General features: G+C 38.0%; 1 protein-coding gene across 2 annotated transcripts; it reads right to left on the reverse strand.

Annotated features, from left to right (window-relative positions):
- Positions 1-1,603: 1,603 nt before the first annotated feature.
- On the reverse strand, positions 1,604-27,090 carry RELL1 (RELT like 1). 2 transcript variants are annotated; one of them, XR_007766440.1, is made up of 8 exons: positions 26,990-27,090; positions 14,598-14,840; positions 12,697-12,768; positions 11,355-11,412; positions 8,465-8,704; positions 7,627-7,808; positions 3,852-4,126; positions 1,604-3,297 (listed from the first exon to the last, which is right to left on the reverse strand). XR_007766440.1 is itself a non-coding variant. In XM_050896495.1 (7 exons), exons 1-6 carry the CDS (start codon positions 27,075-27,077, stop codon positions 7,634-7,636), a joined length of 876 nt encoding a protein of 291 aa, XP_050752452.1. In that variant the 5' UTR covers positions 27,078-27,090; the 3' UTR covers positions 1,604-4,126; positions 7,627-7,633. The 2 variants fall into 2 exon arrangements, 1 of the variants encoding a protein (XP_050752452.1); XM_050896495.1 differs by having other exon boundaries at positions 1,604-4,126.
- Between the last annotated feature and the right edge of the window lie 24,564 nt (positions 27,091-51,654).

Here is a 51,654-nt window from a genome sequence, read left to right on the forward strand (position 1 = left end):
TCTTTCCACAAGTGACACACAAAACACTTATGAGTACAGGGATCATATAAGGTATCAATTTTGTCAAGGTTTCTGTACCTGTGAAAAACAGGGAGACAGTTTAGAAAGAAAACAGCAATGAGCCACTATGGCATGCTTTTCAACTGAGGTTGTTTATAAAGAGATTCAGAAATAAAAGAAAAATGCTTTAATCCTTACCATGTTTCAAAAATACATTGCACACGTGCTCTGTGCTTTTTACAAGTAAAATCAGATTTTATTAAAGATAGAAGTAGCTCCCTTATCTGTTTTGCTACAGCAGCATGAGGTAGGATCCTGAATTTTGGCATAATGCTCGACTAAAAAAATAAAGTGTCTGTATTGGGGAAAAATAACAGAAGTATTATCCATGTAAAAAAAAATTCTGTCTGGAAAAAATTCTTCACATTTCTTTTGAGGACTTCTCTGTGTCAGTCCAGTTATAATAGAATTTCTCAAACTTCAATACAGCAATCCTCTTGTATTTCAATATGTGCACATATTATCTAATAAAAACTGTGTATTACACAAAATTACAATCTTCTCTCATCTTTTCTGGCATCAAAGTTTGTTGATATCGTTATATTTGCATTCAGTTTTAATTTCAATATAACCTGAAATTGTTACTGAAAGCATTAGGAAGTCAAGGAAAAGGGGGTGGGTAGAAACATGCTAAGGGACAAGTAGTAGTATAATATATTACTCTCAGGTTATTTTGTTATGTAGCAGAAAAAAGGAACAAAAAAAAAAAATCCCTGAAAATGAGAATCAGAAAAGCATGTTCAATTTCCAGAAGCTTCATGATCAGCAGTGTCTCGATTCTCTTTGAAAATTAAGGCCTGGAGGGATTTTTTTTTTTTTTTTAAATTCTGAATATAAACTACAGCTGTATATAAACCTCTGAAATTCAAGTACAGACCTCAAAACAGACCTTGTGTGATGCAGCTAGGAACAATGAAATAAAGTACAAAAAACCCTGATAACAGGATGGTACACTGATAATTACATCTCAGCTAGCCACAACAACTTGCTTTGAGCCTCCTTCACACTATTCATACAGCAAAACTCATTTTTAATGCCATTTACAGATCACAGTCATCTGTGAGAACGTACTGTAACAAATTAAGCATTGTAGTATCACAGAGGGACACAGGCTGAGAGGAAGCAACTGCAAAGAGCTTCCTGTCATTTGTAATTTTTCTTTCCATACCTTATGAAAACAATTGAGAATAATGACGTGTATTTTTTTAAAGCTCAATGTCAAATATAATAAAAAGTTAAAAGTCTTGAAAGTCTTGATACTTTAAAGGTAAAAGGTCTTTAATTTAATCAGATACCAGCTTGGATTAAAGCACAGATTTTCTTCTTTCCCATATAAAATATGGCACTAAAGTAATATTTGCAATTGTCCTTTCTCAAGAAAATAAAACTGCTCTGAAGTACATCACACAACAACTTAACCTTCTCACTACCTCCATAAACAAAAACTTAAGATGCAAAGAGATTGCATTATACATTAAGACTGTGCAAAGGTTAAATTTCACACAATACATGCAGGCTTAAGGAAGTCACAAGGAAGTTTAAGAATCAATATTTTTTATTTACTGCTTGGTAGTACAAAAGTTGTATATAAACTATTTTGTTAAAAATACATCTGATATGCAAATTTAAGAAAGGCAGACTAATATGGCAATGTCCATACCCCTACAAAATAGCAGAGTGTAGTGTTAAATGCAATGAAACACAGTTTCTAAATCCTCTTATTGAAGTAGCAATGCACAAATTAAATTCTTGCACATATCAGGTCTTATAATGCCTTATGTAAGTATTTTACACAGGTAAACAATGTTTTATGTATCTAACACATTTTCATTTCTTTTATTCTACATATTTCCAATGGAATCAAAATAGAAACTACTTTTAAGTTAAGTAAAAAAATACATATTTCTCTTTAAACTTTCTTCCGTCCTTTTGGCAAATTTACTCACAGTACTAACTCATCATGTATCAAAACACAATATTATCAAAATACCCCCCCTTTTTTTTTTTTTAAAAAAGCTTTTGGGACAGTCTATAACTGTATCTCCTTTCTGAAAATTATTTGAAACTGCTTGGTTTTGCCCAATACTCCCTTTTTCCAGTAACATTTTATACTCATAGCTCTCAATCTCTTGGAAACTGAAAGCTAACTAATTAAATTCTTCTAGAAACATTAGCTCTTCATACAAATAATCAAGTGAAGCTTGAAGAAGAAAAAAATTCAAGAATATTAAATGTATGCCTGTAAGGTGAGCTTGGTGTTTATGTTATATTTAAGTATTGAAGAGATTTCATAAGCCAGGTTTAAATTAATGGGAGCAGGGACGCCAAACACTCAAATTCCAGTGCTGGCCAAACAGTTATTTTGGGTTCTCAAGGATGGACAATTATATCTAAAAATATCCATTTTAAAAGGAATAATAAACCATTTATTCTTTTCAGAGCTTTGGTGGGTTGTGGGGGGGTTTCTTTGGCAAATATAGCATCAGTGAAAAGTATATACTGATAGGTCCAGTCAGTATCTCGTGGATGCAAGTAGAAGGAAGACCATCAGCAGCGCATACTTTCAGCAAGAGTGAAATAAACTAGATGTTTCCTGACATGATGTGGGAGTATCTAGTACATAAGCAAGAAGACTAATTTTTGTACACATTGATTGTTAACACTCCATAAACTCAAGAAACCTGATTCTCAGATCTGAAGGAGAATGAAGGAGAAACAGTTTAGAGCACTTGGACTAAAAGGATTGAAAGTATTAATTTAAAACAAATCAATTCCAAAACAAACACTGATTTTCATTGAGTTCATAAAGCAGATTAAGTTACTTTATAGTTCTCAGAATATAGTGCAATCTCTACTAAAATGCATTACATTAGAGCTTATATTCTTAGGCACTCAGAACAAATGTTACTTTTCAGTTTCTGTTACACAGCAAAGTTTGCTGAAGTATTGCAAAGATCCCCTCCCAAAAACAAGTAACAGGACAAGCAGAGATCATGATAAGTAGACACAAAGAATTAACACCACAAAACCATCACTGGTATTTTTAGCAGTAAGTCACACTTAAAATATGAAAGGAGTGACACTGACTTAAGATTTTGGTGCCAATGAAAATAGCTACCCTCAGTCCAATAAAGCCACTCTGAAGTACTTTAGTATATACTCCATAAATTTTTAATGCCAAATATTCCATATCCTTATCTAATGGTTGAAACATGTTGCCTTAGCTTAAAAAGGAACCTGTGGGTAAAAACAAAAGAGAAAGGCAAAACTATTAGGCATTCTTCAAACACGAGTGAGTAGTTACAAGAAAATGGGAGAACAAGTGGTGTTGAGGAAAGTAACCTTCCCAAGAGCTCACCCAACTGCATAGAAAAAGATGCTCTTCAGCCTATGTTAAGTAGTAAGGGGGAGGTAAGGTGGGGAAGACAACAATTTAATTTAACATCTGCATATAGCTGAACCACTCTGTCCTGTGAAGTGCCCTTCACAGAATCCGAGGACTTAGGTACTAAAGGCACACATGCAGATTTTGGCTGACATAATTATTTCCTTGTATGTTTTGCTCAGCTACTAGCAGTTAGATTAAAAAAATATTTTCATCTTCCAAAGGCTTGCTTTTATCTTCAGCAAACACTTGTCAATTCTGGAGGGGAAGAACAGAGGAGAAAAATCCAGATGCACCAGAGGGCTGAACACAGTTTATCCACAGGGTAATCATATTACTCATAATATTTAGCTCATTAAAAATGCTTAAGTACAACAACATTAAGATTATTTGATAAGGCTTTTACCTTTCCTGTCCAAAAACTTATATGTATTTTTTCTTTCCAAGATGAAGCCCAACATTTGGTATGACGTCCACACAGCTCAAGAGTATTTAAGTGTCTAAATCTTACAGATTTTACTGGTGAAAAACCATTAAGTGTTTAACCTTGCATGGATGCCATCACAGAACTTGTAAAATGCTACAGTGCCATAAATACATTTCCTTAAATAGTATGCATCTCTTGGGAGTTTTCAGTTTTCTCCAAAGTGCTAGCAGACAAGCTTCTTCTAAAAGTTCCACCTGCAAGAGAAGAAAACAATTCTAAAAATAAGCCTAAATAGCAAAATTAGTTTTAGGATGAACACATCAATTAAAAAGTTAGCAGATGTTCTGAAATGGAAAAAAATGCCACAATCGCATGAAGTGGTTGCTGTGCATTGCAAGTTTAGCATGTGAAATCCTGAAGGAGAGGAACTAAAAATTCAGCTGGTACTCATGAAAAGGATGGACAAACACATAGACAAACTGATAAATCACATCACAGTGCAAAGCACACACAGCTTTGAAAAGGATACTAGGAATGGAAAATGTTACGTAGCTTCAGTGCACCAGTACCTTAAGTTTTTGTTTATCCAGTAGCTCACAATGGATGTGCAAGAGCTCAACTCAAAATTTTGACTTCAACTATCAGCTGTATATCTACTACTTTTTTATGTGCCACTAAGCGTATTTTAAATAAATGTAACTGATGAAATGGAGTCTGCTGAGAACATGGACCTTTGAGACGTGGAGAACACATGCTACGACTTCAAATGATGCAGCCAGCAAGACACTAGGATAAGCTGAAACACTGTAGAGGTCGCTTCAAGAAAATACTAAGAACATGTCAGTTTAGGGGAAAAAAAACCCTGAACTCGAGAGTAGCAATGAACACAAGCAACCAGCAATATTATGTCATTCAGGTACTGCCCAACCCAGGAATTCCATCTCATACAGGAACTCTCAGGAACAGCGGTTAAAGTCAGGCCACAAAGCACAAATCTACTGCCTCCAAATGCCAGAACAAACCTTTTCTGGCAGCAGTTACACACACATTTGTGTCTGCCTTCTTCCTCTGCATCTGAAGACCTGAGCCAAATTCTCCAAAACTATATGCTTTTTATCATAAATTTATTGTCTGGAGGCACAGAAGTCTTAAATGCTCCTTATCTGTTCAGTTTCAGTAAATTAAGCTATAATAATTTATTAGAAGTGTGAAATAAGTAACTGAAGTAAAGGTCTAACTACTACCTGTTTATATATGAACAGCTTTTCATGGCAGTGGACAAAAACTGATCTAGAACCATGCTAGGGAACAGTATCATAGTCTTTCAAGCAAGATCTGTGTATTTTTTGTAGTGCACATCAAACAGGCCTGGCTAGTTTCCCAGATGATTTACAAAATAGTCCTGTTGGACTGGAGCGACCTTTACAAGAGATTCCCCAGAGCCATTTCTCTGCTATTAGAACATTTGTTTTCAGAAAGGGCAATACTTTAATCCTAAGGGAGGTTCTACAATAAAAAGCTGCCATAGATGGACATTTAATTTTTTTATAGCTATACTATCATATCTCTCTAGAGAACAGCTTATTTTTAGATTAAAGTACTAATGGTTTAAATTTAGAGAACAACTTCTAGGTAATTACAGGGAACAGCTTTCTTATTTAGGAGAGGAAAGAAAAAATTAGAAAGAAAACTGAACTACAAAATATTTTTAGAGTGATTTCAAAAGATTTTTTTTTTTTTAAATCAAAGTGCACTGGAATTAACTTTATTTTCATATATGCCCTTTTCTTTCTATTTCTAATGTTTAAAGAGAAGACAACTAGTCTGCCTTTAAGTCAAAAATCATATTACAAACTGTCTGATCATATCATTACAGATATAGAAAAGAAAAAAAAAAATAGTCACAGGAGTAAGAAAACAATTAGCTGGGCATGAAAATGCCAACGCAGCCAGTGAAGGAAGAGGTTATCTCCTATCGCATGTAGCTTATATTGATTTTTAAAAAGGGAAGAAAGGAAAAAGAAACCACACCAACAAAAAAAAACCTGAGCACCAGGACGTAATTCTGAATCAGAAAATAAGAGTAAAGTTTGTCTTTCACTGACATCTGTAGATCCTTCACAGATTACAGAGCAGCAATGAGACAGCAGCCACTAGAAAAGCTATGATTTGCCAAAATTTGCCACAGAACAAAAAGCAAAACAAAAAACCCCAACCATCCTTACAGTCTATCACCTACCTCCAAGGCAGGGCCAGCCGTATTTACCCTGGCTTTGACAAGCAGTTTATTCCAACTTCTTAATTTTTGAAACCTGAACTCCACCTCCTTGCAAATTAGCCTATTTACCTTCTTACCCACTGAGCAAAAAGAACAATTTACCTCATTACCCTCCACAGCTTTTTAAACATTTGGAAGCATACCACATCTCCAAGTCTTTCTTCTTCTATGGCAATGGTTCCAAAAAATTGAGTATAATTTAATGATGAGGCACAGTCTCCAGACAAATACACTCTGCTTAGTTCAACAGTCATACCTCTGCTGCCAGTAAAAGTTGGGAGGAAGTATCCCATTGCGTACCAGCTCTCTACTTTGTCTTCCTTTCTAAATGGATACAATTACAGAATGCTTTCTTAACGAATAAACAATAGATATAAAGAAAAGGCCACATCTTGCACCTTGGCCTTTCAGAATTTAACCTCAAGACACTCGAGGGGTTTTGGGTCTTGTTACATTTTTAAACATATCCAATTTCCACTTGTGCATTTCCCTCTTACATTTGAAGTTACTGAGAGTTTGAAACTGGACTGAGCTGACACAACACGACTTTATCCTCTCTCAGCATACAGAGAGTTTGGCACTATGCACTTTGTTCACTTTCTTCAAATCCAGTGCCTTTACTTTGTCACCCTAGAACCACTTTCTTCCCCAAGGGTCAAGCTCTGTATTTTGAATCACATTTGTGTAAAATCACCTTTCCCCTTCAGATTATCAATCAGTGTGTCATCAGTTAGAAGCAAACCATATTAACTTACAGGGTTTTTTTCTCTGACATGCTAAACTTAAAAAAAAAAAAGTCATCAGGGGTGCGTTCCAAAACCATGCCGGACACATTTTTGACATGCTTAATGGGGTACCTCAAGCAATCCACTGAAGTTTAATGACTCACAAGAAAACCCCAACCTCCTGGCTTAGTAACCTACCATAGATCCCTGCGACACGAGCATTTTCATGTGTCTCCATTCTTATTAGCCAAAGCTCCACTGATCTATCAGAGAAGTATCTAGTCAGCAGTCACCTTAGACAAGCACACAGTACAGGGCAGCAAGCATAAGGAAGAAGCACTGTAGTTATTCCAGTGATGCAGCTGTCAGCAGCATTTGTTTCTTTTGGGTAATAAGCACATTGCCACTAAATCTGAACCATCGTTTATTGCCAAAAATTAATATGCAGATGTTTTATTTCTTGGACCAGAGATGCCACCTCCACAAAGTAGTTTTTATTTCAACATCTACTCTAATTACAAAGTCTAAATAAACAATTAGATAAGAATTTGGTGGATAATTTAGCCTTTACCAATTTATCATTAACTGAGTGATCAAATATAATTTTTGCAGACTTCTGTAGAAACTTTTGAAATGGAAAGATGAGTTTTCACGCAGAACTGATACATTTTCAACTTCATTTCTCTTTACTGACTATCGTCACTTACTTCACAACGTACCACTTTCAATATGAGTTCCCAGTGATTGATACCTGCAGTTTACTCTGAGCTTCTCCTCTCCTCCTGTTTCACAGGCGTGGCAGGTGCTTCACTCGCTTCCTGTTTCGCAGGCATGGCAGGCATATCGCCATTGACACTCTCCACACCAGTAACAGACATCAAGCTTTTCCGTTCTTTGGAATTTGATTTGTGCTCCACTTTTGTGACTCTAAATCTGAGGTAAGCAAAAGAAACATTCAGCTGTACTTTCCCAGAGATTAGTTCTCAGTACCCAGTGTATGGACAGGAACACATTTTCAGGTCCCAAGACCTAGACATCAGAGCAGACACCCACACGGACCCAGCTTCCCTTCAGAGCAATCTTCCTTCCTATTACCTACATGTACTTTTAATACTCACTACTGCTGAATCACACTTTCTCAGGGAATTGTGTTTTAAAGCAGAATCCACAGACTTCATACTACTTCTTAGAACAGTAATTTTCTAAGACAACTACAACATAAGCTAGGAATGTAAAATAACAAAAGAATAAAGTGGTTTCTATAGCTCACACTTACTTGAGAATTATCAAATTCAGAAACAGAGGAATTTATTAGTGTGCAATCCTTGTTTCTTTTTAGCCAGTATCAATAGAGTGATAGCTTTGGATTTATACCCACAGTAAATCCCCATCTATTTACATAGCTCTTAAAAAAAAAAAAAACCACACATTTACTTCTTCCAGAAATAACTTCAGTCTAAGAGTAACAGGGTTACAGAAAAACAATCACTGATGCTATAAACAGAGTAGAATCAATGGATATCTGATCCAACATGGGCCACTGTAGTGTCCCTAAGAAAAGTATACAAATAAAATGACCTAAGTCTTACCTTCCCACAGAAAGGACTGTAACTTCTCCAAGACGACTTCTTCTGTGCTCTTTAGATTTGTGAGCTGGCTTTATAAGGTGCCATCGTTTGTGGCTACAACGAGTACAAACATCCTTTTCTACTACCCCTCCAACAGTATGGAAGTGATGGCCTTTGCAGCTGTGTTTAAACGGAACAACACCAGGTGACAAAGGAGACCCTGGACTTGTTGGACTCCCAGGAGAGGTAGGAGATACAGGGCTGTGAGAAAGAGTATAAAGGAAATTTAATGTTTACTATAAAATCCTATTTCTTAAAAAGGAAAAAAAGGATAAAATATAACCTTCAGTTATGTCTAGCGAATAGCTATTTTTTTCAGGGACCGTTTATTTGTGAGGATGTTTGGTTTAAGGTTCCCTCCGATTATTTTTGCAGTTAAAGTCATTTCCATAAATTAATTCAGCTGCAGTCATGTGGTTAAGGTAACTAACACAAAGGGCAAGGAAATGAAAAAAAAAAAAATCAGACTAAAATAGAAGAGAACAGGTTACATGAACTTATACTGATGAAGACATCTAATTAGCTGATGCAATTCACACTTGGAGAACTATGGAAAGTATTTCAGAATTGTTACAGTATCTCTAAGAGCTCACAGAATAAGAGCATAGTCCCAGAATATTGCTAAGAGGCAAAACTAAAATGTCTGCCATGAAGAGAAAAGGAATCAACAGATCATTCAGCTTAAGCTTCAGAAAAACGTTTTTTTTTTAAAGTACCTAGAAAGAAAGAAAAAGCAGTACAACCACCAAAAGGCATTTATTGAGAATATCTAATCAAATCAATCTAATTTTCTTCTAAAACAGAAAAGCAGATAGCATAGATAGAAACCACAAGATGTACTTTTTTGGACTTCAGCAACAATTTTGAGACTGTCTTGCAACACATTCTCTTAAAGCAAGCTAGGGCTCAGTGCATTAAATGAGAAGTTACTGTAGCGTAAGCTAGCACACCTTGTTTTAAAAAAAAAAAAAAAGACAAAGACATACCAGAAAGTTATATATCAGTAGCTTCCTATGAAACTGGAAAGACATACTAAATGTGGTTATTCTGGTCCTGATGATACTCAGTGTTTTAAATAGTTCCTTGGGTAATGGAATAGAAGAATAGCTAAAGTACCCATAAACTTTGGGTCACCCATAGTAACTGTAGAGGACAAGATGAGAAATTAGGACGATCAGAGGAGAGCATGTGTGTGAAAGACACCTTCACACATACATAAATCTTATTAAAAATACTGATGTATTGCAGGAAGGACAACACAAATTTCAGTGCTTTAGCAGAAAAACTTTACAAACCCAGATTAAAAAGCAACTAGCCAGATGACCATTCTTCAGAAAAAGAAGGTGAAGATCACAAGCTGAACATGAATCATTATGATGATGTTGCTTAAAAAGGACAAATTTCACAGTGGAAATAATGGGAGTATAACCTGTGAACCTAAAGTTACATTACTTAGCATTAATCATGCCTCAGCTGATCGTTCCATCCAGTTTTAGAAATGTTACTTCAAGAAAAATACTAACAAACTGAAGAGACTCCAAAGGAGAACAGAAGGAACAAACTAAAGAAATAAAACATGCTGTAAAAGACTGGAGTTACTTGGATACTTATTTTCAAAACAAAAATATTGACAGGAGACATTTAATGATCTTCAAATAAGTAAGAGAATGCTATTAAGGGAAATAAAATCTGTTCAACATCTGAAGCAAAGACAGGAACTAATGGCTTTAAGTGGCAGAAGTGCAGATTTTACTTAGCCATTACTATTCCTATCATTAGGAAGCGTTTCATAGTGCACCAAACTTACAAAGAAATACAGTGGATTTGCACTTGAGTTACTAAAGCTTTATAGGAGTATCTGTCAGAAATGATGTAAGAGCAAACAATCATTTTTCCCTTCCCCTTACTTTTTGTATTTTAATTCACCACTGAACAACAGCCTAAAACTCCCAAAGTAACATCACACATGCCTACGCAAAAAGATTGAGTTAAAATTCAAACAAATATTTCTGCTGCACGATAAAAGTTTAAAACTAATTCCTATACTTGAGAACTCCTCTCGTAAGTTCAATTTTTTTCCTTCAATAACCAAGCCTCTCACCATTGAAACAGGTGACAAACGGTTGCATACTCAACTCTTTGTTTTGCTAAAACTATACACTCCCATTTCTTCTTTTATTAGTGACACAGTACTACCTGAACCTTCATCTTCTCTGCCTTAAATATGAACACAGGGTTACATATGAAGAGTATTCAGAGTAGTACAGATACAGTTTAAAGGTACTTATGTACAGATATAAGTACTTTTACACAAATGATGCATCTATAACTCAAGGGCTGAACTACTTTCTCTACATAATTCTCCAAATAGGTGTGTAGTGAAAAAAAATAAGAGGCAGGTCAGCCAATGTATATTACTACAATTCTAAAGAAAAAAGTAAACCAGAAGGAGACATAGAAAGAGATGTCTATTTTAAGTTAGCATCCACACAAACGAAATGAGCACTGCTTCTGTTCTTTCAAGTCAGAGTAGCTTTGGACTAAGCCAACTTGTAAGTAACTTCACTCTAAAGTAAACAAGTATTTGCAGCCTCTGTAAATCCTGAGCCCAAAAAGCAATAAATCCATATCACACACCTAGAACACATAACCAGAAGAGCCAGTTACTAACCCAGGGCATACATTAAAATTTAGTGACTCAGAGACACCACAAGGAAATCAAAGTATTATCCTCTTAGCTAATAACTCAACAAAGTGATGTAGTCTTAAAAGCGCTCAGGAAATAAAATCCTTTGAAAGGGTATGTTTTTAGTTGCCTCAGGAAACATGCATTAAAAAGATGAGTAATTACCTTTCAGGTTCAAAGACACTGCTATCTGCTACCATGGCCTTTAACACATCAGCATTTGCTGCAATGAGAATAAATAGAACTCTTCAAAAGTGTACAGCTCTAACTTCAGAAAAAACAAACAGCAAAATTAAAGGTCCTCAAAGAAATTTCATCTAAAAGAAAGATAACTGCATTATGTATATCTCCAAAAAGGCATGAGAGAGAATTATGCAAAAAAATGTTAATATAATTCTATGGGATTTTCTTAACATGAGCTACTAAAATTACAGTTCATATTGCACTCAAAGCTCTGCTCCAATACAAGCCATGTAACGTAGCCATCTGCACAACACTCCCAAACAAGATCTCTGACAATTTTAAAACATCCATTTGACCACAGAGTATCATCACCTCACATGTATAGAGCAACCTCAGATTAAAAACAACCGTTTAAGTGAGCCCTACAAAATACAAATTAATTATCAGCCAAGAACTACCGATTGCTCACATATTCTAAAAAACACATGGGGCACCTAATCCCAACGTCAAGGGAAAATACACACACTCAAAGCCCTAACAGTTATTAAGGAAAAAAAAAAACCACACTCCCACAAACAAACCCAAAAATACAACTTTTCCAGAGGACTGCTCTTCATTCAGAAGTAACTCAAAGCCAGTTCAATGCTTAGGAGAACTTTGATTTATACAAATATAAAATTAAAAGGCTAAAGGTTCTTGTACTATAAAAACATGCAGTCTCCTAAATGTTTCTTCTACTGGGCAAATACATTCTGAACTAACCATGCATTCCATGGGCTGCTTAACTGTGATTTTATTTTTTCAGTCATATCTTCTTCTTTATCCTTTACTTTGCACACACAGGGCATGAAGATGATATGTCCAAAATTCAACATTAGGGCTAGTCTACCCTATTGTCTCAGTTATGCACAAACCTTTCATCAGACAACAGCTGCAGGAATCATTTCAAGACAAAAAGTTTAATCTAGTCAAAACATAAAAATTTCACATGCTTTAAACATTGCCATTAAGAAAGCAACCTTGAGCTTTTATTTCACAAACAAAACAAAAGGATGAACCAAAAAAATCAAACACACAAATAGTTAAAATATCAAGAAATGCATGAACCAAACCTACCATACAAAATAATTTTCAGGGAAGCAAAAAAATTCCCTATTTTGTTTGAAGTTATTGCCTTCTGAAGGCAATCTCAAAGAGTTAAGCATGTACAAAATGGTTATTAAATGAAAACGCATGAACATATCATACTTCAGAATATCTGAAAAAACATTTGTTATAGAACACCATCACAAAGGCTCATAACTTCAATAGCACAATACTATACCTTCATTTTTCATAATGTAGTTAACAATTTGTCCCACAGTGTCGCTATTCTCATTTATAGTTTCATTCATTTCTGTGCAAGGAAATAAATATGTCGTCAATATCTTGGCCTTCCAAATCAAGAATTGAATTATTTTAAAACAAAGTAGAAACAAAAAAAACAAGCCAAAACAAAAACAAACACACACTAGAAAAAGTTACATAAAAAAAGACAAGACCTATTGTCGCTTTGGAGGGAAAGCTTAGATAAGATTTTTTAGTCCTTATTCAGGAAAAACCTAAACACAAGTTCATGGAATCTACACATCAGCTCTACCATATTCATCTAAGACTTGAATAAACTCAATATTTTCACAAGTGTACGCCAAAATTCCTTCTCTAGCTAGCAAGGAGAAGACAAACAACAGAGCAGCATTTCTAATCCTAACAATAGGGAGGAAAAACAAACAAAAAAAAAAATCAGTAATGTCTCAAGTCACTATTTTAAAATAGGTATTATCGGCTTCTAGTATGAGAGGGATTCAATTTAAGCTTTTCACCACATCTACAAGGACATAACATTTGATTTTTTTAATTAAAAAAAATTCTCATATAACTACAGGAGCAAGGGATTTAAGAAAGAAACCTCATGACCATACTTAATACTTCTGGAATCAATTACACCCATTAACAATATTAGACGCTTCCCCAGAATAACCTCAGAAGGCAGAGAAAGATTGGGGAGAGAGATAGAACAATGAAGAGGCACAGCTCTGGCCTTTCCTAACAATTGTTATGACTAGCTTTATAAAAAAAAATAAAAAAAAAAACCAACCACAGGATTGAGGCAAGTTTGATAGGTGAGACCCTAAATTTGTCTCTAAGTAGTAAATTAGGGGCTTCCCCATCTCTGTACTCATGCTTCATCTTCATCCTAATACCTGCAACTTTGCAATGCAACTTAGACACAGCTCCTTCCCCAAACTAAGAACTAAAAGTTGTTCCCCTTTCATTACCGCTCACCTTGCTGTTACCACTCAGGTGAACTAACAGATCAGATAGTCCCACTCACGGCGTACATGCCCCAGGCAGTAACTGCTTAAGAACATACTGACACCCACATGGCTCTACCCTTACCACAGAGCCACTGTAATTTGCACTTATTATGAACCTACTGACAGTAATTAATTGGGAGAAAGGAAAAGGCCCAAAGTATTTACAAGTGACTTGGCCCTTGTATTTACTTAGCCAAATGCTATACTGGGTTACTATAGCCCTTCCCAAGTGATAACACTCTTTTCTTGGTGTTTTTTTTTCAAGTAAGAGTAGATGGGAATAAGGAACCATAAAAACAAGAGCACAAACGAACAAACATTACAACAAAAATAAAGGTATCTTTAAGAAAAAATTATAAGCAGCACACATTACATAAAACAGAACATAGACACTCAGTCCAAAGGTTCAGTTTTATAATGAGAGGGGAGATAAGAATGACAGCACAACAGGAACAAATTAAGATAGCTAAAGATAAAACTAAGATTTTAGGCTTTAAATGGCAGCTTTTTGTCACTCCTCAGAATTATATATAATAATACTTTGTTGCTAACAGCATGTGGAATGCAGAAAAGCAATCTGGTGACTCCAATTGCAGTCTATAGTTGCAAACAAATATACTGGATACTTTGATCCCTCTGTAAGCTCTTAATTGATGTTAGAGGACTTGCATGGGAAATTGGAACACTCCTAGTTTTGACTGGCAAAGATCAAAACCCAACAGACATATAACGGTAATAAAAATAGTTTTCTTAACATTGTTTTGGTGTCAAATATAGACAGAGAAATGACAGAAGTCTCACGATAAATTATTCCACAGTAGTTGCAATGTGCAGAAATAGGAAGTTGTTTATTAGACTTGTTGATTACCTATTTTTTCATCAAGTTTTTCTTCTTCTACTTGTTCAGCCTCTGTTGTACAACGATATCCTTTTTTCTTAAGGACATGACAGATGAGGATCCCCAATAGACCCATGATGAAGAAAACGGGAACCAATGCAAAGGCAATATACTCTAGGTGTTCAGCCTTGCCATCATTGCCATCAGTTTTAGTTGTCAAAGTAGTTGTCTGTAAGCCATAGCTTGACCAAACCTGGAGAAACTCCCCATTACCTACATAAACAAATAAACACAGTTATTACTATACACTGTAAATCACTTCAAAGCATTTAGAAAATTATAAGCATGACCAAATCCCCATAGCATCAATGTGATGTACCTTCTGTGATGACTTTAATGGGCAACACACACTCTACTGGCTGAGAACTCACATCCATAACAGTAGATATTCCCTCTTCATAAAACAATTATAAAACATCTAACATACAAAAAACCCACATGATATTTCTTCAATATAACAGTGAAGAGCAAACAATATTCTAGCCTGATAGGCTTGTAATCTCAACAAGATGGCTCGCATATTTCACAGAAGAATAACACCACCATTGCTCCTTGTTCCCATCAGTGAGGAAAATGTTATACCATTCCTCCAGTCCTAAGTTCATGCAAAATTGCTAAAAAAACGTGGATCCTTCCCTAATATGAAAGTAAGTACAGGATTTAGTATTGACCCTTGCAAAGAAAAAGTATCAGGTGTGAGAGAAATAGCCTTGATTTTTTTCTTAACAGTGAGATTTCACAGCACGAAAGAACGAACATTTACCCTCTACTCATCAGCACAAGGTGGGCTCATTCTTCACTTGTTTAAGATTTGGAAACCATTTTGTATTTAAACTTGAAACAGGATGGGAAAGAGGCTTTTCTTTTCATTTAAAAAGAATTGAAGTTGCAGCATAGGCACACACTAACTCTATACCCACAATTAAGCATTTTTGTTTCATTTCAGCTCTGAATTTAACAGATGTATATTCCATGTTATAGATTGGGCTTTTGAACTACCAAAAGTATAGAATATTTACATTAGAAGAGACCTCTGAAGTTCCTTAGTCCAAACGCTGCTAAAAGCAGCTCTGATTCGATCAGGTTGCTCAGGTAAGCTCCATCTGAAGGATGGACATTCCACAAGATTTCTGGGCAACCTGTTCCGGTATTTGCCCACTTTTATGGCCAATATACACAGATAAATTAAAATCTCAGTACCTTCTCATACATCAAATATAAAAATATACAAGTTCAACTGTTCAGCTAAATCCAACAATACACATTTGCATACTCAAAATTCCTTCCGAGCCTCTAGAGTTTCTACACACTCCCCAGCCCATATAATAAAGATTTAAATATTACTCTTCCTACATGCAAGAATATTCCTGCATTTCTACCCTCTATTCTTCTCCACTTCAGCTGAAAACAATTTTTTGGAGTAGGAAAGAATGACAACCAAGAAGACCAATAAAAAAAAAAATCTAACACTATTTCAAGATATTTTCCATCTACTTGCATTAAAATGGACAAGGCAATTCACAATCGTTCCACTAATCAAACTGGTTGAAGGAGTGAAGACTCATCAGAAAACCATTTCCATGACAGTGACACTTTCACAACAGAAATGTCTAGAACAATCAAATCCCTCCCTTTAAAAAAACAAACAAACAAAAAAACCCAGAAGCCTCCAGAAAATTGCTGAAAGATCATTATTCCACAAACACCTCTACTGCACTGACTGTATAACTAAGTTGTATTTGAAAAATACCAGTGACAGACAGCTAAGAAAAGATTTTTAAAACTGCAGTTCGGTATTTACCTTAGTTTTCTTTATATGAAAACACTAAACCTTTTATTTTTAAATAAAATAATAATAATAATATTTTAAAATACTTTTATTTTTAAAGTATTTCTGAATTTTTCAGGACAGTCTTGAATTGTCAGTTCAGCAGTAATACACAAGACTTGCTCAAAGTGAAAAAACACTGGAACTTCTTTGAAATAACAACTGATAAACCCTCAATTAGCAAAAAGAAAAAAAGATATGTTAAGCATTTCTCTGAACTAATTTTCTAGACAATAGTAGAAATGCAGAAAAATGGAAAGAAATGCAAACAAACAACTGAACAGATCACAAGGCCAAATGTTAAAACAAAATCTCAGGATGTTTGCTTGGGACAAAGCCGGATGGTCTAGCTTGCTTCCAAAACCAAAAGAGGAAGCTATTCACTTTTAAGAGAAGCTAGCAATCCTACAAATAATTGTATGCAGAATTTACTAGATACGTAACCCTTAGAAGCTTTAACTTATGCCAGAGTAGGACAATTGAACAATATATACAATTTAACACTTTAAGGCTGCAATTGTTTTACACTACAAGGAAACAAAAGACAGGAAAGGGTAATGGACACAATCATATAACTGAGAAAGTTGATCTTACATACAGTTTATTTGCTTTCTAAGAATTTATAATTTATGTTTTTAAATACCAAAATAAAATAGTTATAATTTTTTTTTTTATTTTTGCTAACTCATCAGGTAGCAACAGCTATGAAGTCCCCCACTTAATCACACAAAGTAGCTTAATTTACTTCCCAGGAAGGAGAAAAGCCATCACACCAGAGAAGTATTTTTTTGATGAGTACATCTCAGAATCTAAGAAATCCAACTTAAACAGTATACATCACAAGCTCAGAAGCATATTAATAAATAAGCACCCTTCATGTTCAAATATAAGACAAAAATAGGCAGATGCTTTGGATTTTGCTGCACATTATCCATTAAGAATGAATGGCAAAGACCTACTACACTATTTCTAAGACATCAACAGCCACTTACTAGTCAAGCTAAAAGGTGGAAGGGCCACGAAATGAATCTGACTCGACTTTTTAGGTTTTCTACCTCTCTTTGTGGCAAGAGTGGCATGCATTGCCCAAACAAATAACATCTCTCAGTATTTTCTCCATAACCGTGGTAGGTAATTCCCACTTCAAACCTAGCAAGCAAGTGGGCCTTATTGCATGGCTAAAGGCCCATGCTTCAGACTCTCCAAGTTGTGGTTCATTACAATTTCTCCAAATGCAAAGTGGCTTTAAGAGGTCCCTTCCCCTTCAGTCCTTTGCTGCCCCACTGGTTGTGCTCCTGACTGTAGCCCTGAAAACAGTTTTAAACTGAATTACCGAGATGACCAGGGTTTAAGAAAAAATGCCTCAAAAAGTCTTCAATTTTTAAGCAGTCATTTTACTGAATGAGTATAACCTGTGGTTTGGCAAACTGCTCAATCAAGACAATGAAGAGACTGAGTAAGCTGAAGTAGGAGATTAAGCTACCATGAGCAAGGATAGATGAATACATCTAGAACAAGCTTTCCTAAAGTAATTGTAGTAACATGGAGCCATAGTCTCAGAGTATGCTCCAAAAATAAGGGCAGGAAGATTAATTATGTGTAAAAAAAAAAAACCACAGTATAATGTCCTACATAATTATTTTTAAATCGTCAACTTGAATTCCCATCAGCTTGACACAGCCACTGAAAACATACATGCAATTTAAAATACAAAGCTGATTCACAAAGCTGCACACAATCAACAGAAGAAAACAATTACACAAAGGAAATGGGAAAATTAATCCCAAATACTAGTAAATGTTCACAGCAAACAAGAAAAAAAAAACTATATAAACGTGAGCCAATCAAATTCACAAGAAACTTCAGCAACAAAGCTACATCACATTTTCAGAAGGACAGATCATTGCTGAGCAATCACTAAATACCATCCCCACCCTCCAAAAAAAGCAAACCATCAGAAACTACTCAGGTTGATATTCCCAGCCTAGCTAATATATATCACCTGTAAATGCTTGCACAGTAAGAACCATGGTTTGAGTTTCTTTGTTTTCTGTTTCTTTTTCTACCTACATAATCTGTTTTATGACTTAGTTTAGCACTTCTGCTCATAGACTGCCACCTGAAATACCAACGAGAAAACCTCATCAGCCACAATCTAAACTGCAGTCAAAAGGTGATGACAATCTAGACAAATTCTCAAAGGGTAGATGCAACCTATACCAGGAAAAAAACCCTGCCAGAACTGTGCCTATACAGGCACTTTTTTCCTGACAGAAGGATGTTGAAAAACTCGTCATTTATCAGCTGAATACTCTGTAGCTTAGATTAGTCCACTAATTGGATTGAGATTTAAAGAGCTTTTGAACTTTTTTTTTGAGCTTTTTTCCATTTAAAAATGCATTAACAAACATAGATACTCCAACATATCAGCCTATATAGATAAGCCTACGTGATGTTTCTTCAGTTGTCCTTAGATACCTAAAAATCTCATTCTCCCATTAAAATTCAACAAGATACACACAACTTTGCAAGGTATTCTGCTTATTACTAGTAAAACATTAAATCAGTAATATTTCTATATAAATACATAATTTACACAAAGTCCATAAACTGCTTGATGCCATTCATTTTATGTTCAGAGATGTAAAAATTCACCCAAAGCAAACCAAAAAAATCCCAGAAGAAATTAATTAGCTGGATCAAATACCTGGTGCTATGTAACCTTATAAGCAGAGTAAAGCACTCAGCTTTCATTATCAAACACCCTACACATATCAAGGAGTCTGCCCTCAAAAGCCTCAGCAGTTATGACATAATGCAAAAACAAGCCTTGCCTAGCTAATGAGCAATATATTTTATGTCCCAAGTCATAGCTACATCATTCATTGTATGTTCCCTATTCCTCTTCCCCAGAGGCATATTATGCTTATTAACAGACTGCTGATAGTCTACCTCATTCTTATGATGTATGATGTTGCTTCACAATGGTTTTTAACGACAAGTTCAGGCCATAGCAATCTTCCTTGACTCAGTCAATTCATATAGAAATTCATTTGCTTCGGTGTTTTGCTGTCCTGGCATTTTTATATACCTGTCATTGTGTACCAGTCTACATATCAAAATTACTTGAAGACGTGATCTAAATAAAAAGATTTAGGAGCAATATCCAGCATGTTTAAAGTGATGCTTAAGCTGTAGGTCACAGATTGCATTCATGCTACTAATTCAGATCCCATGTACTCCTGTTTGCATAAAAATGAATATATGTTAAGTATTTGCAAGGGACTGAAAGAGTTAACATATGTCAATGTCTCAAACGTTGTAGCAAACTAAGGTACCATCTGCATAGCAACGAGGGACCGCAGCAGCAAGAAGTAGGTGGGCATGGACACAGGGGGCATGTCGGGGGGCGCACAGCCCCGTGCTTCGACAGAGCCAGCCTGGTAACACACCGTATGTGGCCAGGGGGTCACACGAAGTTTATTTGAGGAGGGGGCTTGTAGCTCCTTGGGAAGTCCCTAAGACCACCACCCCAATAAGCCACACATGCTCAGCAGGTGACCACCACGTGTGTCAAGAACTGTCTAGAAGGAATCCATACAAGTGTTCAGGAGGCGTGACTGTGGACGACGATTAGACTATAAAAGACACAATTGCAAAGAGCCACGTTGTGCGCCCGCCACCGGAGGGCCCTAACCCAAAGCAGAGACCATCGCTGGATCCAAGGGTGGTGATACCTTTGCTTTTCTCTCCCCTTCTTCTTGTATCTCTCTTTTTCTCTGTTTTCTGATCTCATTCTGGGCACATAAGGCTAATATCGTTGCGGACCTGTCGTAGTAATATTGTTGCGAGTTTGTCATGGTTATACTGTTACAAGTTTTGCCAAGCCACTATCTGCTGTTTTCTGCCAAGTTTTAAGCAAGTTTGGAGTAAAGTTGTGATCTGATTGAACCTCTTGAGTAATTGTCATTGCTCGAGATTACCGCATAGAGAATCAAAAGGTTAACCTCACCCTCACCCACCAAGTGGGACGGGACAGTATTGAACCTGAATGTTGTCTGCCCTTACTTAATCCTTAACTAAAAAGTAAAATATAAGGACAGTGAACTTCAGACAAGTCTTTTACACTGGTTCTAATCATTATTACTCTGACAAAGATAGCGTTCTTCCATCTCAGCAATGGCTTAAGAAAATTTCACAGCACTTTTAGGAAATAGAATATAGGAGGAAAAAAGTCAGCAAGTTAATGAAAAGATATTTCATCCTTCATCAAATTGCAATTTTCACGTAGCCTAGACATATCTATTAACATTCTAGTTAAACACTGTATTCCCTCCATATTAGTAAAATAATGTTTGACCACAAAAATATTCCAAGACTACAGTGTCTTGAAGGCTGTGATAAGAATGAAGCTGAAGCAGACCATGTAAGCAAAGGTATTGCTCTGTAACAAACTTTCTTTCCCCTTAAGGTTTTAGAAACTCACAGAAAAGAGAGATGGGAGCACCTTAGAGAGGTCATCCCACTTCATCCCACTGTCAAAAAGCAGGATTAACTGTACCTAGACAACTATCTGCCAAGCGTGGCTAAAGATCCTGCAAAGGTAATAGCTTGCCCTCCACACCTATTTTCTTTCTCACTGCAAATGGAGGATCAGAACAATTCCTCCTTTAGTATCCACTACCACAATATCAGATTATGCTTGCACTGAGTTACAGAATTACTCTTTCCTTGGTTTTAGCTGCATGTACCTGAAGAGATTTCATACTTGGCATGATCACTAGGACCTCCCCAATAAGAGCCCCAGTTATCTCAAAGCTTTGCCTTTAGTGTTGATCTAAATAGACAATTCTCAAACTTTTCATAAAGCACACGAGAAATCTCTAGAAATATTTAATATTACTTAAACAACTCAGATTCTTGAAAAATAAATCCTTTTTGTAACAAAGATCAAAACTGTTTAGTTGTTACATAAACAACATAAAACTCATCATTAAAATAATGCATTATATTTATTTTTCTAAATCTCCTACACTAAACTTAATTATAATCTACATCTAGCTGATTACTTCAAGCACATTCCAGTTGTTTTTGTATTACTGAATTTACAGAAAGTAGCCCATAAATAATGATGTAATCTTCTCTCTGCTCTACTGATAAAGAATCATATTTGGTTACTCTGGATTTTGCCCATTACGCCCACGCCATTTATTTCTTATGGCATGCCTTTTAAAGAACTTTGTTTACATTTTATGAATTTGATTGTTCTAGCCATCTACCTGCTAAAAATAAGTACATACATACTCACTGTCGTCTTCTCCATAAAGTTCAAGGAGTTACGTGATCGTATTTCCTGCTTTCAGGTACAAAAATTAAATGTAGCTATCAATCTCACAGTATACAGAAATAAACTATTGTTGGCCTTAATATTAATTAATAAAGAAATTAAATACAATCAATGTACAACCTATTTAAGTACAAGACAAATGAAATATTCAGATATGGCATATGATCTGCTCAAACATCTCAGCTAAGCATAGCTGGAATGCATGTCTCAGTAGCAACATCAGCTTATGCATTTCTCCCCCTCCTCACCATTAATGTGCCAGTTCACCCATCTGTGGAAAAAGAGCAATCACTTAAGGTTCAAAATAATTTAGACAGAATATGGTTTGCTTGGGTGGTTTTTTGGTTTGGGTTTTTTTTTTCTTTTTCTTTCTTTCATACCTGGATCACTTCTAGTTCAATTCACCATGTGGACCTACACACTGTTTAAAGGGCATAATCAAAGGACTGCTTAAGCTGGCAATGCCACAAGGAGGAATGCTCAGGCAGCTGTGACCTCAGTTCACCCTGCAAGGAAAAGGCACCTGATGATCATACCTAGTGCTTCATCCTCTCCTGGCTCTAGGGGAAGTATACTTTGAACTGCATTAAACTATAACAACGCTTCCTACCTCCAGGCCGGACATCTAAGGTGGATGGATGTACGCTTTGATTTAAAGCATTCATTTTAAGTATCATTTAAAGTAAAACTTTAAGTTACACACTTCTAAATTCAGGCATAAAAATAAAGAAACTTGTTTATTAGCTCAGTTTCCTAAATACACACTAAATACCTCACTCTCAAGAATTTAAGAAAACTAACTTTATTTTTAAAAACTTACTAAGGTAATGGAGTTTTAGTGAAATTAATTAAATGCTAAAAATGGCCAGCTTATGTCCCTTGGCGTTTCAGAAGTGACGGATATTTTCTTAAAAGAAAGAAGCTCTAAATCAGCTATTTACTTTCATTTACTACATTCAACTTATTTAGATATAAAGCGTTCTACTAGAGCTGCACAGACGTTTCTGTTATCAAAGTCTAATTTCATTTTTTAGATTCTTAATTCAAGTGCTTAGCAGTGAATGTTTAGAACTCTGATGGTAATTATGTACTGATTTAATGCAGGTTTTTCATTATTTTAATGATAGTAAATTTAGCCAGAACAGTTTGCTGCGACTTCAAATTAAATATACTTTTCAAGAGTTGTCTGATTTAAATAGTATTTATCTATCCTGGACACTACAGTCAAATTGCCTTTGCATAACTAAGTAGATGAAATAACAAGTCATTTAAATCACAAGTCAAAATATATCACTGCCCAAAACAGACACACACAAAGATATTTAGGAAATGTTTGGGTTTCTCTGCCTTACCAGTAAGGTGGTAGCTACAGAAGAGACCAGGCAAACTAGAAAAGACAGCAAAGAACAGGTTAAAAAAAAAATTTTATTTTTTAGAGGAAAAAACTCTTAAGTGAAGAAAACCTATTGCCTACCATTTGCTCCGTCTATTGTTCAAGGAAATTGTACTTTAGGGAATATGCATAAACTGAATAACAAAGGAAAAACACCTATCATCGAAGAGGAACATTCAACAAGTTTGTGAATTCCGCTTAACTTCTAGCTTCCTTGTAGTAATCAGAACCTACAACCAGAAGTGAAATAAGCAGGAAGTCTGATGAGAAAAAGGAAGGCACATGATGAAAGAACATACTGACAACTAGTAACAGTACTGCCAGTTGCCTTAGAGGTTAACCAAGGTTGTTTAAGGTTTGCTGTTAAGAACAGACCTCAAAACGTTCATTAGATTTGTCAAAAGCAATATCTCAAAAAAGTGAGCAGAAGGATCAACCACGTTTCTTTAAAGCTCGTTCTAACCATACCTACTTTGAGAACACTGATAGCAAGACGCATGCAGCAAGTCTCAGGGATGACCTACTTGAATGTAATACCTAACAGCACCCTTACTACCCAAAATTGTATTCAAAACCATAAAACTGCAAGTCTTTCATAGTACCTCAAGCTGGAGCCTGCTAAGAGTCCTTAAATTAGAGGCTGAGTATTTGGCTCACTGAAGTCACCACAAAAATTGTGATTGTGGGCAAATTTTGCAGTAGGTCTGGAAAGAGAGCTTTCTACTCTGAACTCTGAGAGGTAAGTCTGCCCTGATGAGTTCTTTCCTAATCCCTACTTATTTCTGAATTACTGAAAGTGTTGATAGGGCATGTAAGTTGTCTGCAAAAAGTTTCATGCGGGCTTCCCTGAAAGCCTGGGGGTGGGGATTCAGAGAGGAGATACCTCCTGTGTAAGGACAGGTCCTATTAACAGCCAACTATAGCTAAAAGCGTTACTGTGTAATGCACGTAACCCTCAACAATTTTAAACCACCACTATTTCTACACTCCCAGATAGAGCTTGTTAGGAACAAAAAAGGAAGATCAAACCTAATAAATCATCTTGTCAGTCACCCAGTCACCCAAACAATCACACCATGAAGGCATCTGACATTAAGAATTCAATGAGAAAAACAATGAAGAGAAGAATATCTAGAGCAGTTTTGTCCTGTTGAGAAAGGGAAAAACTGCAGTATGAAGGGCAGTAACAGAGACTCAGTCCATTCCTTGTGTGTGACACAATATGTGGTTGATAATGCTGCGGAGACATATACAGAGACAAAAAGTTCATGTTTCACTGTTTACCAGTGTTAAGATTGCAGTGCTTGCGGTGTAATTGCTTTGGTCACTACTTGCGCAGCACATAGCTCCTACTGCAAAAATACAGAAGACTGATGCTTTGCATTTGCATTTCTCTTGGAAAATTTTTCCTCAGATTTCAGTTTTCAAATAAAATACGCACTGCATGCAGCTACCACACACATTTAATAAAGCACACTTCACCAGTTTGGCTGTTTAAAAAAAAAAAAAATATCCTTCCTGGACACACCAGATATTCAAAAGTATTCCATATCACAGGTAAATTTACAAGTGCAAGCAGCATCTAGCGAGCAGCATTAAATCAATGCTACCAAACACATCACATCAATGCATTTATGCAAACTAACATCCACACTAGTTTAGATGAGTCAAAAATCAATTTTAACCAAAACCAATATGTCTCCTGTGTGAAGATATAGCAGATAAACTGACAGAAAGCATTTGGCAAACTCAGAGGAAGGAAAAAATTCTTTCATAGCTTTCGCATTTCCTGCTAGACTTGCCAACTTTTAGCTTTCATAAGTACAATTCTGATCATCCAGATATACAGACTAAATTACTGCTATCGTTATTAAATCCTACCAATGCACATGGCATATTAACAGTCCTCCAGCATAACTGCCTTCAAGCTCAATAAAGCAATCCTGAGTATAAACATTTGTAAAAAGTCAGTATAAGCCTATGTATACACATCCTTTGGTTTACTGAAACATCTGTTTATACTCTCTTCAAGATGCCAGTAGTAGGTAAACTGTATAATAATCTTGACATGTAGAAACGTGCAGTAATATACCAAAGTAACAACCATCAAAAAGCAAATTAATTTACCTGTTAAAAAATATTTTACACTAAAGCAACTGAGGAGAAAAAAAAAAAAAAAAAAAAGAGATGGTCATCCTCAAGAAGAGAAGAAAACTCCACAATTCCTCTCCTTCTCTTACCTCTGCATACAAAACCTGGAAAAAATAAGAATTAGGGCCTCAGAGAGCACTAGCTACCAGTCAACACAAATTTGAAATTCAAGATGTTTAAACTCTTTCAATGAAATCGATTAGCTGGGAAAAAAAAAAGTTCTGATAATCTTTAGCACCATTTTACTGGCCCCAGTTGTGCCTAGCGGTACTTATTTCTTTCCGCTCTCCTGAAGAGAAGGATGAACTGGATGACAAGCCTTCCATTCCTCTTGCTTTTGGAAAACAAATAGCAGGTGGTAGATATCTCATTCCTTTCTGACCAAGCTGGCCTGCACCAAGTAATAGTGTACAAAATAGATGTACAATAGATGTACAAAAGTAAGTATAGAAAGACTAGAAACATTTATTGCTTAATTTTATGCTAGTAAGTATGTCCACGTTAACCGTTTCCACTAAGTTTAAAGTTTACTCTCAAACAAGCTGGTACACTCTTATCAATGTCATACCACCCAAAGGTAATAAAGCTGATCAAGTTGAAGGTCATGGCAGGTAAAAATGACCATCAGCTTAAACACAAATGTTTGAGAAGCACAGACAACACACAAAAAGGCACTTCAGACTACACAGGCAAGAAAATCAGTTTCACTTTGAGATTATTAGTACCATAACATTTGGGTTTAGATATAAACAAAGAAAATGTCATTTAAAACTAACTTCCTCTGGCACTTGTACGTGCGCGAGCGTTCTTCAGAGATCTCAAGGGTTACAGTCAACTGAATTTTCAAAATGTAAATGCTAAACCAAGTTTAATCTCACAACAGATGGTGAAGTAGAAGCAATTCTTTGATGCATTTCTATCTTGTGAGCCATCCGATTCCAGCTTAAAGTGAAATCAACTATGCAGAAGTTACCAGACTCGAGTTGGTATAGTTCATTAGAGTTTTTTTTCTTTCTTTTTTTCCGCAACTCATGGCCATACCTGACTAAATTAACAGTCCGGGGCGGGGGCTGTCGCGACATTAAGAACCGTTTTATCGCCGAAGGCACTCGCAGGGGGAACGCAGACCGCACCGGTTCTCCCAGCCCGCCTGAGCGGGACCCAGCAGCCCCCACTCCCGCCCCGAGCGCCCCCACCACCCACGGCCGCGCTCCGCTGACAGGCGGGAGAGACTTCAGCCGCTGCCGCGGCGGAGCCTCGACCTCCTCCCTGCTCGCTCCACCCGGGCTGCCCAGGGGCCAGGGCGGAGGGGGGACATGCCCCTGTCCTGCCGCTCTCCAACGGGCCGCGGCGCAGGGACTCAAACGCCAGGTACCCCCCAGTCACCGGCTTCGGCCCCGCGGCAGCGGGCGGGGGGGGGAGGCTCCCGGGGGAGAAGCAGCGGGGTCAGCCGAGGCCCCCGAGTGGCGGGAGAGGCCGGCGGGGCCCGGCAGCTCGCACTCCCCGCCGAGGTCACAGCCGGCGGCGGGAGCCCGCGGAGAGACTCCGGGGCCGCCGGGGGGGAGCGAGGGGGTCCCGGCTTGAAGCTTCTCCTCCGACACAGCTCCCACCCGCGGCGAAGGACCGAGGCCGCAGCGACCCACCGTGAGCGGAGCGGTTGCCCAGCCAGGCAGCCGTCGGGCCCAGCGAGGAAGCAGTCAGCGGGATCCTGTCCGTCACTGGCGGAGCCATGCCCGTCGCCTCGCCCGCGCTGCCTCCGCGTCGGCAGCCGCCCTGCTGCTGCCGCCGCCCGGCCCGGCCCGGCCCGGCCCAGCCCACCGGCGGCGGGGCGCGCCCTGCCCGCACGGCGCCTGCGCGCAGCCGCCGGCCCGGGGCGGTGCTGCGCCGCGCCGTAGCGTCGCGGCCTGCGTGAGGCGGGCGACGCGGGCAGTTCTCGGGTCTGGTGTGGGGGAAAAGCGAGGCTGTGCGGCGGGAAGCGGCTGCAGGCAGCGTGCCCCGGCCTGGCTTTGACGAAGGGGAAAGGCGTTGCTTACGTGCTCCTGTGAGGATTTTTCCGAGGTTCTCCCCCACCCCCAGAAGCAGTTTAATATCGCAGCTCCTAGACACGGTTTTCTGAGTCTGGCCGGCCCCCTCAGCCTGGGAAGCACAACACTGGGGCGCAGCAGGGAGGCAAGATGGTAACGGGGCATCGTGTCCTAAAGGACCCGGGGCAGGCTGAGCTGACTCCTCGCCCCGCTTGCTTAGCTTTTGTTGTGTGCCGCAATGGCTCCCGAGCAGCTGGGGTGCTGTGCCACCCTCTTGGGGTTGCCCGAGGCCTCTCATCCAGGCAGGTTTAGGTGTGTATCCCTTGAGACCAATGGGTTTCTGCTGCGGCCAGAGAAGGCTCATCTGCCGCTGCAGCCCCGGTGGCCATGCTCACTGTGCCGGGAGCATCTTCGCTGCCAGGGCGTAGCGTGGCGCAAGGGCCGAGGAGATACGGCAGGGACAGTCGGTCTGCACCGGGGGCTCCCCGACACCTGCGGGGAGCCTGTTTGTTATCAGAGCTGCATTGAAGCTACTTGGTGTAAGGGCAGGGCAGCATGCTTCCCCTGAGGGGCTGCAGGGCCTTGTGGAAGTTGCCGCCAGCACTGCAGCATTCGCACCAGGACTCGCAAGTGTTAAGAAACTAAACGTGACCCTGCATGAGCTGTCCCTTAGTGCGTGGGGAATTGCTCATGCTCACCCTATTACCTCTTCCCATCCACAAGGCCTCAAATTCATACTTTATTCCTTAATTCTTCACAGCTAAACTACGGTGTAGATTTACACTCTGGTAAACTAACTCCTATGCTTAGACCTTGGCCCACTTTGTATTTCAGCATCTGTAACTGGACTTTTCTACTGACGTGGCATGAAACTAAGTCATATTCTTGTATCAAGGCAGAGGCAATTATAGCTTCCCTGTAGTTCCAAATATATTACTCTAAATTATTCTAATCTAAATAATTTATTTACTTGCTTTTACTCATTTTAAATACCTAAGCAAAACCCACCGTTCATTTAAGAAACAACATTGCAATAATTATAAAGGCAGATACATTCTTGAATGATTTTTTCATCTAGTACCAACAATGTGTGTAGAAATATCCTTATCAGCCACTGACTAGAACTATCCGCAGCTAGATTCAGTATACCAGACTGCCACCTTCTTGTTTGGGACAATCAGCCCATCTGACAGCTCCTCCCCCTGCCCCCCCCTCCCCCCTCCCCTCTTCTTTTCTGGTAAAGAAAATATGCAGAAAATTATGTCCTCAAAAATAGTACATCAGTACCATTTCTGCACCTGAAAAAGATAAAGCGCTCTGGACACAACCAAAGTTAACCCTTTTCCTCTGTGCTTGACTGTCAGCTCTATTCATGGTACAAACTGTAGCCACTATTTTTTATAAAATCATTTTTTTCAGAGATACACATACGAAAAGATCAGGATGATTTAGTATCTGAAATAAACGTGGACAAGTAAAAAGTAAAAAAGCTGTCTTTTATCCTTTTGGGCACAAGGCAAAAAGGCCTTTCCAGAGAATAAGCATTTTCTGAGTCTAGTGACAGAGCACTATTGATTGTTTAGATACTTGTTTACATTTCCATTTTTAGCATCTATTAGTACCATGATTTTACAATTCCTTTCACAATTCAAAGTTGAGTCCTGATAGAAGCAAATTCTGAAACACTTTAGCTGAGTTTGACTGCTATTTGCTCAGCAGCAGCATCCAAATAGAAAAGGCAGTACAGCAGTCCTGAGAATAGATGACGTAAGCCATCAGAAACAGTTATGACAGATAATAAAAATAAAATGTTAAAGCCCAATAAAAAAAGGTCAGAATAGAGTACCTAAGCTACAGAAATAGAGTACGTAAGCAGAGTAAGTAGTGATTGCTGATTTTTTTTTTTTGGCAAGTTTAACTTCTGTATCAAGTCAAATGCTCAGCCTGAAGGAGTTCAGGAATTTAATGAATATAATGTTTATAATTCGAAATGCCTCTTCTCAGTCAAGTAGATAACCAAGAACATGAAATCTCAGATGCCTTTTTATTTGAAGAAATGGTGGGAGACTTTTGTATTTATTAACAAAGAAAACTAACAAGGAATGAGCAGAACTGTCCTTTTAAACAGAAGAGGAAGTCAAGCAGCAGGAGACAGGGTTCTGTGCACTTATAAAACCAAGTCTTTCTTCCTCTTGGGTTTCCTACAGAAAGTATTGCTGCTCACCTGAGTTGCCTCTGCTCTGTCTCTTAAATTTTGATTTATTCTTTTTTTTGAAGGTATGGTTCTGTGTCAACTGCACTCAGTGTCATAAAGGAGACAGACTCAGGAGAGGGGGAATCCTCCTTTTCTCTTTGGTTAAGTGTAGCACTGCGGTTCCCAGCTCCCAGCTAACTGCAAAATTCAGCGGGATTTGTGAACCAAATCTAACTCCATGAAACAAGCTCTCCAGAGGTAAGCTTTATCTCAGAGTCTCCCTCTGACTTCAGAAAGATTGTACTTTTTAAAAAAACAAACAAACCCTATTAGAGAACTAATCTGGATTTACAACACAGCCCACAAGCAGTGAATCGGCACAATTTCTGAGGCAGTAACTTCCTGCCCTTTTTCACGCACGGGAACAAACACCCCTGGGCACAGGGGTGAAATCAGCTTTGCCTCTAGAAGATCTGTGAAACCACCTGCCAGCTTTTACGGAGAATACTAAACCTCACTCAAAACACTATAAAGTTTCCTTAACAGACTCAAAACTAAGTTGCAATAAGGTTTAATTGACCCAATCTATGTCAGTTGTTTCCTCAAGATTTCTAAAATGTGTCTTCAGTTTGTTGCTATTACTAGAGAATGCAATGAGTTAGGAAACATGTAAGCAGTTTTTCTAATGCAAACCAGTCAAGGAATTTTCTTCTTTAAGTAGTCTTTGGCTTTACCCACTATTAACTCTTGACACTTCATCTCAAAACCAAATTTAATTATCTTATTTTGTACTTAGTTTGTGCATGCACTTTGAAGAGTTTAGGTTTTTCCTCTTTTCATATGTATTATTGTGTATTTCTGCATTTCGCTTGGAAGTCCTCGCTACAGTTACTGGAAATCTGGAAAATATATATGCCTTTTCTTGACCTTTATAACTAAGGGGCAAGTAGGTTTTGCTTGGTATTTCTCTGTTATTTTATTTTGAATCACACATTAACTTACATATTATTCAGAGGATGTCCTATTAATTAATTTACCTAATTTTTCCTTTGTTGTTTCATTGTTGACTTTCTTTATTGGAAGACTTTTTCTGGATTTCATTTTTATTTGTAAGAATGCCTGAACAGGCCAGACAACTAGCCATCCTCATTTGTAAAACTTCTTACAGAAAGAAAAAACATTGGCAGCAGTAAGTAGAAGACAGAGAACCCATTGCTTTCACATCTTAAGCAACATGGTCTTAAACTTCAAAACAAAGAAAGTGACACTGCAAATGTCACATCATCAAGCCCTTTTATATGACTTAACGAGGTACTTTATACTGAACTTGAAAATCATTGAGCAGGATGCTAATTCCACAATTAATTATATATATATAATTATGTATAAAAAAAACTCTATTACGTGTATGCACAAATACCTCAGTGTAAAGCTGACAAACACTAGTGCTAGTAAAGCTTGAACATATGAAATTCCCTTTAAAATTCAAATCACACATACTCGCACATCATTTAATTGCTCAGTTTTATTACTGGAATCACAGTTAAGACACAGGCTTCTTTGTCTCTGTTTTCTAAGGGTTCTTTCTAAAAGCGTTCTTTGTATGTATTATCTATACATTCAAGGCAAGAATACTTCCAAAATATTTTAAAGCTGCATCCAAATACCAGCAGTATTTAAATCGCTCATATACATCAAAGAAGCATTCTTTGGTAGCGGTAACTCACCTGACAGTGGTTTACTTTACAGCTCAGAATGAGCAAAATAATAACGTAGAAATGTTAAAAAAAAAATTAACTTCAGGAGCTGGGATGATGAGGAAGAAGCAAAATAATTTTATGAGTAAGGTATTTAATTACTGGTTTTCTGACAGACTTTTTTTTTTATGTATTCATAAGCTCAATACCTCATTCATAAAACAGCTATTACAAATCTCTATAGGACTGAGACCACTTCTTAGTATGTGTGTCTACAATCTGAAGACTAGGAAATCTTGTGTATTTGTTTATGGCAAATTATATATTAAAAAATAAAATAAAATAAAATACGTGGACCCAGACAGTATAACCTACCTTGGTGTACTGGTTTGGGCTGTGTAGTGCTTAGCTGCCACTGGAGTTAAACCATGACACTTGGAAATGATACCTCTAACTCAAAGCAGCTATATTCATCAAACCTTTAGTCAAGAAAAAGTTGTAAGGAACGCTCACAGCAAACTATTTAAAAGCTAATCTCCTAATTATTACTTTCCACTTTGCCCAGTATGCAGCTGTTTCTGGTGATGAAAGTAAATATTTCTGAAAGGTATTGCCTTACATCGAAAAATAAATCTCTGAAGCGTAACAGACCTGTAAGGAAGACACAGTTCTGCTCTAAAATTCAAAACTTTATATCTGAAAAATTGCCCATTTTCACAATATTTCAGCCTGTCAGGTTGAGAAAATATCAGTAAAGAAACTAAGCTATAAGGGTAGTGTTTTTCTAGAAGCAATCTCTCTCCCCTGCTCCGTCTCTTTCTCTCCCTGTCTCTTTCATGCTACTGTTCCGCTAATGCAATAATCAGTTAGGTTATGGGACTTCCTTTGTAAGCAGGAATTCAGTTTCAGTTTTATTTGTACCTTTGTAAGGTCAGGGTTGTGGCTGCCACCTTTCAAGGAAATAGTTGAACCACTAGATTTTTGGTTTGGTCAGGACTGTCTCCCCTTTGTTTGTGATGGGTTGCACTGATGAGGATAAAATCTGTTTCTTTGGACCCGAGAGAATAAAAAAAGCTGGACTTGATTCTGGAGCCAAGTAGTTACACTACTTGCCTGAGAAGAAGAGAGTAAGGTTATAGATGCTGTCCCAAGGACAGAGCCAATACTTTACAATCATCTGCATGTGGATTGGAAAAAAACTATTGAAAACAAGATCTGGAGCCTAGCACATCCCTCCAGGATGCCAGCCCTTTAACTTTGTAGCAGTCGTGTTAGGGAATAAAGAGGGAAGTGGTGCAATTAGCTTCAATTCTTAGAACTGTTGTGGTTGCCATTACGTTTCCTGAGACACCAGATCCTGTTGATGCTCTGTAGGTGTTCCCAGAGAATGCCTGGTAGATAGAGCTCTCCTCGGGGGACTGGAGGAGAGGAATGTTGATGTTCTGGATTCTGATCATGTTTAGGCGTGATTTGGTATTAGCTAGGTCCTAAGCATCAAAACAGACGTGCCTTCAATGCCTGGGAAACTTTAAAGGCAATGCTACAGCTCTTAGGAAGCTCAGGTGCCTCCCAAGTTAATCAACAGCTTTGGGCTTCGGTGGAATATAAGGAGTTGCACGTTATTAGATCAGCTTCTTGGAACACAGGGAAAAGAGAGGATCTTGAGCAAGTACCGAAGCAGCTTCTGAGCTTGACAAGAGGACTACAGGAAAACAAGAAAGTCCATCCTACGCTGAAAGGAGTTGTGAAAGAAGACTAGCGGTTTTGAATGTTGTGGAGAACCATATTATGAACATACAATGTATAGAGTAGCTTGCTCGGTGTGTGGTAGAGGCAGAAACTGAAGTAGCACAAAGTAGACCAAGTCCCTACAGATGGCAGCTTTTTCCTGGGTTTTATGCTGTCATAGTTGTTAAGGAATTTATCACACAATAGTTAGTAAGTAAAAATCAGCATGTAAATACTATATTAAGGTTTTATATTGTAATGCTTATTTTAAGTAAATTAAAAGTGAAGCAAAGGTCTACAGTAATGAAACGAAAATCCACTGGTTCCCATTTCCCATTCATACATTATTATGAATTAATCGGATGGAGTTTGGATTTGTCACAGCTGGGCAAGTACTTATTGGGGAATTCAACGATAGTACTGGTGGGCAGAAAACTGAGAAAGCCCGGTAGTATTGTGTGAAGTCACTAAGCATGAAAGAATTGGCTTCATTAATGGCCTTATTACAAATAGCTCATTCACAACTCTGCATGCCTAAAGCTATATATGTACATACAAAAGGAAATGTAGAATTATAAATATTCTATTAATATTTTGATTCATCTCTAATAATTTTAGCAGCATCCAGAAATGAAAGCAGCAAAGTAACTGAGGAAGGTCACTTTTGCATTTCAGCAACCAGGGAAGCAGGAAGGATGCACGGAGACACGTGCGTGGTAACCTGGAACCGCTGCTTGGTTCTGTAGTGACTTTGGCTGGCTGTGTAAAGCAGGGCAGAAAGTACTTCTGAGTGGAGTCCCTCCCCATCTTCTGCCTAGGGCAGACTTGCAGTGTGTGTTGCATTGCAGATGTTTCCCAATTCCCAGAGCTAGTAAGAAGATCAGTACAAATTAAAAAGCCTGGATATTCTAATTAACTAAATTCTATTGATTTGTTTTATCCAGCCAGTTTGAAGATACTTGTTATCCTCATCTTCTCTATCCCTGTTCCTATTAGGAAAAAAGATTAACTGAAAGCTGGATTTCTTTCAAGTTAAATGTTTTTTAATGTTCAAGACTTCAGATAATATTTGAAGTAAGTCTCCCTAGCTTCTGAGACTTGATCATCAATAACAAACTGCCTGTCCTGTAATATGATAGTACTAAATTTATTTGAAAAAGAGAGTAACAAAGTATTTTGTAAAGTATAAATATTAATCAAGTTTCCATATAATAGATAATTCAGGAGTGACTTTGCCCAAATGCAACAAAGAGATTTGCTCTTCATTAGAAATGGACTGCTTGGCTGTCTCTATTTTCTGGCTTTTTTATAGACCAATCCTTCTAAAGCGGCCCTCTGTCTCCAGAGCCATGTAAGAGATAGCAGTTAAATCCCTATAAGAAGTGATTAGTAATGGCAAATATGCTACCATGGACTCTTCAAAAAGTAGCTTTGTAATGCATTTGCTCCCTTATGATTTCATGAAGTTTTTTTTTCTTTTTGTAAAATGTATAAAGAGCTAATGTGAAACCAATTGCATTTTGATTTTTTTTTCCCATACTGGTCTGACATAAGAGTAAAAAAGGTAGCCAAGTAGCAGTAATTTATATAGGATATGCCCCATGCAGCTTTATTGTGGAACACACACACAAAAAAATAACCTGGTGAAGATTGTATTCATAACAAAAACCAGGCTATCAGAATACAATGACAGTAAACTAGTAAGGAGATACAGCATAAACGTATCTGTTTGGCATTCACATCTTGAGATTTATGGTCCTGACCTGTCAGCAACGTTTACGCTTAGCTGTATGCTGCCTAGCCACTTTTGAGGATTTCTCAATCTTCAACTCAGAAGCTGCTTTCTGAGTTCTTAGTCACTCATAAGTAATATTTTCCAGAAAATTTAGAATCTAATTCTAGGAATTATGAACTTAATGTCCTGGAATAAAAAAAGGACGTAGACCTCCAAGAGACCTCTAGTAAAGGACTTAAGTGCTTCAGTTATTAGCTTAGAAGCTCACTTCCTCATGAAAAGCCCTACTTTAATTTGAGCATGCTGGCTGTGCAAGTCGAATAGAACATTCCTTCAAAATAATACTGAGGCTGGAACTATTAAAGAAAAATGTAAGTCACACTACTGTGATAACAGTTCCTCATACATTTTCATAGGATGAAAATCTGGAAAGTGATCTGTTAGCCTGATATGGTTAGACTTCTTATGTTGGTTGACCGAAAAATTAGCTACCACATTTAATCTCCTTAAGCATGAATATATCATGTGGGTAAAAGCCCAGATCCAAGTAAGTAATCACTAAATTACAATTTAAAGTCTTAGTATGTAGAGGACAGCCTTTGTTTCCCCCAAGATTTCAGAAGCACACTCTGCTTTATGCAAATATGACTCGCCAAGTTTGCATGCAAGGAGTTCAGTTTAGAGCTCAGTCCAGAACAGATCTGTTGAGATAAACTTCAAATCTTGTTAGACCTGTTTATTTCCACTGCTTTTTATGTGAAACTTTTCAGATAAGAAGCCACATGCAGACTGAAAAGCTGTAGGGAGAGGTAAGAGATTTGATTTGAATTCCAGTCCATTGTATTCACAACAGTATTTCTATTTATATGTATAATCCCTGGTAGGTCACCAATCATTTAGAGCCAGAGAACACTTAAAAGCAATTGTACACAAATAAAGTTAGAAAAATATAAAAGCTGGAATACAGTAAGATATACAGTGGACGTGGTTGTATGGATGCTTATTAAATGTAACATGCTAGATATTATTTTGGTTCTTTTCTGGCAGAAAATGTTTGGGATTTCCTGAAATAATAAGAGTATTGGGAATTTCTGGAGCTCCTTATCTTGCCTTCTCTAAGCCCAGCTGTGCAGTAATCTTCAGACCAAGGTACCATCTTGCAGTAGCTCTTTTTCTCTGGAAGACGCAGAACAGTTTATTGACAAGGACTGAAATGAGAAGGGCTAGTGAAATCCTAGCTGATTTCTGATGCACGAAGTTTTCATTGTACTGACAAGACCTTGTTGGATCAGCTACCTGGGAATGTGGATCTGAAGCACAGTTGATTCAGGAGTTGATTCAGTTTTGAAGACTGAGAGGGAATCAAGGGATGGAGGGGACTAGGAGAGACTAGGTGGCTGCGAGTCTAGGGAAAAATTCTCAATGGAAGGAGCAACTTCCTAGAGGTGGTCAGGAAATCATGTTTCCTGACTGTGAGAGCTTATGAGGTTTTGACAGATTTTTCTCTTTTGTATCAGGACAAAGCTGAGATCTGAAGTGTGATTAAGTTGGAACTTTTTTTTGTTTAAAAGCTCATGAACAATAAGTGTTTGTGACTGCTTTAAAAAGGTAAAATATGTAGTTCTGAGAAGTCCAATTTTTTTTCCCCCCCAAAATGTATTATCTATAGACTAATCTTCTATTTTGTTTGCTTTAAATTAATCAGAATTTTCACTGGGGACAGAAAAAGGTGTAATCAGAAAACAACTAGTTCCAAAGGCCAGCAAGAGTGCTGAGGGTCACTCTGGGGAAAAAGGAGAAGGCTCAGCAAGCAAAATGGACTCTGGTGCTATGTTTTTTGAAGAGGATCTTGTGGCATTAAGAAAGATCCTGGTGTCACAAACCTGGGCCTGCCCTGGTTAAATTAAGACCATTGTAGAGCTCACCTATCTTTAGCGTCATACTTTCAAAAACTGTCGTGGTTAACTTCGATACAAATTCCGCTTAAACAATAATTTTGTAACCAGAAGGCAGCATGCTATTTCTTTAAAAGAACCAAGTAGGTTGTGTTCTCAAACAGCAGCAGATAAAGGAGCGGCTCATCTTCTGTGTTTTGTGGAGCACATGGTCTTGTTAATTGTCCTGGTTACTCTGCTGTATCACCTACCCTTGCCACAGGATTTGAGATGAATGTTTTACAGGATATTAATAGGTGTATGATAATTAAATTAACATGAAAAACATCTTGTAGTTTAATTGTTTTTTTGGTTAGGACATGCCCATAAATATCAAGTCTCGCAAGTTAGTTTCTTTTGGTTAGGGTGATGGGGGGGAGGGCAGGGGTGAATAGTAAATTAATTAAAATATATGATTTCAGATATTCCCAAACTGTTTATTAAATGCAGTCAAACTTGTTGAAGTATGATAACAGAGAAAACATACTACAAAAGGTGGGATCAGGTTCACACGTTTGCAGAGGGAGGAGACACTTTTTAATCAAAAAGCCCAGTGTGTTAGCCTTCCTTCTGGATGTGGACAAGTTGTTTGATTTCCTTCTGGATCTGAAATGACTTAAATCTGTAGCTCCTGCTTTGTTAATCAGAGCCTTAATCAAAGGCTGGTGGAAGCTGAGGTTGGCTGCTCTTTTTCTCAGTTGTGGATGCTGTTCTGCTTCATACAACTAGCTAAATCTTTAGAGCAGCAGAAACTAGACAACTTGTATCTTGTGTCCTAATCACAAGGATATAGAGTAATTGTCTTTCTTTCCTGTTACCTCAATGATTATGTGAAGATTTTTTTTATACTTAAAACTGTGTCTAAGTCTCAAAACATTGCATAGTTTGATGATTTAACACATATCTAACAAACATTTAATGCCAGAATATGTAGTTTCAGTATTCTGAGAGAATATAGAAAATGCTGGACTACTGGGAAAGAAGAAAAGAAACTCTTCCATAGCCTATCATTCATTTTTCCTCACTAACAGTTTCAAAGAAATATTTAACTTTATGTTAAGTCAAATGTTTCTGATAAAGTGTTTTTGCTTTTTATTTTCAGGAAAACCCCAGCTTTGGTATAAAGCAAATCAGTTTCTTCCTGCCAGAGTATTTTCTAATGGAAATGAGGGCGGGACCGAAAACGTACAAGCAAAATTGCTTTATAACCAGCCTAGACTTGCAAAGCATTATTTCAGAGTAGTGCAAATAATATTAATACATTAAGATGAGGACAGACTTACAAAGGATATTTTTTGTATGAATCACTATGTACACCAAACACTAATCTGCAATAATCATATCCTTAATTGTCATTATTGCAGAAACAATACTTAACCCAGCCTTCCTCAGGAAAGTCATTGCCTAGAGTTATATCAGTGCCTAGATAGATATAATACATTATATCTCTCTATAATATCTGTATGATATATGATATATCTCTCTATCATATGTATAATGTATAATATATTATAGAGAAATAGTATCACCTAGAATTATGTTAGGTAAAAATCCTAGATTCTGAAATCACTTCACAGGGAACATATAAGTAGTATATGGTACTAGAGATTTTTTTCTAAGGATTCATTTGACCTTTATTCAGCCTCTTAAAGTAAACACCCAAATTATTCCATAGAATCCCTCAAGAGTGTTAAGTCAACAAAAGGCCTTGTATCTCCAAATATTTGCTTCTGGTGATAGCACACTACAAATAGAAACCATAATCAGGATTTCCACCTGATATTTATAAAATGTAATCTTGTCTCAGCTACTGAGGTCCTATGGTAAAGGTAAGAAGGTCCTGCTGAATATTTTCACATTCCTTCAGTTCAAAATATTTTGACTGAAAAAAAGCAAAGGCATTTTTTTCCAATGGTGTTTGTCCATACACCACAGTAACAAGAGAGTGCAAGCCAAATCAAAACAGTGCTGCTGCATAAGGTCAGATCCTTCACTTAATTCTCGACTGCAAGGAACTCTGACAAGAGGATTTTTTTTTTTCCCTTTAAAATACGAAAAACCCTTTTTCGAAAGAAAACTCAAACTCCAATAGTGGGGTAAGTTCTGTCAAGAGAAAATACCGTCAGGCAGTAACACTCTGTAAACTTCGTGTTAGTTGTTAGTACTTTATGCTGCTTCCCTCTCAGCCCCTCCTCCTGCCTTTTTGCCAGACTGTTTGTCATGGGTTGCAGGAGGGCTTGGCTGCAGGAGGAGGACCGGCCCCTTGGGCAGCTCCGAGTAACTGAGTATCACTTACGAGTCTGAGAGATGCTAGTGAAGTTGGCGTTTGCCATAGATTCACATTTGTGGTTAAAAGCAACACAGCTTTTTACTCCCCCTTTCATGCAATTTATAGTTGAAAAGCAGCTGAAATCTAGCAGAAGAGTAAGCAGTACTTTGAATTACATTTTGGTGTTAGGAGACAAATTATACAAATAAATTTTGCTGTTTCTTGTGGGGCCACTGATAGAGCTGGAAAAAAATAGAGATGTGATCAGAGTAACAGGAAGGGGAGCAAGAGCTGATTGATCAGCACACTGTCAGTGGTCATCATTGCTAAGGGGACATGGAAACACAACGTTATGGTGTTTGAGGGAACCCATGAGAACAGATGAGAACAAAACTTGGGAGCGTTTGAGTGAAATCAGGGGTTTTCTGAAGCAGGACATTGTGCTTCAGCAAAGGAGGGGAGACACTGACTGCATGTTTGTCTCTTCATAAAATCAATAACTGGTTTAGATTGTGATTTTTGAAAGCTCTGACTCTTGCAGAGGACATCTGACTGATGCACTTTCTAGTCACAAAGTCCACAGCTGCTTCCTAAGGTAGGCAGCACAGAAATAAGGGTAGGTATCAAGATCAGTTCAGCTGAGCATTGCAGAGCAAGGAGCTCTGCACCTTCAAATAGGAACACAGATCTATTTTAGCAGCCGAAAAGATTACCAGCTCCAATATAGCCATGCCAAGAGCTTGTGATTTAATCAGCTGAGGAGAAGTTGGCATGTGATCCTTGCCTGTCACACAGATAGCTGCTTACAAGCCTTTTCAAGTAGGGGATAGTAGTGTTTTCAGGTTAACTTAGGGTGGTGAATATGGTGGGGAGAGGAATTACTTTTGCTCCTTTGTGCATTCTTGGGTTTTCCCCTGCCAGTTGTACAGATAAGTAAAGCTTATATTGCTGATTCTTTCTGTGTTCAAAGGGCTGTAATACTTCCAGTGGATGATTAACAGAAAACCCATCTATAGTAAATAATTCTGTGGAGAACTGCCCTATTGACACCTGGGATTTTGTCTCATTCAGTCCTCTCTTTGTTCCAACCTTTTTTTCTATTTTCTGACTTTTGTAGGTTTATATTGTCTGTCTGGTCAAATGGCTGTACCTGTAAATATTCCAAATAATGATGGAGAGGGTTTTTTTGTGTGCTTGTTTGTGCTATGGTCAATGCATCTTCCTTTCTTTGACAATTAACACTTCTCCATGTGTTTAACAGTGATGTTGACATTTTATTTGGTGCCTCAGTGCTGGCTGACCTACTGGGGACCTCTAAGCCATCACAGCAACCCAGAAGGATCCTAAATAGCTCGTAAATCTTACAGTAAATGTGAAATGGAAATCATGGCTCATTGTTTCTCTGGGGAGCTTCTGTCAGCTAAAAATAAGTCACTTCATTAGAATTTAGCTGGTAAACTTTAGTTTCCTGGAAGTGTAGGCAACATAAGGCAAAATTTAATCTCAAGTCACTTCTGAGTCAGGGAGGGAAGAAGCTATTTTACATTTGAAAGCCTCTCTTTTTTCCACTGCCAGCCTGTAAACTTACTTAACTTTCATTGTAATTCTCACAGCACTTCAAATACACATGCTTTGCTATCTTCAATATCGGCATCAGGTTCACATCAGAATAAGCTTCTAAGCCAAAAGAATCAGAGGTGCTTCATTAAATTAGCTTGTCTAGAGCTCCGATTAAAATTTTACTGTAATGAGTAGGCACCAAAATGAAGATATTTCAAGTACCTTCAGAAGTGTGATGGCAGTCAGCTAACCTAAGATTGAATTTTGTCTTCAATGTAAATTGTTGCCTTACTTAGAAGAGGGACCAATCAAGAAAAATCTCCACCTTTATGTCAGAAAAAAGTGATCCAAAAATGTTACACTGGTCCTTTTTTTCAGAACACAAAAGCATTAATGGGAGATGTGGGACAACTTGTATTCTTCACATTATTCCATTATTTTTTATATAAGATGTTTTTTGCTTTTGAGAATGGAGCCAAGTTTTTTCAGTGGCACAGAAACTAAATCTGAGTAACTTCATTGATTTTAAATTGTTTTAATTGTCAGTGGTTAGTAGCCTATTCTCTACAGCTATAAGATTAAAAAAATGCTATTTTTGCATGAAATGGGTAGTAATTTAAGGAACTCTCTTAAGTCACTCCATGACAGAGTAGCACTTCCATAACCAAGTGCTCAGAATTGGGTGAACATGCTTTCTGAAATGGGGGGGAGGGGCTTTTGTTGTGGAAGGTGGCAAAGCTGAGTTACATGAGCATGCGGACCACACCCAAACGAGATGTAAACAGCACGTGGCAATAATGGGATAAGATTGCACAGGAATGCAATAAGTTATATTATTGCATCCTGTCCTATAATAGCACAGGAATGTATGTAAGTTATAGAGGCTGTTAATATGTTTTGGAGGGCTTTAAGGACTTTGTTTAGCTGCTTAAAAGTAGTCGTTCATGATAAAGCAGTACTCATAGCTTGGTTAATGCTTTTGTTTAACATTGACCTATTCCCTGATTGGAGGAATAAGAAGATTCGGAAAGCCCCAGAGCCAGGCTGAGCCAGGAAAAGGAGACATAGTAACAACTAGCCTAAAAAACAAACAGGAAAGAGAAAGAACCCACCTAGAGATGAGGAAAAGGACCCAGTGAGAGAGAAGACGACCCCAGACCCAAATATTACTATTGAACCAAACTATGGTGTGAGGGGCGGGAATTTAGATTGTGAGGGTATAATTGCCCAGGGATTTTAGTGTTTGGGGTCCCTCTCTGCAGGCATGCAGCTTGAGCTGTCTGAATTTGTGCACCATAGATAGAATAAGTTATACTTTTTATTTTGAAGGCCTTGATTAGAGATTCTGCTTCAGGGAACCTAGGGTCGAGCCTGAGGGAAGAAGCAGCGCGGGGGGGGGGAGAGGGAGAGGGAGAGGGAGAGGGAGGGAGGGAGAGGGAGAGGGAGAGGGAGAGGGAGAGGGAGGGAGGGAGGAGTGGAAGGGGGCACCCGTCAGCTCACTGGAGTCGCCCGCTGCAAAGGGACTCTGGTCCTAGCAGTTCAAGTCTTGGGTGGTGTATGTGTGGCTCCTTGATTGGTGTGTGAATGCTCGGGCAGCGGCTTCTCCCTTAACAGCTTTACCTTTTAAAAAAAGTTTCGGTAACTTGTGCCATTTTTTCCTAAAGATTGGTTCCCACAGAAAAATGCTGCTTGTCGTATTTGTATTTCTTCAGTGATGTTAGTGATATTAAGACTGGTTATGGAAAGCTTTTATAATAGCTATGATGATACAAATTTTGTGAAATGAGAAGTATGATAACCTGCAACATTATACTAAAATTTAAAATTGCTCAGGAGTCCTGGAAGCCAAACCTCTAATTACAGCCTGGAGTACTGTAGATGAAACTTGTACGTAGTGATGGCTCTTTATAATCTATCTACTAGGTTATTACAAAATGTTAGCTGTGCTGCAAACTTACTATGCTGCTTTATGCTCCTTGTCTGTCCTGTCCTACAGCACTTTATGAAAAAGCACTACACCTTTGTACTCAACAGTGGGTTACGTGACTATTTTTTACCTATTCAGTACTGTGTTGTCCTGTCTATAACCTGATGTTGTGTTATCTTTATTGTTGGTAACAAGGTAGCATCTTCATATTGCCACTGTACCAAAATGTCTTTCTTGGGAAAGGGAAGAGGCAGAGTGCCGTCTGCTTTTTAAAATAAAATAACATAAAAAATGGAAAGAAGTGAGGAAGTAATAATACTAGTAATTACAAGATGTTTTTGCAAAACTGTGCCCTGACAAATGCACAGGTGTAAACCTCTGTTTCTGGCTGAGTAGAACAGAGAAAGGTCTCAGTGAGAAGCATCCTGAGATACAATAAACAGAAATACGTACATCAGATCTGCTAGTATTTAGACTCCTGGATGAAAATGAGCAATATGAGGGAGAGCTTTACCTCAGAATCAGGACCTGCTCTGAAGCACTATACTTCATGCAGCAACTATTTTTTAAATATATTGACTTTAAGAGATAACAGGCAGCAAAATAAGTCAGAGGATGCAGATCTCTAAGGAAGGAAGAAGTGGTTGGCAAGAAGAGCAATGGGTTAATCATAGTGTAGTTAGAACAGCTGCTGCTATCCAGCATGTAATTATATTACTTTTTTGAGGGGGGAGACTTTGCTTCAATATGAATAAACAAGGTTTTCCCTTAAATACATTTCCATCTATGAGATGATTGACAGCTGAGGCCCATAGGTGTTTAGGCAGACCAAACAGACTATGGGACAAGGCTACTCCAGCTATCTGCACAGCCTCAAACAATCTGCACCCTTGCACACAGGATTAGAAGTGGTGCCTACATATTCAATAGCCCTTGCTGAATTGCTGTTCCTTAAGCTTCTAGTTGCCCTGTGAACCATGCTGATTTCTAGCATCCTTAGCAGGGAATTCCACAAATTTACATCTCACATGAAGAACCTTCATTGTCTATTTTTATTTAACACGTCCTAGCTCTTGCACTGGAAAAGAGCATGGTGAAGGAGGACTGGGACTCTGTGCACAAGATCTCAGGGTGGGAGGTGGCAGCACCAGGAGCAGGGACAGGAAGAAGCTTCTCCCTCATTTACAAGGTCTCCTCCTCTCCTGCTTGCCAAGCAGTGAATTCCATCTAAAAGTTGAGGGGCTTTTAATAAAAAGCCTCCTTCCTCATGACTTCCTCTGGGGCTTTCTCAGCCCATCAGAGCACTAGATCAGCTCATGGGATGGGTGGAAACTTTCAGCTCTGCACCTGGTGGCCGTGTGTCCTGCTGGCTTCCTGGGCAGCTTGCAGAGGGGGGCTGACACCAGGAGGAGGTGGGAGATGGCGGTGGGGGGACCCATGAGCACCCCGGGGCTTGGGAGCACCCCCTTACCCAGACAGAGAACACTCATCTTCTAGAAGTACAGAAAGAGGAGTATTTTATTTCCTTGCAGTTTTTATTTCCCACTTTTGCCACAAATATTTATCAAATTTCCTGTTAAGATACCAAAGCTGACGCCTTTTTTTTGAATACTTAAATCAGAAAAAACCCGACTCATAAAACTGCAATATTTAACAAGAAAGCTGAGAAAATACTTTGAAGACAGACACATCTCTTGTTTAAAAGATTGCAAACCTAGTTTTAAAAGATACTGAAATACCCAAACTTTTTACTGTTAGATTGCTGTGTATAAAACTTTTAGCGCTGTTTAAATTTGCTGCAATGTGTGCTAACAGTAGTAGAAGTTCTAAGAATTTAGAATAGTGTATTCAGTAAGTTGTCTTGCTGACAGTTTATCTGGTATGTGACTGAGCTCACATACTGCTGCTTCATGAAAAGAAAGATGTGAACGATTGTCTGTGCCTGCACGGCGTGCCTGCCCACACTGATGATGAGTCGATATGTGTTGGCTATATATGGGATTATTCTTCCAGTTTACTTCATACTTACTAATCTTTTCATTTATAAGACAGATTATTGCTTTAAAGCAAGTCTTTAAATAGAAAAGCATTATCTCATCTTACTGACACTTAATTGCTTGAGAATTCTTTAATGGTGTTTTTGTCAGGAAGACTTTGTTCCAGCAAATATTTACATCTATAGAGGAAATTGTACAGTTTCCTCTAAAATAATATTGTATTACAATAGACCAGCAGTATGTACAATAAAGTAACAGTAGAGTGCTGTAATAAAGAACAGGTTTCAGAATGTAGTGTTAAAACTTTATCATTCAATATAGTCCTTTCATCAGCTGGCAACTACAGAAACTTTGTTCCCTCTCTTTGTCATCGGTGCACAATACCTATAGTTCATTCACCGAAGAGGGTTTGAATGGCAGTTGCAGCCTGTCTACGTGTCACCAGATTTGGGCTCTTCCATGTCAACAGAGTGAACATGCTGTAGAGCCACCAAGCCATCCTGGCCTCTTTGCTGACTACAGAAGTGGCAATAAATGCCTCCGCGGGCAGAGCTGTCTTGGGTTATCTGGGGCTTGTTTGTGGACAAATGGAAGCTTAACATTTGTGCCCATAAGTGTAAGCTATATATTACTTAACTTGTTTTTATGGTACTTAATACTGTGATTCTGTCTCTTCCCTAACAACAGCCTTCTCACTTTAATAAAACTTTTCCCTTTTTTCAGAGTGATGTATCTGCTAAATGGAGTTAATGCTGCTTCAGAGGCAGACAGATACTCTAAGGATAAATCTGATTTTCAAACAAACTTCAAGCTTCCCAAGAATTTGACTCAGGCTTCTTCTTTTCCTGTTACCCATCTCTATCTGCAAGTACGTTTTTTGTGTACAGAGTGCTTTCCTTCCTCGTGAGTAAAGCTTTTGTAAACTCCTTTTTTTTTTTTTTTGCTAGTGTTTTTTTTAAGGTTTGGTTACCATGTGGTCTGAAGCACTACACTGTGAACTATCAAGTCCTAATATAGATGTAATTATATGGTGGTCATACATCCCTGAACAAGGCAGAAATGTCTCTTACTGGTATCAGATAATTGTGCTGGAGGGGGCAAATATTATGAATCCACTTACAGCATATTTGCAAAGAGTTAATTACTGTTTGTGATGTTATGAAGCTGTTGTTGTTATGTAAGAAAGAAACTATAGTTTAAATCAAACATGTTCAAACCTTTTCAGTGCATTCCTATTCTAGGACATGGGGTAGAATTGCAAGACATTACAATACTACTTTTGATCATATATTATTGCAATCTTGCCGTGAAAAACAAACATCCTATGACTAGCCTATCGCCTACAAAATATGAACAAGCAGGAAGTAGCTTTGTATCTGAGTATTTGGCAAGTAAACCAAGAATAAAAATGAGCGTAATTATGCTAATCAGAAAGCCAATCTCCAAACAATTTCTAAAGCAGTGAAGGCATCGAGCGAAATACCTAGTGAGATATTTGCATTTACCGAGCAAGCACGTGACACCAGAAAAATCTATTAATACAGGAATGGTTACAGAAGCAAATTGTTCTGAGAGGTGGTGACATTAATTCCTTTCAACAGTTTGGTCATGGAAGGTAGAAAGCAAAACAAACCCCCTAGGCCCATAGTGAAGTTTCAGAGTCTTTACTAAAGCATATTGCTATGATAATTTACTTAAGTTTTCTATATATTAACAATAGGACTTCAGAAAGTAAAATTTAGTTGAATACAACTTCAACTTAAAGTTTTATGCAAAATGAGATATGGGAAAGATGGGAGTTTTCCAAATGCATGGAGCTCCTGTTACGTTCTCAGCATTTCTTTTCATTCCTTGATAATGGAACGTCATGGGAACAGGAATATTGTAGCAGCATGAGGAACAGTGCAGATATTTTTTATTCACTGGCATTTGTTTTCTATTGCACAATTCTAAAGACAAGCCGAGGAAACTCCTGCCCCAAAATTACAGGGAGACTAGCACTGAATTATCAAACAATTGCTATCTGGCAGAAACGTGGGGATTTTTTACAAGGCAGGACACTGGGAATGCAGTTCTATCTATCTCAACTATTAAGGCAATAGATTATCTGTGTAATTATTTCTGCTATGACCGAGAGAGGGCATCCTTTTCCTATTAAATCATGACATGAATACTGAAATAATTAAAGCTTTTGCAGAACCTAGTTGATTTTAACTCTTCTGTTACATTTTAACTAAAACTTTTTGAAGTTTAAAAATGCAGCTGTTTAAAAAGCAGACTGTAGTTCAATCTCCAAGTTGTTAGAGGCCATTTTAAGACCTGCTATACAAATTTCTCAGTGTAGCCTTTCATTTAGTGCTTATATGGTTTCAGTAGGATATGCTTTATCTCTTCCACCAAGAGTAAATCATCTGCATTAGTAAGAGTCCACCTCTTTTAAATCAGTTCCTTAATTGCAGATTTTTTTATTTATTTAGGAAAAGCAAGGTAGGGCATTTAGTGTTACTTTCTTCTTAGAGCAGCTTTCTAGCACAAATGTGAAGCTACTAACTTTCCATATTTTAGATACTATTTCCTCCATCAATGGAACATCAGATAAATCTTTTGCACGTGAGCTCAGTTTTGCTGGCTGTAAAACAAATATTTCAACTTTGGCGGTGTAAAATGTGGAGTGTAGCTGTATATTATAAAAGCATACTGTGACAGTTTTTTTAAAGCAACCGCCTTTCCCCTTTGATATTGCCATCGTGCCTCTCAGTCATGCATTTACAAGCCTGAGCATTCAATGGGAACTGCTGCACGTTCAGCACTTTTGAGAAACAGCTTACTTAGAAGTCTAAAGTTGGATTTGGAAGCTTAACATTTTTGGGAAATTTGTCTATAATCCTCATAACTTATTGCTGTTAAGGCAAATATCTATCCAGTATATTTGTGCTACAACCACTTTAGATTATTTTACTTCTATTGTGCATAACTAATACTGGTTAAGGAAACCTTTCCATAACTTAGGGGAAGAGAACTGTCAGAATCACTCTCAACCCCATTTCTCTAACAGACAGCACTGTGTTGTCCAAATCAAGTTGTAAGCTTCGTAAGTCTACCTAGGTATCCAGAAATTTACCTAACGAAGGAAGTAAGTTTAATTACAGTTACAACAGAACTGAAGAACATACATAAAAATAGTGTATCCCACTCACTTCTTTCATAAAGGAATTGGGCCAAAATAATCTATGCATATTACTTTTTAATTCTGTGAAACCAAAACATTAAATACTTCATTTTTGTCACAGCATAATTTGAATCATTTGCATAAGGGGTGAGTTCAAGATCATGTATTTATCAGTCAGACTAATTTTATTTTTCACTTAAACTTGCATTTTTGGGCTTTAAAAGTGAAGCAACATCTAAGAGAAGGGCAGCAATCCAAAATATACTTGAAAAGAACTGGCATTAGCTCTAAGTTTGCCCTATCTGTTGAACAAACGTAAGTTAATTTGTCCTTGAACCTGGAAACTGGGTGCTGTCTAGAACAAGACAGAAAAAGCACGTTTTAGTAGTTCAGCTGCCACAGGATCTGAGATCTGCCTGCCTGCCAGAGGTCAGGAGTTTATGCCAAACAGTGGAAATTAGAAAAGACTTTCAGTTGTGAACAAGAGGCTTACAATAAACAATGGAGAAAAAATTTCCAAGAGGAAATGTAAAATAACCTGAGACATCCTTGGGTTAGCTGGTAGGCGACAGAAGTGGAGAACAAATACTAAAATTCAAACCAGGAATACAATATCCACTACATCCTTCCTTCTCTTCCCCTGCTTCCCCCTCCCCTCTCATTGAGTTACAAGAACAGTGCTTTATTTCAGACAACATCCTCTTCTGAGGGCTATATGTGCTTTTTGAAATGTGCAATGGGCGCCACAGTTTGCCAGTCAATCTGTGCTATAGAATCAAAGCTTTCTTCTCTCCTGCCTCCCACTGGTATTTCAAGCCAGTGATGAAAGTGGAAACTAATAAAATACCTTGAAATTTTCAGACTGCACAAAGTAGTAGAGCTAAGACATGTATGCACTTTAAGCTCTGAGAACCTACAGCTAATTTTAACTTGTTAGCAGTAATATCCTATAATCCTTAGTCCTTTATTTCTGTAGGTACCACAAATATCAATTGCTGTGTCCCAGTTGGCAGTAAATGGAGAATGGTTATGCACTAAAAGCACACAGAAAATGGGGGAACTGGGTAGAAGAGTTTAAATGTAGTATCTGCATATATAACAGGAAAAAATCACTGATTGTGATATTAGCTTTTTGTTAGCATTTCACAAATTTCCTATGCAGCTGTATCACAGTAATGCAGAAGTCAGCAATGAAAAATTTAGGTTACTTGTCAGAACATACAACATCTCACCTATCACAGAATCACAGAATGGTTGAGGTTGGAGGAGACCTCTGGAGGTCATTTGGTCCAACCCCCCTGCTCAAGCAGGGCCACCAAGAGCCGCTTGCCCAGAACCATGTCCAGACGACTTTTGCATATGTCCAAGGATGGAGACTCCACAACCTCCCTGAGCAACCTGTGCCAGTGCTCAGTCACCCTCACAGTGAAAAGGTATTTCCTAATGTTCACCTGGAACTTCCTGTGTTTCAATTTGTGCCTGTTTCCTCTTGTCCTGTCACTGGGCACCACTGAAAAGAGCCTGGCTCCATCTTCTTTGCATCCTCCCCTCAGGTATTTACACACATTGATAAAATCCCCCTGTACAACCTATAGTTGTAGATAACTGGATTTTTAAAAAATCCTTATTGATAACAGTTAACTTGTAATCTCTCATGTTGTTTCAGCATGTGCAAAATAGTATGCTATATCGAAAGTTTCCCTAGGAAATGTCTTTTTACGATGCCTGTGAAATTTCTAAGATAACATAGTTAAGGCCAAGTAGTCTATGATTTAAATAGCTTCAGATTTTTGTTAGCTCTTTGGCAGATCTCATCAGCTTACACCAGCTTCCTTAACAAATGTGCCTTTTATTCTGTCACACAGCAAACTCGTCTATTACCTAAGAATCACAAGTAATATTTAATTACTTTTGCTAACAATTAGTGCTAAACTTATGTGACGCATTGAAAATGCAAGACATTGCTGGCACTTCTAACTTGCTGTCGCTATCTGCATTTCAGGTGTTAACTGAAACACTGAATCTGACAAATTGGTATGTGGGCACTGACAAAAAGGGAGAAAATATGTCTACATCAAACCATTAACTGCTTGTCTCATCTCTTATGTTTGCAGTGCCCTTATTCCTATGGCGGGCTGGCTGCGTGTGACAGCAAGTGCAAAGCCTTGCCCACACCTTGTTAAGCACCCACCAGAAGAAGACAAAACAACTATCTGCCAGTATCCCATACTTGTTTCTCTTTTCTTCCGTATATTTTCTTCCCTATATTTTCTTCCTTGGATTTCCTTCCAGTGATGACACTCTTCAGTGTGAAAGCTGGGACAGAGAAATACCTTACAAAGTGCAACAAATAGCCTTCCTTGCAGCTTACCGCCAAATGACAACCAAAAAATATATAACAGGTATATTAGATAAACCTTTCATCAGCCAGAAAAGTAGCATCAAATATATAATTTATCAAAATGCCAAGTTTATTGACAATTACAGAAATCACATGCTGTTTTGACTTGGGAATGATCTTGTTTGTGACCTTAGACTGAGTTGAAATTTAAACAACTTTTGTTGTAGTTACATTGCTCTTAGAAAGCAATCTGTAGTAGTAACATCTGCTGCACCAGCAGAAGACCTGCGGGCTTAAAAGGTCTCCAAAAGGTTGCAAACTGATTCCTAGTCTTCTGACTGACAAATAAGACTGTCTCTACAGTCTACTTTGCTAAAAGAGAAAACGCTGTACCCAACACAGCAGCCACTCTGTGAAATACAATTTGAACAGTATGACGTGGTCCAAAGATGTCCTGTGTTGTGGCTGACTTGCAGCCATGAGTGATTTTGGAGCCTTACAGTCATTTCGTTGCTGGGTTTTTTTTTTATTTCAGAGAGCAGGCGTGTTCACGGACTGCCATGCTTTGAGAAGAAATGATACGTTATTTAACCACCACATACACATATTGGTTCTCTCAAGATGGACCAAGCCCTTAAAAAAACCCCCATAACATAAAATTCAGAACTTGCCAGAAAATATTGATGAGCAAGCACCATTGTGATCATTTTACTCATTTTTCTTCCCATCTACAAGTTAAATAAAGCAGTTCACTGCTGTGGTGTTACGGCTAAAGAAATAACACAGTTAACAAGCAAATGCCATTTCGTTCATACATGGTGTGAAAAGCCTGTGCAGCTGCAACCATACTGAGCCCAAGTTACACCATTCATTATTCATCAGAAGCTTTTCACTTCATTAAGTGTAGGTGAAGAGGGATGCTTTAAGTACCCCACAAAGTACCCCACTCTGAAATTCTAGCATTAATTTGAATTTAGTAATGGTTCCACATGTTTTAAAGAAGATTCAAGTAGAATTAGCTACAGTATTTGAAGTTCCCAGAAAGAGTATAAAGTCAGCGAATTTACTTGTTTTATTGGTTGGGTGTTTTGATTTTTATTTTTTATTTTGTTAGCTGCAGTTGGTTTTGGTAACAGCTGGAGAAAAGAAAGGAAAAAGACTCCATCCTTTATGACTCAGTTTTATCTGGTTTTCGATCTGTGGTCAAACAAATATAACTTTTCTCCAACCCGGTATCTAGGGCTTCTCATGAAATACTGTTGGTTTTCTAATTCTTTCTTGGAAATTCACTTTCTGGAAGAGTCACTAGGAAGGATCTAATTGTTAGATTATCTGATATTTTGAAATCATTTACATTGTATTGTTTGCATGAAAATGATGTTAATCACAGGAGCAACTGCAGGAGCAACCTGTCCCTGTCTGCCACCACTCCTTCAGTTGAGTCAATGGTGATACTTTGTCAGGATGCTTTGCAAAGTCAACATCTTAGAGGCTATATCATTCTTCACTTATGCAAATGCTGGTTTTTTTCTGTGGTTACTTCTCTCCTGCCTTTGAGAAGCATGGCAGAAGTTCAGTGACATTTCCACAAGGGCAGCCCCTTCCTCGTTTGCCTCATCCTTTAAACATGGGACAAAGGGGATGCTCAGATTGTTCCCACTGAAACGCTGTCGGAAAGTGTCTGCATAGCTGTATCCCTCGTGGGAGTCAGATTCAGGACTTGGCAACAGTGG

Source organism: Gymnogyps californianus, chromosome 4 (assembly GCF_018139145.2).
Source record: "Gymnogyps californianus isolate 813 chromosome 4, ASM1813914v2, whole genome shotgun sequence".
Taxonomy (NCBI): domain Eukaryota; kingdom Metazoa; phylum Chordata; class Aves; order Accipitriformes; family Cathartidae; genus Gymnogyps; species Gymnogyps californianus.

Bases quoted from the DNA above. Each gene is read 5' to 3' on its own strand.
- RELL1 (XM_050896495.1), bottom strand. From the start codon at position 27,077: ATGGCTCCGCCAGTGACGGACAGGATCCCGCTGACTGCTTCCTCGCTG. The intron at 14,841-26,989 runs GTGGGTCGCTGC...TTGTTTATGTAG, and splicing joins GGGCAACCGCTCCGCTCACG to GTAATGGGGAGTTTCTCCAG. The intron at 8,705-11,354 runs GTAATTACTCAT...TCTTTCTCACAG, and splicing joins AGTGTCTTTGAACCTGAAAG to CCCTGTATCTCCTACCTCTC.